Source organism: Rutidosis leptorrhynchoides, chromosome 3 (genome assembly GCF_046630445.1).
Source record: "Rutidosis leptorrhynchoides isolate AG116_Rl617_1_P2 chromosome 3, CSIRO_AGI_Rlap_v1, whole genome shotgun sequence".
Taxonomy (NCBI): domain Eukaryota; kingdom Viridiplantae; phylum Streptophyta; class Magnoliopsida; order Asterales; family Asteraceae; genus Rutidosis; species Rutidosis leptorrhynchoides.
This window is the reverse complement of record NC_092335.1, coordinates 585,607,862-585,679,950: the sequence shown is the minus strand read 5'-3', so window position 1 is coordinate 585,679,950 and position 72,089 is coordinate 585,607,862. Positions and strand designations below refer to the sequence as shown.

General features: G+C 33.6%; 3 protein-coding genes across 3 annotated transcripts; 1 reads left to right on the top strand and 2 right to left on the bottom strand.

The window, feature by feature from the left end:
• Positions 1-18,972: 18,972 nt before the first annotated feature.
• LOC139898731 (rhomboid-like protein 20) lies at positions 18,973-22,379 on the top strand. The gene is made up of 8 exons (XM_071881499.1): positions 18,973-19,137; positions 19,225-19,325; positions 19,728-19,868; positions 20,094-20,160; positions 20,273-20,424; positions 20,861-20,962; positions 21,356-21,469; positions 21,824-22,379. Exons 1-8 carry the CDS (start codon positions 19,113-19,115, stop codon positions 21,989-21,991), a joined length of 870 nt encoding a protein of 289 aa, XP_071737600.1. The 5' UTR covers positions 18,973-19,112; the 3' UTR covers positions 21,992-22,379.
• A 2,204-nt stretch (positions 22,380-24,583) lies between these two features.
• On the bottom strand, positions 24,584-27,327 carry LOC139898730 (uncharacterized). Its single transcript, XM_071881498.1, has 3 exons — positions 26,963-27,327; positions 25,287-25,551; positions 24,584-25,025 (listed from the first exon to the last, which is right to left on the bottom strand). Exons 1-3 carry the CDS (start codon positions 27,216-27,218, stop codon positions 24,791-24,793), a joined length of 756 nt encoding a protein of 251 aa, XP_071737599.1. The 5' UTR covers positions 27,219-27,327; the 3' UTR covers positions 24,584-24,790.
• A 1,686-nt stretch (positions 27,328-29,013) lies between these two features.
• On the bottom strand, positions 29,014-38,876 carry LOC139898729 (anaphase-promoting complex subunit 5). Its single transcript, XM_071881497.1, has 20 exons — positions 38,522-38,876; positions 37,525-37,684; positions 37,032-37,153; positions 36,704-36,944; positions 36,479-36,626; positions 36,309-36,387; positions 36,136-36,221; positions 35,481-35,610; positions 34,521-34,553; positions 34,149-34,397; positions 33,990-34,067; positions 33,572-33,834; positions 33,253-33,312; positions 33,054-33,121; positions 32,534-32,639; positions 32,297-32,438; positions 31,661-31,759; positions 31,320-31,584; positions 30,257-30,324; positions 29,014-29,695 (listed from the first exon to the last, which is right to left on the bottom strand). The coding sequence occupies exons 1-20, from the start codon at positions 38,690-38,692 to the stop codon at positions 29,534-29,536; spliced, it is 2,730 nt and encodes a 909-aa protein (XP_071737598.1). The 5' UTR covers positions 38,693-38,876; the 3' UTR covers positions 29,014-29,533.
• Positions 38,877-72,089: the final 33,213 nt, after the last annotated feature.

Genomic DNA, 72,089 nt, shown 5'->3' with positions numbered 1-72,089 from the left:
TCAAAAGAAAGTGGGAGGAAAACGGTGATAAGAATCACCAATACAACAACAGCAGCAATTACAACAATAATCGCAACAATTATCCCAATAATCGCAACATCAATCGCAACTACAACAAACGGCCCAACAATAACAACAACAACAACAACAGCAACAGCAACTACAACAATCATCCCAACAACAATAATAACCGCAACAACAACAACAATCAGAAGCAGCTATGCCAAAGGTGTGAAAAGTATCACTCGGGGTTCTGCACCAAATTTTGCAACAAGTGTAAAAGAAATGGTCATAGCGCGGCGAAGTGTGAGGTCTACGGACCAGGGGTTAATAGAACGAAAGGAACAAATGGTGTCGGAACGAGTAATAGCGGAGCAAGTAGTGTCGGAGCAAGTTATGCCAATGTAGTTTGTTATAAATGTGGAAAACCGGGCCACATTATTAGAAATTGCCCGAACCAGGAGAACACGAATGGACAAGGCCGCGGAAGAGTTTTCAATATTAATGCGGCAGAGGCACAGGAAGACCCGGATCTTGTTACGGGTACGTTTCTTATTGACAATAAATCTGCTTACGTTTTATTTGATTCGGGTGCGGATAGAAGCTATATGAGTAGAGATTTTTGTGCTAAATTAAGTTGTCCATTGACGCCTTTGGATAGTAAATTTTTACTCGAATTAGCAAATGGTAAATTAATTTCAGCAGATAATATATGTCGGAATCGAGAAATTAAACTGGTTAGCGAAACATTTAAGATTGATTTGATACCAGTAGAGTTAGGGAGTTTTGATGTGATAATCGGTATGGACTGGTTGAAAGAAGTGAAAGCAGAGATCGTCTGTTACAAAAATGCAATTCGCATTATACGAGAAAAAGGAAAACCCTTAATGGTGTACGGAGAAAAGGGCAACACGAAGCTACATCTTATTAGTAATTTGAAGGCACAAAAACTAATAAGAAAAGGTTGCTATGCTGTTCTAGCACACGTCGAGAAAGTACAAACTGAAGAAAAGAGCATCAATGATGTTCCCATTGCAAAAGAATTTCCCGATGTATTTCCGAAAGAATTACCGGGATTACCCCCACATCGATCCGTTGAATTTCAAATAGATCTTGTACCAGGAGCTGCACCAATAGCTCGTGCTCCTTACAGACTCGCACCCAGCGAGATGAAAGAACTGCAAAGCCAATTACAAGAACTTTTAGAGCGTGGTTTCATTCGACCAAGCACATCACCGTGGGGAGCTCCTGTTTTATTTGTCAAGAAGAAAGATGGTACATTCAGGTTGTGTATCGACTACCGAGAGTTGAACAAACTTACCATCAAGAACCGCTACCCACTACCGAGAATCGACGACTTATTTGATCAACTACAAGGCTCGTCTGTTTATTCAAAGATTGACTTACATTCTGGGTATCATCAAATGCGGGTGAAAGAAGATGATATTCCAAAGACTGCTTTCAGAACACGTTACGTTCATTACGAGTTTATGGTCATGCCGTTTGGTTTAACTAATGCACCAGCTGTGTTCATGGACCTTATGAACCAAGTGTGTGGACCATACCTTGACAAGTTTGTCATTGTTTTCATTGATGACATACTTATTTACTCAAAGAATGACCAAGAACACGGTGAACATTTGAGAAAGGTGTTAGAAGTATTGAGGAAAGAAGAATTGTATGCTAAGTTTTCAAAGTGTGCATTTTGGTTGGAAGAAGTTCAATTCCTCGGTCACATAGTGAACAAAGAAGGTATTAAGGTGGATCCGACAAAGATAGAAACGGTTGAAAAGTGGGAAACCCCGAAAACTCCGAAACACATACGCCAGTTTTTAGGACTAGCTGGTTACTACAGAAGGTTCATCCAAGACTTTTCCAGAATAGCAAAACCCTTGACTGCATTAACGCATAAAGGGAAGAAATTTGAATGGAATGATGAACAAGAGAAAGCGTTTCAGTTATTGAAGAAAAAGCTAACTACGGCACCTATATTGTCATTGCCTGAAGGGAATGATGATTTTGTGATTTATTGTGACGCATCAAAGCAAGGTCTCGGTTGTGTATTAATGCAACGAACGAAGGTGATTGCTTATGCGTCTAGACAATTGAAGATTCACGAATAAAATTATACGACGCATGATTTGGAATTAGGCGCGGTTGTTTTTGCATTAAAGACTTGGAGGCACTACTTATATGGGGTCAAAAGTATTATATATACCGACCACAAAAGTCTTCAACACATATTTAATCAGAAACAACTGAATATGAGGCAGCGTAGGTGGATTGAATTGTTGAATGATTACGACTTTGAGATTCGTTACCACCCGGGGAAGGCAAATGTGGTAGCCGATGCCTTGAGCAGGAAGGACAGAGAACCCATTCGAGTAAAATCTATGAATATAATGATTCATAATAACCTTACTACTCAAATAAAGGAGGCGCAACAAGGAGTTTTAAAAGAGGGAAATTTAAAGGATGAAATACCCAAAGGATCGGAGAAGCATCTTAATATTCGGGAAGACGGAACCCGGTATAGGGCTGAAAGGATTTGGGTACCAAAATTTGGAGATATGAGAGAAATGGTACTTAGAGAAGCTCATAAAACCAGATACTCAATACATCCTGGAACGGGGAAGATGTACAAGGATCTCAGGAAATATTTTTGGTGGCCGGGTATGAAAGCCGATGTTGCTAAATACGTAGGAGAATGTTTGACGTGTTCTAAGGTCAAAGCTGAGCATCAGAAACCATCAGGTCTACTTCAACAACCCGAAATCCCAGAATGGAAATGGGAAAACATTACCATGGATTTCATCACTAAATTGCCAAGGACTGCAAGTGGTTTTAATACTATTTGGGTAATAGTTGATCGTCTCACCAAATCAGCACACTTCCTGCCAATAAGAGAAGATGACAAGATGGAGAAGTTAGCACGACTGTATTTGAAGGAAGTCGTATCCAGACATGGAATACCAATCTCTATTATCTCTGATAGGGATGGCAGATTTATTTCAAGATTCTGGCAGACATTACAGCAAGCATTAGGAACTCGTCTAGACATGAGTACTGCCTATCATCCACAAACTGATGGGCAGAGCAAAAGGACGATACAAACGCTTGAAGACATGCTACGAGCATGTGTTATTGATTTCGGAAACAGTTGGGATCGACATCTACCGTTAGCAGAATTTTCCTACAACAACAGCTACCATTCAAGCATTGAGATGGCGCCGTTTGAAGCACTTTATGGTAGAAAGTGCAGGTCTCCGATTTGTTGGAGTGAAGTGGGGGATAGACAGATTACGGGTCCGGATATTATACAAGAAACTACCGAGAAGATCATCCAAATTCAACAACGGTTGAAAACCGCCCAAAGTCGACAAAAGAGCTACGCTGACATTAAAAGAAAAGATATAGAATTTGAAATTGGAGAGATGGTCATGCTTAAAGTTGCACCTTGGAAAGGCGTTGTTCGATTTGGTAAACGAGGGAAATTAAATCCAAGGTATATTGGACCATTCAAGATTATTGATCGTGTCGGACCAGTAGCTTACCGACTTGAGTTACCTCAACAACTCGCGACTGTACATAACACTTTCCACGTCTCGAATTTGAAGAAATGTTTTGCTAAAGAAGATCTCACTATTCCGTTAGATGAAATCCAAATCAACGAAAAACTTCAATTCATCGAAGAACCCGTCGAAATAATGAATCGTGAGGTTAAAAGACTTAAGCAAAACAAGATACCAATTGTTAAGGTTCGATGGAATGCTCGTAGAGGACCCGAGTTTACCTGGGAGCGTGAAGATCAGATGAAGAAGAAATACCCGCATCTATTTCCAGAAGATTCGTCAACACCTTCAACAGCTTAAAATTTCGGGACGAAATTTATTTAACGGGTAGGTACTGTAGTGACCCGAACTTTTCCATGTTTATATATATATTAATTGAGATTGATATTTACATGATTAAATGTTTCCAACATGTTAAGCAATCAAACTTGTTAAGACTTGATTAATTTAACAATGAGTTATATACATAAAAATGAGACTATTAATTTAAGAAACTCGAAAACGATATATATAACAATTATCATTATAACAACGTCTTACTAGGTACATATGAATCATATTAAGATATTGATACACTTGGTTAATTATGTTAAATGATAAGTAAATATATTATTAAGTGTATTAACAATGAAATACATATGTAAAAATAAGACTACTAACTTAATGATTTCGAAACGAGACATATATGTAACGATTATCGTTGTAACGACATTTAACTGTATATACATCATACTGAGATATATTATATATCATAATATCATGATAATATAACAATTTAACATCTCATTTGTTATAATAAACAATGGGTTAACAACATTCAACAAGATCATTAACCTAAAGGTTTCAAAACAACATTTACATGTAACGACTAACGATGACTTAACGACTCAGTTAAAATGTATATACATGTAGTGTTTTAATATGTATTCATACACTTTTGAAAGACTTCAAGACACTTATCAAAATACTTCTACTTAACAAAAATGCTTACAATTACATCCTCGTTCAGTTTCATCAACAATTCTACTCGTATGCACCCGTATTCGTACTCGTACAATACACAGCTTTTAGATGTATGTACTATTGGTATATACACTCCAATGATCAGCTCTTAGCAGCCCATGTGAGTCACCTAACACATGTGGGAACCATCATTTGGCAACTAGCATGAAATATCTCATAAAATTACAAAAATATGAGTAATCATTCATGACTTATTTACATGAAAACAAAATTACATATCCTTTATATCTAATCCATACACCAACGACCAAAAACACCTACAAACACTTTCATTCTTCAATTTTCTTCATCTAATTGATCTCTCTCAAGTTCTATCTTCAAGTTCTAAGTGTTCTTCATATATTTTACAAGTTCTAGTTACATAAAATCAAGAATACTTTCAAGTTTGCTAGCTCAATTCCAATCTTGTAAGGTGATCATCCAACCTCAAGAAATCTTTGTTTCTTACAGTAGGTTATCATTCTAATACAAGGTAATAATCATATTCAAACTTTGGTTCAATTTCTATAACTATAACAATCTTATTTCAAGTAATGATCTTACTTGAACTTGTTTTCGTGTCATGATTCTGCTTCAAGAACTTTGAGCCATCCAAGGATCCGTTGAAGCTAGATCCATTTTTCTCTTTTCCAGTAGGTTTATCCAAGGAACTTAAGGTATTAATGATGTTCATAACATCATTCGATTCATACATATAAAGCTATCTTATTCGAAGGTTTAAACTTGTAATCACTAGAACATAGTTTAGTTAATTCTAAACTTGTTCGCAAACAAAAGTTAATCCTTCTAACTTGACTTTTAAAATCAACTAAACACATGTTCTATATCTATATGATATGCTAACTTAATGATTTAAAACCTGGAAACACGAAAAATACCGAAAAACCGGATTTACGCCGTCGTAGTAACACCGCGGGCTGTTTTGGGTTAGTTAATTAAAAACTATGATAAACTTTGATTTAAAAGTTGTTATTCTGAGAAAATGATTTTTATTATGAACATGAAACTATATCCAAAAATTATGGTTAAACTCAAAGTGGAAGTATGTTTTCTAAAATGGTCATCTAGACGTCGTTCTTTCGACTGAAATGACTACCTTTACAAAAACGACTTGTAACTTATTTTTCCGACTATAAAACTATACTTTTCTGTTTAGATTCATAAAATAGAGTTCAATATGAAACCATAGCAATTTGATTCACTCAAAACGGATTTAAAATGAAGAAGTTATGGGTAAAACAAGATTGGATAATTTTTCTCATTTTAGCTACGTGAAAATTGGTAACAAATCTATTCCAACCATAACTTAATCAACTTGTATTGTATATTATGTAATCTTGAGATACCATAGACACGTATACAATGTTTCGACCTATCATGTCGACACATCTATATATATTTCGGAACAACCATAGACACTCTATATGTGAATGTTGGAGTTAGCTATACAGGGTTGAGGTTGATTCCAAAATATATATAGTTTGAGTTGTGATCAATACTGAGATACGTATACACTGGGTCGTGGATTGATTCAAGATAATATTTATCAATTTATTTCTGTACATCTAACTGTGGACAACTAGTTGTAGGTTACTAACGAGGACAGCTGACTTAATAAACTTAAAATATCAAAATATATTAAAAGTGTTGTAAATATATTTTGAACATACTTTGATATATATGTATATATTGTTATAGGTTCGTGAATCAACCAGTGGCCAAGTCTTACTTCCCGACGAAGTAAAAATCTGTGAAAGTGAGTTATAGTCCCACTTTTAAAATCTAATATTTTTGGGATGAGAATACATGCAGGTTTTATAAATGATTTACGAAATAGACACAAGTACGTGAAACTACATTCTATGGTTGAATTATCGAAATCGAATATGCCCCTTTTTATTAAGTCTGGTAATCTAAGAATTAGGGAACAGACACCCTAATTGACGCGAATCCTAAAGATAGATCTATTGGGCCTAACAAACCCCATCCAAAGAACCGGATGCTTTAGTACTTCGAAATTTATATCATATCCGAAGGGTGTCCCGGAATGATGGGGATATTCTTATATATGCATCTTGTTAATGTCGGTTACCAGGTGTTCACCATATGAATGATTTTTATCTCTATGTATGGGATGTGTATTGAAATATGAAATCTTGTGGTCTATTATTATGATTTGATATATATAGGTTAAACCTATAACTCACCAACATTTTTGTTGACGTTTTAAGCATGTTTATTCTCAGGTGATTATTAAGAGCTTCCGCTGTCGCATACTTAAATAAGGACGAGATTTGGAGTCCATACTTGTATGATATTGTGTAAAAACTGCATTCAAGAAACTTATTTTGTTGTAACATATTTGTATTGTAAACCATTATGTAATGGTCGTGTGTAAACAGGATATTTTAGATTATCATTATTTGATAATCTACGTAAAGCTTTTTAAAACCTTTATCTATGAAATAAAGGTTATGGTTTGTTTTAAAAATGAATGCAGTCTTTGAAAAACGTCTCATATAGAGGTCAAAACCTCGCAACGAAATCAATTAATATGGAACGTTTTTAATCAATAAGAACGGGACATTTCACATACGTTGTCACTCGACTTATGTCTCGCTTCCGGTTTCTCGAACGCATTTTCGTACGTTTAGAAAACTAGCACTTTACGTTACGCGACGTGTACCTTCATCAATAATTAGACTTAATCATCTAAAGACTATATTACCCAAAGCACAACCTTTGTATTTGAATGTCGTGGTCATTTGCTTCCATAAATCAAAGTCTCGTTGTTTATCCAAATATATTATTTTAAATCATCCGTTAAATATTATATTTTGTCACTTGTAAAATATATATATAAATATATATCCTTTTAAAAAAAATATAAATTTGTTCACATTGAAATATGTGATAATACAATATTTAGTTTTTCAAAACTAATTATATTTTTTAAAGTTTATTTTGGAATCGTTTAGATAGTAGAAAAATATTATATCAAATCATGTTTACATTTTTGAAACACTTTATATATTTGAAATTTATAATATAAACTTTACTTAAATTCTTCAAAAGTCATATACAAATTATTTTATAAAACATCCTAATTAATAAAGTTCTTTTTAAATTAAAACGTTTTAATATGTTTAAATCAAATATGATAACTTTGTTTTCTAAAACTAAATATATAAAATAATCATTTTATTAAAAGGTTAAAATAGTAGAAGTTGTTATATCGTAAAACGTTTTAGAAAAGTAAGATTAAATATACTTTTAATAGATTTCAAGTTTTAAACGTTCGTTGGTGCAATGTGATATAAAGTCTAAAGGTTAGATAAACGTACGAAATCATCTTAATGTAAAATGTCGATACCCAATGTCTAAGTTATTTACATTCCACATTCCAACTTTAAGATGAAGGTTAAAATAGTTATCTTATTAAAATCATGAGAAAAACGTTGTAAAGTATGAATTGAAAATCAAATAGGAATCTTCACTAACTCTTGTCTATTTTTCGTTAATTGACTATTTGTTCTTATTTGTAAAATCACTTTATCATTTTCCGAATATGGTTAAAAAGGAAAAGTTTCCTACATTAAAGTGGACCTCTCTCAATAGAGACTCGTAATCATACAATGTATCTGATAATTCAATCATTCGATATTATCTTTTAATTCCGTCGATAATTATTTTAAATATATTTTGAAACAAATACATTCATGTAAAGTATTATACGTCTAAAACTTTGTTAACGTTTTCAAGTTATAATATATGCACATATACATATATAATCATATCCGTTCATATAATGGTTCGTGAATCATTGGAGTTTGGTCGAGGTTAAATGAATGTATGAACACAGTTTAAAATTCTTGAGATTTAAGTTAACAAACTTTGCTTATCGTGTCGGAATGATATAAAGATAAAGTTTAAATTTGGTCAGAAATTTTCGGGTTGTCACAACAACCAAACTAAACAAAAACGCACAATAAAAGCTATCTAGGAGCGAGCCGAAACATATAGGGGCAAACCAACTAATCGGAAACCAAATCTAGACATGAACAAATACTAAGATAAAGCAAACAGAAAACACAAATAAAGTATCACCACAAAAACAACCAAACCGAGAGGGTCGGTAACCAAATCAAAAAACTGCATCATCCGCTACCAAAACCACCTTTTTACTGCGTTTATCCGGTCTAAGAAATTTACCTTCAACCTGTGTGTAACATCCCGCCTTTTTCCATTTACTTTTCCGTTATACTAATATAAAGTCCGTTATATGTTTATAACATCTCCCGTTGATACGCGTTTTAAATTATCTCGTTTAGGTAATTCCCGCACCCGAACGAAAGTTGAGGGACTAAACTTGACAAGGGATCAAACCCTTGACTAGGTCAAAGGGTCAAACCCCTTTCACCCATTCATTTCCACCTCCATCTCTCTCTCTTTCTCTCTAGCAAGAACACACCCAATTTCCAAATTCATTCAATCATCATCTAAATTCGATCTAGGAGGCTTACAACAAAATAAACTACATATTTGGAATCCTCTCTTCATCCTCTTCAATTTGATACCAACTTCATCTCATTTGGGTAACTTTCTAAAATCACTAATTTTATGTGTTCTTGAGATTTTTTGAGTTATAAAGTTGTTAATTAGTGTCTATGGCTCATTGTGATGTCGTGTATGTAATTTGTATGCTCGATTCGTTGTTTTTGGTGTAACTAGTTCAATATGAAAATTACTTGCTAAATCCTTGATTTTGGATGATCAAATGTTGTTAGATTGTTAAAGTGCATGTTTTAAAAGTGTTACTAGTATCATTAGCTTCGTTTTGATGTATAGGTTGATTAAGGAAACTCCAAGAACATGATTAATGATTTTGTGAACTTGGATTAGGGTTTGATGAGCTTTACATGAACTTTTGATGCGTCAAATGCTATGAGATATTGTTGTTAAGTGTTTTGTTGCAATGTGTGTTTGATTACCTTCAAAACGGCATATCACATGTGTGAATTGGATTCCCGAAACTTAAAATGCATTTGATGAACTTGAAACTTTGAAAATGAATTCTTAATGATCACTTGACGGAAAATCGGTTATTGAAATTGATGTTTTTGTTTGATGGAACGTGTTTAGTTGTTTTCCTTGTCAAATTACCTTTCCGACGATATATAGTATGCATTTTGGATGTTTTCGGTTCATAAAATAGGTTAATTTGAGTTTTGGTTCGTGACTTGGTCTTTTTCTGCAAACTGCATGTTTCCCAGGTATTGCGCGCCGCGCATATACCCGCGCGCCGCGCAAAATTAGAAATCCCAGATGTTTGCCTTCGTGGTTAAGTTCTGACCAGGATTTACACTTGGGTGCGCGCCGCGCAACCCTTTGCGCGCCGCGCATATGCCCAGCTCATTTTAGTTTTTATTTTTCCTTTCACAAAATGTTTCCCGCTTAACCGTAACTCCGATTAACATGAAACTTGGCCATTCTGCTCATAAATGATTTCTCATCATGAGAAAATTGTCGGACACCCGATCCGACCCCGTTGACTTTGACTTTGACCAAGTTTGACTTTTAGTCAAACTTAACCAAACAATTATACGATCGTTCTAACATGCTTAGTTACTTGTATCGTGCATGAAACTTGACTAGTTGATTCACATGCTACATAATCGAGTCGTAACGAGCCATAGGACTAATTGAACATCTTTGACCTATCGTGTTTACCGTTATTGATACAAACCTATTGTTTAGGTCAAGACTAGCATTGTTCTTTGCACACGTTTACTTGTCGAAGTACTTTACTACTCGTGCACTCAAGGTGAGATCATAGTCCCACTTTTACTCTTTTTGAACTTACATTTGGGATGAGAAAACATAAACATTTCTTTACTAAGTGAACACAAGTACAGGAAAACAAACATTCTACATACGAGTTTAGAACAAAATCCTCAATTCGATTATCATTAGTTACACTTGCCGGGTGTAAGCGAGAACTTATGTTGTATGGATCCATATGGGTTTGACAAACCCTCATTCAAACGGTTCGCTACCGTTTACGAATGAAATATATTTTCGAGAAACAGTGTATGTTCTAGCACTAAGTGATGGGGTTCAATGGAAGGAAATGTTAAGCATTGATAATTGGGTGCTCGTGAAACAAACTTTTGGAATGGATTACTATTATTTCATTGATGCAAATCTTGTGGTTCACTTGTACTTACTTACTTAAACCTATGATTTCACCAACGTTTTCGTTGACAGATTTCTATGTTTTTCTCAGGTCCTTGAACGATACATGATACATGCTTCCGCTCATTATTTTGATACTTGCATTGGATGTCGAGTATATATATGCATACATGGAGCGTCTTTTGGATACTTTTAAATTGTGTCGCATAAGTTTCATTTGTACTTAAAACTTTGTATCGTAACTTGTGGTGGAACTATTCTTGTAAACTTGATCAACCTTTACATTTGAAATGAATGCGACATATCTTTTGGTCAAACGTTGTTTTAAAGACTTATGACCACGTAACGGGACCTAAGTAGACGGCGCCGTCAATGATGATTTGGTCGGTTCGCCACAGATGGTATCAGAGCGTTGGTTGTAGGGATTTAGAGTTCATTAGTGTCAACCCCGAGTCATAGGGTACATTGATGAGTCTAGACTACAACCGGCATATAGACGTGAAGTAGGAATTACTTGACTACTTGTGCATTTATACTCGAACGCTTCTACTCATATCTACTCTTAGTTCATCTTAATCTCACGTTGTTTAATTTGATTGACACGCCACCTTGACTTTATAGAATAATGTCGAATGCACATATGAATCTGGGTAATATAATTTCCGGGATTATATTACGGTGACTCATATGAACGTTCCGACATTATGGCATAAAGAATTTAAGGCGAGTCGAGGAAAAACTTCTCTTTATCTTTATTCTATATCACGGTTAGTATTATTGAGAATACTAATCAATGATATTCTTGTGTCTTGAAGGAACAATGGCTCCTCGTCGTGTACGCCGCAATGAAACTCCCGAACAAGCTCTCGAACGGATGATAGCTACCGCCGTAGATGCGGCCATGGCCGGTCACTCATCCAACAACAATAATAATAACAACCACAACAACAACAACAACAACAACAACAACAATGGAGCCGGAAACTCAAACGAGGGATGCTCCTATAAAGCTTTCATGGGGTGCAAACCTCACACTTTTGATGGAACCGGGGGACCGGTCGTGCTCACCCGATGGTTTGAGCAAACGGAAGCCGTCTTTAGCATAAGCGGTTGTCGGGACCAAGACAAGGTCAAATACTCCACTCACACTTTCTCCGGAATTGCTCTAACATGGTGGAACACCTATGTTCAATCGGTGGGTACCGATGAAGCTCATGCCCTCTCTTGGGCCGATCTAAAGGAAAAGATGATTGTTGAATATTTTCCGCGCGAAGAAACCCGAAAGCTTGAGGAAGAACTAAGAGCTTTGAAAGCGGTCGGAAACGATCTTAAAGCTTATAATCAACGCTTCGCCGAACTATCCTTGATGTGTCCTAATCTTGTTAACCCCGAATCTCAAAAGATTGAGCTCTACATGCTCGGTCTTCCAAAAAGCATCAAACAAGGGGTGATGTCATCCAAACCCACTACTCATCAAGCCGCTATGAACATGGCTCGCCAACTAATTGAAACGGTTGACGAAATCGTAGTGCCGGCTCCTAAGGCCGAGGACAAGTCGGGTGGCAACAAAAGGAAATGGGAAGCCACTCCATCAACCAACTACAACAACAACACCTTCACCAAAAAGCCCTTCAACAACGACGGCAAGAGGGGTTATGCCGGGAACCTACCTCTTTGCAACAAATGCAACAAACATCACTTTGGTGAATGTGGCAAGTTAATTTGCCACCGGTGCCAAGGAGTTGGTCATAAGGCCAACGATTGTAAAAGTGCCACTCCCGTTGCTCGAAAGTGGCCCAATGCACCAAAGACGGGCACTTGTTACGAATGTGGTCAAACGGGTCATTATAGAAATGCATGCCCAAAGAAGAAAGCCAACCCCAACAACCGAGGCCGAGCCTTTAACATCAACACCGAGGAAGCCCGAGATGACAATGAACTAGTCACGGGCACGTTTCTTCTCAACAACTCTTATGTTACTTGCTTATTCGATTCGGGTGCCGATAAATGTTTTGTGTCCAAGACTTTAGCTCCTACCCTTTGCACTCCACCACACCCTTTAGATACTACTTATTCCATCGAAGTGGCCGACGGAAAACTCTTAAGTGCCGACACATATTACCGGGGGTGTACTTTGAACATTTTGGGTAAGGAATTTGAAATTGACTTGATACCCATGGAACTAGGAAGCTTTGATGTAATAATCGGTATGAATTGGTTAGTCAAAACGAAATCTCACATTCTTTGTGATCTTAACGCAATCCGAATTCCTATCGAGAATGGTGAACCTTTGATCGTCTATGGCGATAAGAGTTGCACCGGACTCAACCTCGTTTCGTGTATTAAAGTTAGAAAACTACTCCGTAAGGGTTGTTTTGCGATCCTTGCTCACGTTAAGAAAGTCGAGTCCGATGAGAAGCACATCGATGATGTGCCAATTGTTAGTGACTATTCCGATGTATTTCCCGACGAATTGCCGGGTCTTCCGCCTCATCGACCGGTTGAATTCCAAATCGATCTTATTCCGGGAGCCGCACCCGTAGCACGTGCACCATATAGACTCGCTCCATCTGAAATGCAAGAATTGCAAAGTCAAATCCAAGAACTACTTGATCGAGGTTTTATCCAACCTAGCCATTCACCTTGGGGCGCTCCGATTTTGTTTGTTAAAAAGAAAGACGGATCCCTACGAATGTGCATTGATTATCGTGAACTAAATAAATTGACGGTTAAGAACCGATATCCTCTTCCTCGCATCGATGACCTCTTTGATCAACTACAAGGGTCTTGTGTATATTCGAAAATCGATCTCCGCTCGGGTTATCATCAATTGAGGGTTAAGGGGGAAGATGTCTCCAAAACCGCTTTCCGAACTCGTTATGGTAGTTATGAATTCCTTGTCATGCCATTTGGTCTCACTAACGCACCGGCGGTGTTCATGGATCTTATGAACCGCGTGTGCAAACCGTATCTCGATAAATTCGTTATTGTGTTCATCGATGACATATTGATCTATTCTAAAAATGAAGAAGAGCACGAACAGCATCTCCGACTTGTGCTTGAACTTTTAAGACAAGAACAACTCTATGCCAAATTCTCCAAGTGTGAATTTTGGTTAAAGGAAGTTCAATTTCTTGGTCATGTTGTAAGTGACCAAGGTATTAAAGTCGATCCAACGAAAATCGAAGCCATTAGCAAATGGGAGACTCCTACTACTCCTACTCACATTCGTCAATTTTTGGGTCTCGCCGGGTACTATCGTAGATTCATCGAAAATTTCTCTTTGGTTGCACGTCCTCTAACCGCATTGACTCACAAGGGAAAGAAATTCATTTGGGCGACCGAACATGAATCCGCATTCCAAATCTTGAAAACGAAGCTAACCACCGCTCCTATCTTGTCACTTCCCGAAGGCAATGATGACTTTGTTGTATATTGCGATGCCTCAAAACATGGTTTTGGGTGTGTATTGATGCAACGAACGAAAGTCATTGCTTATGCTTCTCGACAACTCAAAATTCATGAACGAAACTATATGACACATGATCTCGAACTCGGAGCCGTTGTCTTTGCACTTAAAATGTGGAGACACTATCTTTATGGAACCAAGAGTACTATCTTTACCGACCACAAAAGTCTCCAACACATTTTCGATCAAAAGCAACTAAACATGAGACAACGAAGGTGGATTGAAACCTTAAACGATTACGATTGCGAGCTTCGTTACCATCCCGGGAAGGCAAATGTAGTAGCCGATGCCTTAAGTCGAAAAGAAAGAGTGGTGCCTCTTCGTGTCCGAGCCTTAAACATCACCATCCACACAAACCTTAATAGCCAAATTCGGGTAGCCCAAGATGAGGCTCTCAAGGATGAAAACATCTCTCTCGAACACTTGAACGTCCTCACCTCTCGATTCGAAGTTAAGGAAACCGGACTCCGATATTTTGCCGGAAGGATTTGGGTGCCTAGTTATGGGGACCTACGAAGCCTTATTTTAGATGAAGCCCATAAGTCACGATACTCGATTCACCCCGGTGCCAATAAGATGTACCACGACCTTAAACAGCTATATTGGTGGCCGAACATCAAAAGGGACGTAGCTACTTATGTTTCCAAGTGTTTGACATGTTCCAAAGTCAAAGCCGAACACCAAAGACTGTCCGGACTACTTCGACAACCCGAGATCCCGCAATGGAAGTGGGAAAGGATAACGATGGATTTTATCACCAAACTACCAAAAACGACGGGCGGTTATGATACCATTTGGGTTATTGTTGACCGTCTCACCAAATCCGCACACTTCCTGGCCATGAAAGAAATGGACAAAATGGAGAAACTTGCACAACTTTACATTAAGGAGATCGTAGCCCGACACGGTGTACCTTTATCGATTATCTCCGACCGAGATGGCCGTTTCGTTTCTAGATTTTGGCGTACATTGCAAGAAGCGTTGGGAACACGTTTAGACATGAGCACCGCATATCATCCTCAAACCGATGGACAAAGCGAACGTACAATTCAAACCTTAGAGGACATGTTACGAGCTTGCGTGGTTGATTTCGGAAAAGCTTGGGACAAGCACTTACCTCTCGCCGAGTTCTCTTACAACAATAGTTATCACGCGAGTATTAAAGCCGCACCCTTTGAAGCGCTATATGGCCGCAAATGTCGTTCACCTCTTTGTTGGGCCGAGGTAGGCGACGTGCAAATCACCGGACCCGAACTCATTCACGAAACCACCGAGAAAATCATTCAAATCCGAGATAGGCTTAGGACGGCCCGAAGTCGTCAAAAGAGCTATACCGACAAACGACGCAACGATCTTGAATTTCAAGTCGGTGACCGAGTAATGTTAAAAGTCGCACCTTGGAAGGGTGTAATCCGTTTTGGGAAACGCGGGAAGCTAAATCCGCGGTATATTGGTCCTTTCGAAATCTTGGAGCGTATTGGAACCGTTGCTTATCGTTTAGATCTTCCGCCTCAATTGAACTCCGTTCATCCTACTTTCCATGTATCCAACTTGAAAAAGTGTCTTGCCGAACCCGATATCATCATCCCTCTCGAGGAACTTACTATTGATGACAAACTTCATTTTGTGGAGGAACCGGTTGAAATTGTGGGCACCTCCGTCAAGACATTGAAACAAAGCCGAATCCCGATTGTTAAAGTCCGTTGGAACGCCAAAAGGGGACCCGAGTTTACTTGGGAAAGACAAGATCAAATGCAAAGGAAGTATCCTCATCTATTCGTGAATTCGGAAACGCAAGATCTCGAGGAAGAAACAACGACTACTACGCCTACTTAAATTTCGGGACGAAATTTCTTTTAAGGAGTAGGTAATGTAACATCCCGCCTTTTTCCATTTACTTTTCCGTTATACTAATATAAAGTCCGTTATATGTTTATAACATCTCCCGTTGATACGCGTTTTAAATTATCTCGTTTAGGTAATTCCCGCACCCGAACGAAAGTTGAGGGACTAAACTTGACAAGGGATCAAACCCTTGACTAGGTCAAAGGGTCAAACCCCTTTCACCCATTCATTTCCACCTCCATCTCTCTCTCTTTCTCTCTAGCAAGAACACACCCAATTTCCAAATTCATTCAATCATCATCTAAATTCGATCTAGGAGGCTTACAACAAAATAAACTACATATTTGGAATCCTCTCTTCATCCTCTTCAATTTGATACCAACTTCATCTCATTTGGGTAACTTTCTAAAATCACTAATTTTATGTGTTCTTGAGATTTTTTGAGTTATAAAGTTGTTAATTAGTGTCTATGGCTCATTGTGATGTCGTGTATGTAATTTGTATGCTCGATTCGTTGTTTTTGGTGTAACTAGTTCAATATGAAAATTACTTGCTAAATCCTTGATTTTGGATGATCAAATGTTGTTAGATTGTTAAAGTGCATGTTTTAAAAGTGTTACTAGTATCATTAGCTTCGTTTTGATGTATAGGTTGATTAAGGAAACTCCAAGAACATGATTAATGATTTTGTGAACTTGGATTAGGGTTTGATGAGCTTTACATGAACTTTTGATGCGTCAAATGCTATGAGATATTGTTGTTAAGTGTTTTGTTGCAATGTGTGTTTGATTACCTTCAAAACGGCATATCACATGTGTGAATTGGATTCCCGAAACTTAAAATGCATTTGATGAACTTGAAACTTTGAAAATGAATTCTTAATGATCACTTGACAGAAAATCGGTTATTGAAATTGATGTTTTTGTTTGATGGAACGTGTTTAGTTGTTTTCCTTGTCAAATTACCTTTCCGACGATATATAGTATGCATTTTGGATGTTTTCGGTTCATAAAATAGGTTAATTTGAGTTTTGGTTCGTGACTTGGTCTTTTTCTGCAAACTGCATGTTTCCCAGGTATTGCGCGCCGCGCATATACCCGCGCGCCGCGCAAAATTAGAAATCCCAGATGTTTGCCTTCGTGGTTAAGTTCTGACCAGGATTTACACTTGGGTGCGCGCCGCGCATATGCCCAGCTCATTTTAGTTTTTATTTTTCCTTTCACAAAATGTTTCCCGCTTAACCGTAACTCCGATTAACATGAAACTTGGCCATTCTGCTCATAAATGATTTCTCATCATGAGAAAATTGTCGGACACCCGATCCGACCCCGTTGACTTTGACTTTGACCAAGTTTGACTTTTAGTCAAACTTAACCAAACAATTATACGATCGTTCTAACATGCTTAGTTACTTGTATCGTGCATGAAACTTGACTAGTTGATTCACATGCTACATAATCGAGTCGTAACGAGCCATAGGACTAATTGAACATCTTTGACCTATCGTGTTTACCGTTATTGATACAAACCTATTGTTTAGGTCAAGACTAGCATTGTTCTTTGCACACGTTTACTTGTCGAAGTACTTTACTACTCGTGCACTCAAGGTGAGATCATAGTCCCACTTTTACTCTTTTTGAACTTACATTTGGGATGAGAAAACATAAACATTTCTTTACTAAGTGAACACAAGTACAGGAAAACAAACATTCTACATACGAGTTTAGAACAAAATCCTCAATTCGATTATCATTAGTTACACTTGCCGGGTGTAAGCGAGAACTTATGTTGTATGGATCCATATGGGTTTGACAAACCCTCATTCAAACGGTTCGCTACCGTTTACGAATGAGATATATTTTCGAGAAACAGTGTATGTTCTAGCACTAAGTGATGGGGTTCAATGGAAGGAAATGTTAAGCATTGATAATTGGGTGCTCGTGAAACAAACTTTTGGAATGGATTACTATTATTTCATTGATGCAAATCTTGTGGTTCACTTGTACTTACTTACTTAAACCTATGATTTCACCAACGTTTTCGTTGACAGATTTCTATGTTTTTCTCAGGTCCTTGAACGATACATGATACATGCTTCCGCTCATTATTTTGATACTTGCATTGGATGTCGAGTATATATATGCATACATGGAACGTCTTTTGGATACTTTTAAATTGTGTCGCATAAGTTTCATTTGTACTTAAAACTTTGTATCGTAACTTGTGGTGGAACTATTCTTGTAAACTTGATCAACCTTTACATTTGAAATGAATGCGACATATCTTTTGGTCAAACGTTGTTTTAAAGACTTATGACCACGTAACGGGACCTAAGTAGACGGCGCCGTCAATGATGATTTGGTCGGGTCGCCACACTGTGCATTTACAGCCGATTTACCCGTTCTGGATTTGTGGTCAAAAAACGATTTGTTAAGTCTCGTACGAACCCTTATGAAACGAATCAAATGAAACACCTTCGTCATCATCCCATAGCACAAACGACCCAACACGCGCAAGTTTTTTCTTCACTTGGTGGTTTTTCATACCACCGATGCACTCGAAAGGAACATTATGCTCGCGGGTTGTACCATTTTACGGAGTGCATAATTTGCAATAAATTTTTCTATATTTTTTGGAAAATGCTAATGACAACCTTTAGAGTTGTTATTAAGATATTTTGATGTAAAAATAGTTATACATTTGTAAATTAGTGAGTAGTTTTTTTCCATAAAAATATGTAGTTATTTGAATTGTACAATCAAAACATACAAGTAAAAAAAAAAAAAAAAAAAAATTAATGACAACAGCATTTTCCTATTTTTATTTTTATTTTTTGCAAAATAATTCTACCAGACTCCCTTAAACAATAGGTAGCTTGTAAAACAAGTGAATCCCTAATTCCCCAAATCCACTACCCTGTAAACTATAATCATTATAGTAGATCGAAACATACAAATCAAACATTCCGATTATCAAGATTGAAGGTCGTTTGTTCACCTTAATCAAAGATGAACGGCGGCCCATCTGGTTTCAGTATGTGCTAATTTCTTCCTTCAACTACTAATATCTTCATTTCTATTTTCAGATTTTACTAATTGTTTTATTAATTGATTAATTCAGATAATGCTCCGATCACTCGAACATTCGTTGTTGCGAGTTGTTTGTTTACAATTTTTTTTGGTATTAAAGGTCGTTCCACCAACCTAGGGCTGTCTTACCAGGTCCGTTTCTCCTAATTTTGTTTTATTATGTGTAAACCTAACCTATCAAACCCTAGTTTCAACTAATTTTTTAAATTATTGTAGCTTAATTTTAAATAATGATGATCTGTTAGATGGAGAAAAATTGATTTGTAATACTTGTATAAGCTCAATAATTAGTTGGACTAGTATCAGAGCAAACAAATTAAAACAAGTTAAAGTGAAAAAATGATATCAGCAGACTCATATATATAAAGTTCATATCTATATGTTGTTTATATTATGATTTTGTAGGTAGAATTAGGGTTTTGTTGATATTCTGGAAGAAGTTAAGATGTCAGATCCCAGCATATTTAGCATTTAATTATCTGATAGTCGATTTGTATTAAACTTTTTGATCTAAGATCATGTTTGATGTGGCAGGATATTTGGAAGAAACTTCAATTATGGAAACTGATTGTTTCGGTATTTTCATTTTCATCGACACCAGAGCTGATGTTTGGCGCTTATCTTCTTTACTACTTTCGCGTGTTTGAGAGACAAATTGGATCAAACAAATATTCTGTGAGTATTTACATAAGCATTAACGTACTTGAAATCTTGATGTGTATGTTGTATATGGCGATGATGTTTTATTATATCATTCTTCCTCCATTAGTGACAGTTAATTTGTGTTGGCAACTGAACCATATAATAGATTTTGAGAAAGTGACCGAAAGCTTTGTTCATTTGTTGATCGACTTGAAATATCTCGTTTTAACGTATCGGAATGAACATATCTGTCTGCAGGTCTTTGTCTTGTTTTCTGTAGTCGTGTCTTCACTGTTACAGCTCTTTGCTCAAGCATTTCTTAGTGGTAACCTACTCGGCATACTTTGTATACTTTGTATATTTGTGGTTTTACTTTATGATCACAATTTAATTTGCAAATAAGTGATACGTAACTTTAAGTTGTGTTCTAATTGCAGATCCAGCCTTGAGTGTGCTCACATCTGGGCCCTACGGCCTCATATTCTCATCTTTTGTACCGTTCTTCTTTGACATTCCAGTTTCAACACGGTTTCGTGTATCGAGCCTATCATTCTCCGACAAATCCTTTATTTATCTAGCTGGACTTCAGGTAGGTAGAAGTTTTGTCTTATAACTTGCAGGAGGTGGCAAATTGGCAATTTTAGCCCATTAAGTTTACAATGTGTTGTGTCATTTGTAATGGATAAAATTAGAGGAAAAACAAGTTGAACTGGTTGAAAGTAGCCCAAAATGTATCTTAATGCATCAAAACCTTTTGAATCCTTATGTCCAAAAGGTTTTTATTGAATTAATACAGTTTTCTTATTCATATCGACAGACTAGTTATATGTTGAAAATTGATAGTTTTGAACAAAATCCTGTATTTGATCAACCTGACCAGAATCATACAAAAATTACCCAATTTGTCCGGTAACAGAATTAATTCATTACCCAATGGCCAATCCTTTTGCTGCCACTACCTAGTTAGACGTTTATAACAAGGTTTCCATTTTTTTTTTTTACATCGTTAAATTCAAATGATGCAGCTTCTATTATCATCTTGGAGAAGATCTTTAATACCGGGTATATGCGGCATCCTTGCTGGTTCCCTGTATCGTCTAAACGTGCTACACATCCGTAGGCTCAAGGTATGGAGTTTTATGTTGGTTCTCAGTTCTTGTAGCATAGTAGAAAAGTTATGTTATCATTCTGAGTGAGAAAAATGAAAATAAATGAATCAAACCGTCAATGGAGAGTATAGGATGAAAACTCAATGGGGTCCAGAAATTTTTTTCCAAAGCTAATTATATTTGAAGGGTATTTTAGTGTTTGATTACCTCTAAAAAAACCATAAATTCCTCAACTATACGGGGTCCTATAGCTGATTTTAGTGGTGTCCTATACAATCTGAAAAGTATATTACAAAAAAAGTTTCAAAGTAGTGGGGTCATAGGACTCTACCTTTCATATGCTGCATTCGCCCCTGCAAACCATCTAACCTTTATCAAAATCAATAATTGTTATTACTTTTGTAATTCCAGTTTCCAGAGTTGATAGCATCCTTCTTCTCGAGGTTTTCCTTGCCTTCTATCGGTGGTACATCATCAACTTCACCAGCAAGAAATGCACCGTCATTTGCTGCTCGCCCTGTAGAGGTAATTACTCGTCTCTACAAATATATATATGCTTCCCATATTCTTACATCAAAATCTCTGCAAGCAAGCAATCATTTTGTCTCATATTTATTTCGTTCTCTTGGTTTGAACACAGTGATTGTCTACATAATTTTGTTTCATGAGATTTTTTGAATGCACCCATGGTGTCAGTACATTTTTTGAAAGTGCCATGGTATTTATTATTTAGATTAAAGATTTAAAGTATACAGAGTTTTATACTCCGTAGTTAATTAACAGTCATCCAAATTCTTATGCATGACCAAAAGTATGCAGCAATTTTGTGAATATCATATTATCACAAAAGGCGTACTAATGAATTTTTGTATGAATCAGGGTAATTATCGTGCTCCAGTGTCAGCTGCACCAGAACCACCAGAGGATTCGATAGCAACATTGGTTTCAATGGGGTTTGATAGGAACTCTGCCAGACAAGCCCTTGTTCATGCCAGAAACGACATTAATGCTGCTACTAATATTCTTCTTGAGTCACAGTCTCATTAACTTCTTATTACTTGCGCGCATCACTTTATTCTCCACAACATGAAGCCTCCATTTTTGAGTTCCATATATAATAGGTTGATCTGGTCTTCTGGTATCCCCAAATGTTGTCATGCTATTTTCTTTAAGGCTTAGTTTTCTTTTCATGTCGTTTTTCATAGATATGTGTATAATCGTCCGACTAGAGTCTTGTAGGTGATTATTGAAGACTATTAGACCATTCAATTTTAAACATATATCAAGATGTAGTGCACTGCATGCTAAACATCTCCAACAATCAGTTTAACGTGGTTCTAATTATTGTATTTGACAAGAGATGATGGTTTGTCGGATTACATAGTTGTTAAGAGGACATGGTGGCAAAAATGGTATCTTCGACGAAATGCATATAAAAAGTTTTGAGGTAAATTGTCGATACTGGGATAACTAATCCACTTTTTCTGCATTTTTGACAACAAATTTTTGTGTTTATACAAATTAAAGGCTATGTTTGGTTTGATTAAGTGAGTGATTTTTTCATACAGGAAAATTAGTGGATACCTCAAAATGTAAAAAAAAAAAAAAAAAGTATTTCATTTTCGTGAAAATTGTTCGCCGAAAAGAAAATAACTCTAGATGGTATGTTGTTATAGTAGTTTGTATGTTACATTTTAATCATTTCTATGGTATTCGTAGTATGTTATTTAGTAATTTGTATTGTATATGTTATTTTACTTGTTAGTTGAAGTTGATCACTTATGTAATCAACTTCTTGGCGCGCACAGTGCATGTGGGCTCATTACATTATGCACGCCCATCCAATACTACACGAAACGCAGACTATAGATGCACAAACCGGATAAAAAATCGGATTCGGACAACAAAAAAACCGGATTTTTTTCCGGATTTTTCGGAACCGGTTCCGGATCCGGTTCCGGTTCCGGTTCTCGGCGTCGGATTTTTTTCGGATTTTTTTCCGGAACCGGTTCTTTTTCGGATCTCGATCAGATTTTTTCGGATTTTTCTTGGACTAGGATTCGATTTTGCGAATTATATTTTTACCGGTTCTATTTTTTTAACGTTTGACAACAATAATATAATCGGTATAAAGAAAAGTTATAACGCTCAAGTGCTCAACACAATAGATAATATAAATAACAATATTCGAACAATACAATTATATAAATAACACTTTTATTCGAACGATACAATAATAAAAATAAAAACACTTTTATTCGAACAATACAATTATAATTAATACATTTCGAGCTTCGGCATGGCCATCACCCAATAATGTATTAAGACTAAAGTATATCGAGCTTCGGCATGGCCATCACCCGTTATACTTTAGTCGTCAAATGACCCAAATGTGTTATCTTGTTGAGCGCGTTGAGGATTGTGCCTTCGATCGTAGTCTTCAAAAGCAGGGTCATCAACTAGAGAAAGGTAAGCTTGTTGGTAACCCGATACATTCATTTCGGTTTGGTCCATATCAAACGGTTCATAGTCACCTTCATCCACTTCGTTTAGTTCATTGTCGGAATTCTCTTCGGTTGTTGTAGGCGATAATCCCGCTAAATTTTCTTCAAACTCTATACATTCTTCAATGTCGTTATATAACGGACCTTCTAATGAAGTTTGATCTTGTATCCTATCTACCCCATCCAAATAATCTTTCAAACATACACATACTTTCACAAAGGCATTACCATGTATTTATAATATGAGAATATTTAGTGATTTAGAAATAAATATGAGAATGTTTGTTGGTGCATTTTCAACCAAGGCATTACCATGTATTTATAATGGACTTTGTGGGGTTAAAATGGTCAAAAAAACTCAAAAAACTGCAAAAAAAAAAAAAAGGCTGAAAATGCAAAAAAAAAAAAAAAAAAAAGGCTAGTTTTTTGAAAAACCGGATCGGATCCGGATCCGGATCCAAACCGGATCGGATAAAATCCGGTTTATATCCGGAAAAAATCCGGTTTTCTTGAAAAACTGGATCCGGGTGGAACCGGATCGGATCTCGGATCCGGATCCGGTTTTTGCTGTGTCCGGTTTTGCTTGGATCCGGTTCCGGATCGGGTCACCGGATCGGATCTGGATCCGGCTTTTTTGCCCATCTATAACGCAGACTAACATTAACCTACAGATTCTAATTCCGAAACATAATCTAACATCGAACTTCTAATGTTAGTTTTACTATTTATATATTAATTGTAAGGGTTAAAGTTATTAATACGCTATATACTTCAATTTTTGTTCCAATGTAGGCTATATAACCAATAAAATACAAGTGTAGGCTATATATTTTCAAAAGGTGTGCTAATATGAACGCATTGAACTTGTTAACCTGATAAAACAAAAATGAGCGAACAAAAGTGAAAGTATATAGTCTACATCGGAACAAATCACTTTTGTATATAGCCTACATCGGAACACAAATGAAAGTATATAACCTATTTGTAGCAATATAAAATTAAAAAAAAAAAATGTTAAATAATTGATTTACCGGTTCTGCAGATAACTGTTCACTAATAGCCTACATTAGAACACTTTTTGAAAGTATGTGACCTACACTAGTAATTTATTGAGCATATAGCCTACATTGGAACAAAAGTGAAAGTATATAGCGTATTTATAGCTTTAACCCTAATTCTAGACATGAAGTGATGTAATATTGAAATGTGCTTACAGATCCAAATGTAAAAAGTGCTATTACATAGAACACGCGATCATCCATATTTTGTTTGTTGATCACTTACTTTTACACGAACCATAAATCCATCACACACTCGTGAAGTTCACGTGTAAAGTGAAGATCTACGACATAATCTCACCAGAGGTCCACCTATCTTCGTACCTCCCATATGCGTAGCTGGAGGACGGAAGCCCCGTAAAGTTCATGGGGTCCGGTTCAATCCCATAATCAGTAAGTGGTCTTTTTTCAAGAACTTCATCATGTTCAGCTACGAAATCAGGAATCTCAATCGATCCTTTCTTAATATCATGCCACAGATATTGCAACCGACTAACATACTTCACTTTCCAATATAACCTGCCAAAACAAATCAATCCTATGAGAACATATGCATTCAGCTCCTGATAATGTGTTGCTTATCCCATTCTGAATATACATATATCATATAATCATTTTCAAAACGCACAATCGAACCACCTTTAACTGCCAAAATATTATACAACTTTATAATAACACATCTGCCACCTCTAGCTGTACTTGATATTTTTCAAAACAAATGTTAAAAACTTATAAAAATAGTTTAGATTCATGGTTAACGCCTGAATATAAGCAACTTACCCTCCGCTTAAGAGGAACCTGCCAAGTGTAGCCATAAGAAGCCTCGAACGGAGACCAGGGTGAACAAAATACAGAACCTGAAGCCTGTCCTTAAAATCTAAAGGAAGCTCTTCATAAATCCACCTCAAAATGGTTATTCCAGGGTTGTTATATTCTTTTCTAACAGTCGAGTGCATGTACACAATAGAAAACGGTCCTTCTGGCAACTCCGTCGAAATTTTGTATATTATGTACTTTTTCAGCCATTCACCATCGATTACTGGGGCTGTTATGTATTCGTCAACAAAGGTTAAAATATATATTATTACATTAAAATATACATACATAGAATAAGGAACACAATTTACCCATCGAAGCAAAAAGTTTAGCTTCATAAGTGCGGTGAAAAATGACAAGTGTGGAAGGGAGTAACACAATGCAATGTCATGAAAAGAGTTCAATACAATAGTGTCACCATCACAGGCTCACAGATAAGATAAAATATAGTGACAACACATCAAGTGATCTAAGCAAAAAAAAACATCAACAAATGTACACGGCCTAACTGGTTTATCCCGTGACCATTTCTGACCCTTGCCACCACAGGATATGTTGCTAGTCAGGTTTAAACCTGCGACCTCTTGGGAGCATATCACGACCCAACCGCTAGGCTATATGGTTATGAAGTAGACTTATGATTACGATAAATAAGGTCAATAGAAGATTCATAACATTACATTATAACTAGATGAACCGAAAATCCAGTTCCTTTTTGGCCTAAGCAAAAAAGATCTATATCTATTCATCCTCGATAAGCCATTTGACGCCCAATAAAAAAAGTAAACTTGCTCAACTAATCAAGTATCAATAGGTTGTAACTAACTAACTAACTAACTATCATGCCAATCTACAATTAATATAGTTCGATACTATCATGCTTCACGCCCCATATTAATTATTCCTTTTTAGACTCTCCAAATTATATACACTTCATCTTGCATGAACCTCATATTCAAAGATCAAATTGCATCCTCAACAAATTTGTAACTTAGGGGGTGTCTGGGATTGCTTACTTATTTAAGTGTTTATCAGCTTTTTTGCTTGTTTTGACAGCAGATAAGCAAATGCAAACACTCTACCCATAACTGCTGCTTATTTCACATATACTTATGTGTTGTTTGTTTTTCAGTCCGAAGATCATATTATGTCTTATGTTTGGCGCGCCAGTAGACGTTTTTATCGTAGATTGTTTGTTTTTCTGAAGACATAAGATAAAATAATGTTTTATTCTGTCTGCAAAATTAAAATATGTTTGTAAGTGCTGTAGATATAATTAAGTTATATCATCTTTACAGACATGCTATGCAGATCTTTAGACAAAAGCATGTTAATAAAACAAACAACATCCTATTTTTTAAGCACATAAGCACTTATAAATAAGCAATCCAAACACCTCATTGCTATTTCTATAACTTAGGTTTTTTATGAAAAGAGACAGTTATTGAGCAGAGTAAATCCCTCAGTTAACCTGATATTCATCACCAATTTCTAGAAACTCATACGTTGCCGTTTCCACATATCAAACAATTGAAATAATCTAAACTGCTAATTATTGCAATAAACCCTAATTAATAAAAACTAAGGGCTTAACACTACCATAATATGAGATAAATGAATCAAAATAATAATAGTAATACCTGGAAAGTATTTGCCAACAATTCGAAAAATTCGGTTGCCGGATTTATCGGAAGCCGGTTCGAGGCGAAAGAATTGCAAGGCGTCAAGGGCAGGAAATTCGTGATCATTATTATTAAGGTCAGATGAACAATCATGCCAGTTTTCTTCTTCTTCTTTCGTTGTTGTTGTTGATGATGATGACGTCAGTGGGCGTGGGTCTATGGCGTAACGATCTGATGGTACCACCACTACCTTAAAGTCTTCTCCAGCCGCCATATTAACTTTTATCCCTCTTTCTTTCAGACTATCTAAGTTGTGTTTTCATGATCCATCTGAGTTTAATTAACTGGTGTTTGATTGGGTTTTTTTCTTTGTTTGTTTCTTGTAATAAGTGACACAGAGTAGGCCATGGTCTTCATATATCAATATCAATTTAATTGTCCTCAGACTTAAAAAGTAATTTAAGAAAAAATTACTGTTATTTTTTGTTAACTGTCTAATTTTACTTTTTTTTTTTTTTTAAAGCAAAAATATATTAATTGTTAACAACAGGAGCATAGGCTCAACCTATGCAAAGAATAAAATACACGAAAGTCACGAATAGCTACACAATCGACAAAACAGAGACTAGACTAAATGTACAACAAAATACATCCTTGGGTTGCAAAGACTGCAGCTCAAGAATAGATTAAGAAGCCTAAAGGTAGGTGCTTGGATTAGTTAGCCACGTGTGCCAATCAATTTTCTTCCCTCTCGATCTCGTTGATACTCATTCAAAAGATTTGACTTGTATTTCATTAAGAGCTACCGGTGCATTCCAACATTTACTTCGGAATACCATATTGTTCCGGTTTTTTCAAATGAGATACGCACAAATTCACATTGAGGCTTGCCAGATTTTCTTACCAAAACCCGAGAAAGTACTATTTATGCTTGTATTTCCATCGAAAATTTCTTGTAGACTAAGTAGCGAAAAATTACCCAAATTCCACCATTTAGAAACACGCTCCCAAACGTCAAAAGCATGCTTACAAAAATTAAGAGAGTGATCCACGGATTCTAAGTCATCGTCACAAAGCGGGCACCGCACACTATGGAGATCGATACCCCTTTTGTCTAACTCGGGCATAACGGGAAGTCTTTTGTTTAGCATTCTCCACACAAAAATTTCTACCTTTTTGGGTACGAGGTTATTCCTCAATGTGTTGCTTTGTGGGCTGCACGAATGTAGGGTCTGCTTGTCAATAGTGTCTAATATGGACTACAACTTTTTCTTTAATAATAATAATAATTATTTTTTAATTTATTTTATAAATTTTTGTTATTTAAATATATTAAATAATAAAAGAAATGATTTTTTTTAAATGATTTTAAATGAATTAAATAATAATAACTAAATAATAATCAAAGTATTAAATAATAATTAAAAATAAAATTAGACATTGATTACATGCTGAACCACGCGTACATTTTTTTCTCAAAGTCTAATTCCCAATGTCTAGGTAGACATTAAATAGACCACGACTTCTGGTGCTTTTAGTATGTACGTAGTATTTGCTTAATTTCTTAATGAAATTGTTCAGTGCTGAATACTGAATCATTCAATATTCAGTACGTTTATTTCTAACATCTGAATGACAAATGATGTTGAATGAACCAGGTAATCAATGGTGAACCATTCAGAGATAAAATACTCTAACTATTAAAAACATAAATTTTATATAATATCCTCTTTAAATTATATCAATAACACTAATTAATCAACTATATTCTAATTTTTATTCGTATAAAAGTTAATAAGGTAATTTTACATCATTAACATTACTTATTCAAAATGATTAGATTATTGTTATTCGGAAGTCGGAACCAAACTCATTTACAACCTTTGAATCATTCAGCACCTAATCATTCTGCGCTGTCTTTCTTCTAAAACTTAATTGATATTTATGCTCTCTTGACAAAAATGAAAAATCAACAAAAATGACTCCCAATGAGAGTGATTTTAGTGGCTAAATCGAACACACACATCCATTAATAGCTTAATTTATGAATATATCTGTTTTATCTTTGGTCTGCTCTTACAAACATTTTAATTTTATTATGGTAACAACATGAATATGATCTCTAATGTTAGTTCTTCGAGAGGATCCAAATCCTTTGGCAATACAACCGTTCATAAACTTATCACAGTTGAATTTGTTGCCGAAGAAAAAAGTAAACAAACATCAAATACCAATACTTTTGCTCAAATTTTGACAAGTCCAACAGTTTTACATCAAATTTTTCGATCATGTTGATACTTGATAATGCACATCTTGTTAGCATATAAAGCTGCTGTTGCCACTATTCATGTTATGTAAATGCATTTTAGTGACGAAAGTTGTTCCTTCTTTTAGAACAACAAACACACACCCTTTTTGTCCACAACGGGAGTCGAACTCACATCAGAGACACGATAGTTGCATACTCAATTAACTCTAATCCGTTTTCCCGGTAGATGATATTTCACTTTCGTTCTTCTTGACCTACCTTCATGTTGTAGGTTGTTGTACCAAAACTTTAAACGAAATGAGACATGCGTCCGTTATAGCTTATAATGAATTGAGAAGAGAGTCATCTGAATTTACAGGATTTTCAAGTGCAATGATGTGTCGCTGGAAATGCGTTGAAGCAGCTTCTCTCTGTTCAATCTGTCCACACTTGTCGAGCACAACAGCCATCAAGTAATATGCTTCCGCTGCTAGTTCATGGTACTGACAAAATTTTGAAAAAGAAAAAAACAGAAAAAAAGGCATTAAATCAGCAAACTCCACATTTCCTTTCTGAAACATTTTTCAATCTTAATTTACTTCGGTTTTATTGATAACCATAATTTTATAACCTTGATATTGGCGTATTAGTTTCATTACTCAGGGACATTTAAGCATTCATACGGACATTAGTAAAACATGTTTATTAAACTATCTATCAAACAAAACGTTGTAGTCTCTTTTAGACAAAAGGAATTTCATTTAGTAGTTGTCTAACAAAAGAGTTAACTTAAAGCCATGATCAAGTGAACTCCCCAGTCTCAGTGAAATTGTTTTTTTTTAAGGCAAGTTGTTGGCATCGAATACTCTCATTTGCTACGTACGCACGCGATTTCGGAGAACTGCATTACAGGGATCCGAACCTTAAACCATCACAAGGAGCAGGCGGGTCGGTCCTGGGTTCTGAATACGGGTCGGTAAAACCTCCCCGGGGCAATCCGGCTTTCAGGAACATAAAATCAAAGGAGTAATAACATTATTTGTTGAAACATAAAATCAACTAACCTCCAATGCTTCTAGTCCTTCGCAAGCTTGTCTTAGAGAGTCAAGAACAACATCGGGATCTTCAGAAACTGAAAAGACAAATATATAAATATTTAAGGCTAACAAAAACATAATCAATTCCAACAAGCTCAGTAAATTGACTTGAATTACTAATATAAAAGTACAACAATTTAGCGAGAAATTCAAATTTCAACTGGGGGATGAATGAAAAGAGAGATAACTAAGATGAGTTATAATGAGTTGAATAAACTCGTACCACATTTTTGAATTATTAACCACTATGTCCAGTTCAATTAACTTTGTTTATCATCAAACGACTTAAAGATCATTGAAATGAAAATTCATTTATTAAAAATACATCCTTTATTAAGAACTACATTAAGAAATACATGCTTGATATCTGGCTGATGTAACAGTCAATAACGAGTGGCATACTGAGTTATAATAATATAAGCTTAAGTCAGCTAATCGACAAGATTTGATAGTGTCCAAAGGATTCAGTTGAATGGCACATTGACTTAATAAGAATAAAATAATATATGGATTATGTCGAATAATTAAATCAACAAAGACTGGCATATATATGTAGATAAATATGAATATGTCAAACATTAAGTATAAGAATAAATATGAATCTCTAATAAACCGGCAAAAGGTGTGCAGTGGGTTTGAAAATGGACCAAATAGATTTGGGTGGTCAATAGGTCATTGTTAGGTTAACCCCGTTATTCCATATTTATATTAATCATTTTCCTTAAAATTTATAAATGATAGCCTATATATATCATTTCTTTGCTTTTAAACAATGAATTTGTGATGCCTTTGGTCAAGACATGAGATATTTATTGCAAAAGTACAGTTTGATTAATGATCATATCTATAACATTTATCATATTAGAATATAAAGGTAAAAAAAAAGAACAGAAAAGTAAGTGTTGAGTTTTTAGTCTCAATCCCAAGGAACACGTTACACTTAATAACCTAGAAGTTCAACAAAAATAGACCAAATTCACCTGAATTTATCCAATTCTATTAATAGCTAACTCATAATAAATTGGAGTACCTGAAATAGTCAAGTCTGATAGGTAACATTTTGCCTCTGCAACGAAGGCCCGAGATCGAAGCTCGAGACCACCCTGACCAAGTATCATCGGAAAAGCGCCATGAATTAGGTTTAAAGCCCGTTTTGCATGCCTTGACCCAAGCAAAAGCCATAGTTCAGCTAGCGTCAAAGTAGCCGAGGCTCTCAAAAGATCCAAATTAAATGACTGGCAGAAGGATAGACTTGCCAATGCATAGGGAATTCCTAAAACACCATTTCCAGATCTCTGCAAGATTATGACGATAAAATAAGCCTTGATATGACATAAAAAATGATTTAAGGTTTATATATAGATGTTGTACCTTATGGATTTCGGCAAGCAAGAGAAGAACAGTAGCGTTTTCCAAATGCATATTGAATTTGTAACACTTGCAGAAGAGTGAATGTGCAAAAGAAGCTGCCTGTATAGTTCAAAAAGCTTGAGTAATTTGTATTTAGCAGATTAAAAAGCATTTGTCCAAATTATGAGATTTAAAGTGGAACTTTTAACCCATTTATTTGAAAATGGTCTGCCTTGGCATTATTGTAATTGTAATGCCAATTAAAATGGTTACCTTTGGATCCAGGACATTTTGGTTGTCCTGAAACACTATTTCCAAAAAACTTTTGTCTTTAATATAGTATTCATACATAAAATGCCACAAAAATCTATTACTTTAATAGCAATCAAGACTTGAAATAAAATGTATAGAAGGTTTCTTTGAATAAAAGTATGCTTTGGGCCACTTTCAGTGTTCAACATAGCCTGAACTGCACATTAGTAAACAGCTTGAGACTGAAAAATTATATGGCAATAATGATATGATCAACATTAATATATTTAGATTTGTTGGGAAGCTTAATAGTTAATCCATCCTTCCATGTTGCTAAATGGTCAATACATTAAAAAAAAAAAAAAAAAAAAAAAAAAAAAAAAAAAAAAGGTAAAATATGTTAACCTGACTAAACTGGTTAGCAGCAAGCAATGTCCTAGCATGGCGTAGACTAGCTTCAGTCTTGAGGTCCATGTCCACACCAGCTACAGATGAAGCCAGTACTCCCAGTTCATCACAAATTTGTTGAGCTAGTTTTAAATGTCCCCTATAAATTTGTTATTAGGTAATGTATAGAAAAAAAAAAAAAAAAAAAAAAAAAAAAAAAAAAAAAAAAAAGCTGCAAAATGGAGATTAATGTACCTGTGTAAAGCTCGCTCATGAAGCAGCTGCAGCTTAACTGGCAAGATTCCAGATTTTGAAACGGATAAAAACTTCTCTTCAGCTATCTTAAGGGCTACAAAAGCTTCTGTTGAATAGAATGATAATATATTAGACACCAAAGAATATTACAGATATAAGAGACAATTGTGTGTTTGGTCCCTGTGCTTAATTTTGAAATGGTTGGTCCCGGTGAGTAACAAAATGGGCGGGGGTGGTCCCTGTCAGGGTTTTTAAAATAGGCGTGGGACCACCCATGCCCATTTTGTAAAGCACGGGGACCAACCACCTCAAAAAAAGTACAGGAACCAACGACTGCATATATGTACACCACAGGGACCAACCGTGCACTTTTGTCAAGATAATATAAGTTACATAGGCTATTGTGAACTGTCAATTAAAAAAAAATAGTTTAAAATTTGATGAAAATTGGGGGAAGATTAGCATTCAATAGCAGGCAGATAAAATGGACAACGATGGGCATGATAGAATCTACACTGACCTTTGTACCCTTTATACATTGCTAAATGTTGGATGAGTTTCCCATATGCCAAAGCAAGATCAGCTGAACTGTAACCATTTAGAGAGAATGTATTTGAGAATAAACCATAAACATACTTACATACAAAGACATATAAGTAATGTGACGTTCTCCAGCCAAGAATTAATTACTAAATAAGTCGTAACGACCATATAATTACCTTGACGAGTCAGCAAAGCAGGTAGCAAAAAGCAACGCACTTGTTCGAGACAAAGAAGCACTGCATATAGATTGGTCTAAAAACATTAGTATGAATACTTATGAATACAAAATGTTCAATTTTGTAGTAGTTAAACGAGTCCACTCAGGTTGGTCAGAACTTCTTGTCCAAAAAACTTGAATTTCCAATAACCTAATGTGACAAATATGATAAATATCTTTTGGATAACTCTAACGATGAGTAATCTAAATTTGGATAGAATGAATATGTAGGTTTGAGTAATTAACACATACTTCGGCAGACCTTTTAAAATGTGTACCTTCCATATAACTCCCAAGATGTGGCACGAACTAAATGGGAAGAACCTACAAGCTGCATTACAGATCCAGGAACAGATCTTGATTGTAACCAAGAATAAAATGTGTCACAAGTGGTCTCAGATCCATTTTCGTGAGGAAAAATCAATGAAGTTTTCGGTTTCCTTTGATTCTTAATCCATGAAGTACTCAAAGCACCATCGATTGTCGTTACCGAAGGCTCACTCTCAAATTGGTGGATCAATCGAGAACTTAATCTAAGTTTCTGAAACAGTAAGAAAAATAAAGTATCAGCAATAGTTCAACCGAAACTCTAAACACAGTTTATTTTTAACCCTTTAAGATTAAACACAACATGGATCAGCCACTTCCTAAGTAAATGGGTCCAAATTTCCACCTATAAAATAAAGATCATAGCACCTTGCAAACATTAGTTGGACTAGTTCTTAGATGAATCGAAGCTTTAGGACCAAAAGATAGCAACGGTCTCTGAACATGCTGCAATGAAAATAAATACAATCATGAACATCCTCAAGAAAAGTATATAAATAGGGTTACATACTATTATCCATTACATACCGTTAAATCAAATTTTGCCATAGCCAAATAATTGGAAGCTACTAGGCGTTTTAATTTTAAAGAATCTGCTCTCTTTACAGATCTTTTAAGAAGCACAATTAACTGTTGTTGAACAGATAATGATGTGCCTATACTTGAAACATGTGAATCTGATGCTCCCATGATTCCAGTCATCTTTGAGATGCCAACTTCAGATAAAAGGTTACAAATGGCTGTTAATGTGTAGGCCAGACAAGTATCATCATTGTGCTGTAAATTGAAATGCAACCGACAATAAAAGTAAAAAATTAGTGTACACGTCACGAATATAAAAGAACATTACAGAATCTGCCAGTTACAAAGTAACATAAAAGGTAATTTAGAAAGGTGTACCTGCTGACAGAGACGAACTGCTTCAGCCAAAACCTGAACAAGAAGAAAAATGATCACCATCTTATGACAAGCTTGGAAACAATTTGATAACAATCGACATCTAATCGTTAATATCTTGGGGTGTTTGAATCTAGTTTATACAAGTCTGAGTATGGTGATTCAATCATAGGTATCTGAATATTTCATCATATTCATATATTTATCTTCATTATCATTCATATTCATATTCATATTCATATATAATACAGTATATAATAATTATAACATTTATATTTATAATTATAATTATAATTATAATTATTATAATATATGTTGAAAGAAACTCATTATTTATGAATTATTTTTTTTTTATAAACCCCCTATCGACCAATAAATATGTTGTTATTAGTAACTATTTTAAATACATAGATAGATTATTTTTATTACAAAATTGATAACCATATTATTGATAACCAATTTATATGTATGAAGAAATACACTTTTATACTCAGCTACATTAAGTTGTGACATTTCATTTCATATGTGATTAATTCGGCAATATTAAAATGTCATTTAGCTCATTTATCTATAACTTCCTCAAATCATTAAAACTTTTCAAGCTCTTAACCACCTGACGCTTATTAAGAAAGTTTTTAGATCAGATTATTGTAAAACTTTCGGCTTAAGCATCAAGCTTTAATCAGCCCCAATAAATAGAGCTTGGGCATATTGGTCAATTTTTCCACAAATAGTTCATACACCCATAATAATAAACTTATCCAAAGATATCAATTAACTTATTACTTTATTAGCTTATAAATAATAAGCTTAAGATATAAGCTTTAAAACTAAGCTAATCCAAAGAAGCCCTAACACTTCAAACCGGGTAAGCACACAAAAACCCCACCTACTACATTAAGTTTCGTAACACCTAATTCTCTGGTTATGATTCTACTATATAGTAGCATTTATATTATATACCTCGAGTGCAAGTTTAGGGTGACCCAAATGGAAATGTGCCATTCCAAGAGATAGTAAAGCAATTTCGTATCTTCCGGGGCTAATGCAGCCAACTGAAGGGGGAACAAAATCAGATCCCTCCATCCCTGCGCTACAATGTTAATAGTCATTTATCAATTAGTTCAAGTAACAACAGTGTGAACTAGACAAATCCTTTTCCAAGCTTATTTCCGATTCTAAACACGGTACATAAAAAACTCGAGGTGGCAATATATACCTATTTACTTGAAAATAGGTCAATTTGGGTTATGATTTATCCTTAACTTGTCATATTGGTTTGGAGGCAACAGGTTATCTAATAGCGAGATGGGTCGATTGGGCTGAAAGTGGCACAAAGTGTACTTCTACTGCTACAGCCTCCTAAATCATTTTGCTGTAGTAAACATCTTGGTTGATATTGTAATACTTTATACTTGTCAACATTATTTTGTGATCATTGTTACTTCATAAGATGTAACTATTTATAGGAACGGATAAAACCGCTTGCGTGTCAAATCTAACCAACCCATATTAAAAATAAATAATTACCCGACCCAACCCATTTTGTCACCTCTAGTTAAAAATTATCAAATTATTAGAACAAACAGAGGAACAAGTAAAAGATGATGGAGAATACCTGTAATCAAAATAGCGAAGAAGATTCTCCAAAGCAGCAGGATAATCATCGTGATAAAGGCTATTTAAATAACGCAAAAAGTGGACCTATACATATCAAGCAAATCAATGATTATGAGATTGTCGTACTGAAAGTGCTCGATGAAACAAAATACAGATTATATAGTAACATACACGATGCAACTCTGGGGCGACTTTTTGAAGAAGCTTTAAAACAGATTCAAATGCACTCATAGGAAAAGAGCTTCCAAGCCTATCAAAATAAAAATCAACGATAATTTATTAATCAAGATACTCTAAAATACTTCAAAAATCAGTAAAACAATATACATGAAAGAGCTTACTTTTCAATCATGTCTGCTTGCTCTGACAAGTATCCTTGTATCTGCCAGTCCGTACGTTGCAAAATCACATCAGACTGTTCAACACTTGGTAATTGTGATTGAAGTCTGTGATTTAGTTTAACTTTTTGACCAGGGGTAACCATAATATCTGCATTTGCAAAATGTTTGTTGCATTAATGTCTTGCCTTTTTTACTCTCTTAGCAGATATGATAAGAACTTCTCACCTTCAACTAAACTAAAGAGTTGTTTCGATGAATGATTATGAAAAGGAACACTTTCGGATGACCTCTTTCTTGATTCAAATTCTTCTGTAATGTTTTGGAGTACAAAATTCTCCAAATCCATGTTTTCATATTCTAATGGTGCCTCTGAATCATTACCAGGGTCATCCAAATGAGACATTTCGTAAGGAGTAAACGCTTCTTTACAATATGTCTTTATGTTTGTCAAAAGATGGCACACGGCCTGAATATAAAAAACGACCACAAACATACTTAAGATAAGGTTAATTTAAACGTTCTACTATATAAACAATTGAAGGAAAACATATACCTCGAATGATAAGGTATTGAAAGCAAGCAAGCATCGACGAAGATACATTCCAAGGTTACTATTTGGATCCAAATTTATTTGGTCATCATCAACAATGCTTGTTTCAGGTCCCACAAGGATGCCTATAAAAGTTACATCAAAATCCTCAGATAGTTGTATTGACGTTGGACATGTGACAATCCCAATTCACACCATTAAATCACACATATAATGCATAATTTAGTAGATTCAACCCGTTTTCATTTAATTTGTGTGTAAATGCAGGTAAACAGAAGAATGGGGTTAAACGAACAAAGTACAAGCACGTAATACAATATCTGGAAAAGTCGTGAATCAAATATTTGACGTTAATATAACTGGAATGAGTATAAAATATAAACTATGCGCTACACAAAAATAGCGCGCATAGGTACTCTGTGATGCAACAAAAAAACAACATAAGTAAAGAAAATAGCATATAAGGATGTAGAGTATAAAGAAAGGATTTGCTCACCTCTTAACTCGCTGAAAAAGGTAAATAGGTCATCTGGTGATGATAATGAAGATAACCGACCCGTCACATGATCGCTTAACCAATTATCTAATAATCCACCAAATTCCTTTAATAGCTTCAAGAATTCATCCAATGTTGGCTCCAAAATATCATCACATGACTTCAAGACACAAAAGGGAATGTAAACACATTAAGAGCATACCAAAACTTACTCAATTAGCTTCAATTCTTATGTTAACAAATACTTACATAATCATAATACACGAAAGAAATTCAACCATCGACAGATTAACACATTTCTACATGCTTCTTCTATAGTGATTTACCTTGTTTGTTTTTAATTTTGAAAAAGATAAAAATCAACCAACTACTACTACTATAAACATCTATTAATGAAAAATTTAGGATTAACTGAGTAACTTATCTTCTTATTGCCTCCTTTGAAAACTCAAAAAGTAAACATATTTTAAGTACTGTTTGTTTTTTAAGATGTTTTTGTCTTAAGATCTGCAAACCATATCTATAAAGAAGATGTGTCCTAAAGGTATGTATGTTGAATCATGAAAACAGTTTGTTTTTATGTCTGCAGAATAACTTAATCATGTCTGCAGCACTTAGAAAAACAAACAGTCTGCAGTAAAAACGTTTGTGGGCGCGCGAACATAAAACATAATAAGCAAAAAATACCGCCTTAGTGATTGGACAACTAAACATATATATGCTTCATCACTTATTTTGAGCTTATTTTATAAATTCAAAATTACAAACTCACTATTACATAAGGGAGGGGTTTAGCATTTCATAAGCAATAATCCCATTGTTACCTTAAAAATATAATAAACCTAAAACGCTTGTATCCAAAGGCTTTAAAATGCACAAAAGTAGTCTAAACTGTGACTTGCATATATCAGTAAAAAAGCTGAACAGTTGTTACTAATTTCTAGGGCTAAGATACAACAATATAAAGAGAAATAGAGATAGATTCTAGGGCTAATACCTTAGTAACTGAAATTAAGAACAAACCGAGACGATTATGTTGAGAAATTGAAGCAAATGGAAAGGGAACTGAAAATTGACCACAAGGAGCAAACACTTGAACGAGTATGCAGATGGATACTTTGTGCGGTGTGATTGGAAATCCATTTTGTGATTTCGCCATCCCTGCCATTATATGTTTGTACTAATTTCTGCAACTACTAATAAAATTCTTGATTTTGATAAAAGTGAGGATGAAGTGGAGAGGAGATTGACTGAATTGTTATTTATGATTGATGATTGATGATTGATGATTGATGTTCGTCGGCGTTTTGTTTAGGAGGAGTGAGCAGCAATGTGCGAGGGAAACTGTGTGATTTGGGGCCAAAACGCCGTCGTTTTATGTCATAGTTTGTTGTGTACCAATTTGAGATTTTGATTTTGCGGACGTTCGAAAAATTAAACTTACTCCTGTATATAAAACTTAAATTACAAAACTTAAATTACATAACTATATTACAAAACTTATGTCATAGTTTGTATCTTTCTCTTTTATCTATTATTACAAAACTTAAATTACATAACTATTTTTTTAAAAATCCTTGCTGGCAAAGACTCCCCCTTGGATGAAACTCCAACTTTTGATCTCAGCCCTTAAAAAAAAACATGTACACACTTGAAGATGAACATCACGCAAAAAGGCCTTTTACATCTTTGCCCTAGCCACTTCTTTCTTTCAATCTACCCATTCAAAAACGTATTTGAAAAAAAATCGATTCAATCCGCACATTACCGTTCAATCCTTCAAAATCCTTGTGTTCGTGTGCTTCTGTTGATTAAACGATCATGAAGAATTTTACAATCAAGGATTCGTTTGCCCTAACTCTGAATTCCTTTAGCTACCAATCTATAAATCTTCTTAAATTTATACAAGGATCGATTCATTTCAATCATAAAAAGCTGCTATATGTTCCAATTAGCTATTCATACTTCTGATTAGGGCAATCCTAATATCAATACATTTGATAAATTGCCATAATTTCAAGGTGTGTGTTTTTTCTTTACTTTTTTTATTTATTTAGCTGATATACGATCTGTTGTCTTAAATCAGAGTGTGTTTGCCTTATCTTTCGATTTACTAAAATGTGGTATCTTGTATGGTATATTCATAATGATTAAGCTAAAGCTGCTTAAAATTTATAACTATATGATATATGATGCTCATATTCATATTGATTATGCTAAACATGTATGTTATTTATACCAGTTTTACATATATGTAATTCTTTTCAAACAGATTAGCAAAACGAGCAGGATCGTATACACAATTAACTGAAATAACATGGAACTGGTTTAGAAGTAATGCTTGAAGCTTTTATATGTTTCAATCACATTCTGTAATTCGAAAGGCTTCAACAGGGTGTAGTAAGTATGTTTAAAACCTATAACATATCCGACTTTCTTTCATCATTATTCCATGTTACATGATGATGCTCTTTGTGCAAAACTGAATTTAAAACATTAGTTACACGATTGAAATCTGTTTGTAAAAAAATTGCTTACTTAAAAGTCATATAATTTTATATATATATATATATACCTACTTTGTCTAAATAGGGAAATATGATATATGCATATGATTCGAATAGGTTTAAAATTTTTTAAATAGTGCTAGATATATATTAATTTTTTTGCACATTATATAGAAAGTGTAACTATACAAAAATTATTATAACATATCTGACTTTCGTTTAATTTATATTATCATCAAGACAAAATCTGTTAGTAACCAAAACATCACAATTCTTCAGTCATATAACTTTATAACAATATCTATAAATATATGAATATATCTATATCTAGGGTTATATGATATGCATATAACATTTATGATGCAACATGTATATATATATATATATATATATATATATATGATTCGAATAGGTTTTAAAAATTTTAAATAGTGATAGGGATATATAATTATTTGCACATTATATACAAAGTGTAACTATACACAAAACATACATGTATTCAGTTAAAATATATGGTAAAGAAATATATATGATTTACATTTATATTCTAAAATAGTAAACTATTCTATTCAATTTTAATGATAAATAAAATAAAATAGTATAGTATTTTATGTGAGTTTTTACACGCATGCACCTGGTGCAATTCAAATCAACAACAATAAGGATATATTGCATTATTATTGCACAATTTGTTATTTTTCATCATTATCTACAACATAAATATATTCCCTTGATTGATTGTATTACGGATAAACTTGGGAATTATATCTTTTATATATGGTACACAGTAACTGATAGACTATATTTTAGGAGAATACTACTGGAAATTTCAATTAGTCAATCAATTAGATAAAATCTTTGAGTGTAACCTATCGAAAATCCCTCCCATTTTCAATGGGCGCCAATTTTCAAAATCACTAATAAAAAATTTCTACTCTATAAATACATGGCCACACCAAGTTATCTATCATTCACAAACCATATTCTCTCTGCAAAACAAAACTTCAATTCATTTTAAAACCGGTAATTCCATTAAGAGCTTTGCAATGGCAGATCTTGTTGTGATCACTCCTTTGAATATGTTGAATGATCAAGTTGGTGCTGATGTTAACATTCGTGTGAAGGTCTTTGTTAAGTGGACTCAAACATATTTTAATAATCCGACACAAGTTTCCTGCATTGAAATGATATTGATTGATGAGGAGGTTAGTCATCTCCATTCTTTTTTAAATATCCGATTTAATATTCTTTTTTTAAGTCCCGCGAATTCGCGGGTTATAAACTAGTTGCAGGGCCGGTCCCGAAAATTTAAGTGCCCTGGATGAAACGAAAAAAAGGGCCCTTAGACCCTAATGAATAATATAAGCTAATTAAAAAAATGACAAATATATCAATCGTTAAAGATATTTTAAAGATTATTAATGTTACTTTATTCAATAAATGAAACACACCAACTATACAGATACAACATACTAATTTATACTCTTTGATATTGATCTTCAATGCTCTGCCACAGCCTCTCTTAATATGTTGTTCACTTGATAAGTGATAAGTTAATGTGTTTTATCCCACATTGGTGAGGAATCAAACAAGAATACACTATAAATTAATAACTTGGGCTATGATAAATAAAGAACAAAAACTAAATATATTCATTTGGGCTTAACTTATCTACACTTTTAAAAGTCTTGGGCAGTTGGGCTTGGTAATTTTTGTGACCAATTAATAATATTGGGCCCCTAAAATTATTGGGCCCGAGGCCAATGTACACCTTGTACCCCCCTGGTGTAGTGACCCGAACTTTTCCATGATTATATATTATATGAGATTAATATTTACATGAATAAATGTTTCCAACATATTAAGCAATCAAACTTATTAAGACTTGATTAACTGAAACGAATTTAGTGTTAACGTTTGACCACCCAGTTTGCCTGATGATTCACGAACGTCATAACTTGTGATAATTATATAATCGTTTTATTTATTTTATGATGTAAGTTTTTATTATATATATATATATATATATATATATATATATATATATATATATATATATATATATATATATATATATATATATATATATATATATATATATAAGAAGAAATACAATTAAATCAAAGATGTACAGTAAAACACTATTTGCTACAGTAAAACACTAATTGCTGCAGTAAATTTTCACTTTGTTACAGTAGAACACTACTTGCTTGTGACGACCCAGAAATTTCCGACCAAATTTGAACTTAATCTTTATAAAAAACTATTTGCTGCAGTAAAACTCTATACGCGAATCCTATTGATAGATCTATCGGGTTTGACAACCCCAACCGGGCTAGTCGCTCTAGTATCGTAAATGGTTGCATAGTACTTCGTTTTTACTACACTTGGTACAGTGTAGGGAGATTTCATAATAAAGGGAATATGCCACATTAATTGTTAAGTATGGTTACCGAAGCGCTCAACAACCTATAGAATACTTTTATACACTTGCGAGTGTACATATATTCATGAAACTGAAATCTTGTGGTCTATTAAAGTTATTGAAATGATTATTATGATAAACCTATGAACTCGCCAACCTTTTGGTTGACACTTTTAAGCATGTTTATTCTCAGGTATGAAAGAAATCTCTCGCTGTGCATTTGCTAATATTACATGTAGTCATTCATGGCATATTTAGGACAACACCTCGCAATGGGACCAAATGTTGATGACTTCGTCCAGGTGGATTAGGACGGGTCTCTACAGTTGGTATCAGAGTGGTGGTTGTGATGACCCGGAAATTTCTGACCAAATTTAAACTTAATCTTTATATGATTTCGATACGATAAGCAAAGTATGAAATGTTGAGTCTAGAAAATTTTGAAACGATGTTCATATATCCAATTGACCTTCGACCAATCCCGACGATTCACGAACAACTAATTTGTAAATAGATATATATATATATATATATATATATATATATATATATATATATATATATATATATATATATATATATATATATAATATTATATGTTGTTGTTATTAAAAATTAATAAAATAAAGATAGGATATTATAATTATTATTATTTAAAATATATCTCTATATATAAATAAAGTATATTAAAAATAAATATTAAATTCTTGTAATACCCGTTTGATGTTCCGATTGATATTAAGCAAGTTAAATTCAAACTTATGTAATTTTTAAAATAAAAGTGATCCGAAAATGAGATATCTGAGTTATAGGCTTATTAAAAGTATATTTAGGATCTAATTATTTAATTTTAATACTTTTTATATTTTACTCATAAATAAGAGGGACAGTTGATGTAACTTTTATTTATCAAATTAATGATTGAATTTTATACCATAATGATTAAAATAAATAAATGGACTTAATCTAAAAATTTGGAATTTTTAGGAACACTTTTATGTATTAACTATTTAGCAATGGACACGATATAATATCCATTTAAAACTGTCGGTAGGTTAGATCTAAATTAAAATCACGTACTTAATAATTTGCAACATGATTAAGATTTGTTTTGATTTTTGGACCCACACATCTTAACTTCTACACAAACATGGACCGATGAATCATCTCACTTTATAACGTATAGTGTTAGTTCTCCTCAAACTGACTATCAACCCCACTAATTCACAAATCAAACATATAATTTCAATGCTTACTGTTTCTTTTTCCTCCACACGTTTATACTTCTTATTGATATTATATTTGACTTTACTTTATCAATCAAACCAACTAATCTATATATGTAGACACATATATGCATACTAAGATGTACAACTACAAAACAAACCCATTTCTATTCCATTTCTATTTTAACCAACACCCACAATCACTTATTTTTCTCTCTATTATCAATATCAATATGCTTGAAACACCATTTCCATGTAAAACTATAGACTTCACCACCTTATCCATCTACACAACCGTGAGCTTTAACCACCATCTCCGTTTGAATCACAACCGTACCACCACCATGGAGACATCACCTCCGAACCTCCATCAACCACCACAGTCCTACCATCATGAATCCACCATATTCACAGCACTTCACTTTCGATCACTCTTTCTCTTCTCTCTCAAACCATATTTGTTTAACACACAACCGTCACCATTTTTTTTCGCTGCTGCAACGTTTGTTGTCCTTCTGTCCAAAACAATCACACTAAACTGCCATTACCATCACCGTTATTTATTTATTTTTATTTTTTATTTTACTGTTTCTGTAACTACATCACTGCTACACTTGATTTGTCTGTTTTCCTTCGTGGACCCATAAACCAAACCCACTCAATTGGTTACTGCTGCTATAATGATTATTCCTGTTTATGTTTTCGTTTGAAGAGACAACCATCACCCATAAACCTGCTGCAGTTATCTCCTATTTTCTATTTCTAACCTTTAAAAAATTTACGAACGATGATGATGGGAAAAGAGGATGGTGATGACGAACGAATGATATGAAGATGGAAAGGATGATGACAATGGTGTACGATATAGATAATGACGACGGTGAAAGGATATCAGGTTACCACGATGATACATGATGTACGTGATGATGATGATGAGCGATGTTAATAATGATGGTTATAATTAAAATAAGATGATTATGATTGATAATGAAAAATTGACGTGGTGCTGCTACTTGATCGTGACTGAACGAAAACAAAGAAACTTGAAGTTTAATTCGTGGGCTTTTCTATTAATTGATTAAAATGGCTAATTAAAAATCGTTGGGCTTGTAAATTGCTTTATTGGGCCGGGAGTTTTGCTGTCAGGCTGCCTTTCTTATTGGGCCGAGTATTCTTTTCAGTTGGGCCGATTGGTATTAAGAGATGAAGAAGAAGGAAAAAGCAACAGAATTATCGGGTTAAATATTAATACTTCTTGTGTTATTTCGAAAAATGGGCGCAGCTCAGCTGGTTTAAGTGTGTGTCATGGAAACGTGAGGTCGCGGGTTCGAATCCTGTCGCGAGCAGTTTATTTTTTTTTTTTTTTGCTACTAAGGTATTAATGGATATTTTAATTATTATTATCATTAATATTATTATTATTATTATTAATTATTATTAATGTTATAAATATTAGTATTATTATTATTATTAGGATTGTTATTATTGTTATTGTTATTATTAACTAGTATTATTGTTAAATGTAAGTATGATTATCTTTATTTCAAATACGATCATTAACTTATCTATTATTAATAGAATGTATTATTGTTATTATGATTGATATTATTAGTGTTATTTTGAAATATAACACAAGTTATTATTATTTTCATTAATAGTAGTATTAATATCATCTTATATGTATTAGTATTATTACTATTAAGTGTTATAAATATATTGGTTACTATAATAATTATTATTATCAAACATAAGTATAGTTATTAACAATATCATTAATATTATTAATATTATCATTTTAATAAAGTTATTATTAATAAATTATTAATATCAAAACTATCATTATAAGCAGATAATTATTTTGTACCTAAAATATACTTATATTAAAATTCCATATAACTACATATATCAAATTTATTAATATTAGTTAAATACATACAAATAATAAAACTATCGATTTTAAGTATAACATTTAAACAATCACGTATATAAATATGAATATATTAATATAGTTATATGAATATTAACCATTTTAAAGATATACACAAATTAAATATACGAAATAATAATATAATAAATAAATTTGTTCAGTTGTGATTATGTGTATTAATAATTATACAAATGATATAGGTTCGTGAATCCGAGGTCAACCCTACAATTGTTCAATGTTGTCATATGTATTTTTACTACAAAATACAATACTGTGAGTTTCATTTGCTCCCTTTTACTCTTTACGTTTTTGAGCTGAGAATACATGCAAATGCTTTATTAACTGTTTTACAATATTTATATGCGTGAGTTTCATTCGCCCTTTTTACTCTTTACATTTTTGGGCTGAGAATACATGCAAATACTTTATTAACTGTTTTACAATAATTATATGCGTGAGTTTCATTTGCTCCCTTTTACTCTTTACGTTTTTGGGCTGAGAATACATGCAAATGCTTTATTAACTGTTTTACAATAATTATATGCGTGAGTTTCATTTGCTCCCCTTTTAAATGCTTTTGCAATATATATTTTTGGGACTGAGAATACATGCGCTGCTTTTATAAATGTTTTACGGAATAGACACAAGTAATCGAAACTACATTATATGGTTGAATGATCGAAATCGAATATGCCCCTTTTTATTAAGTCTGGTAATCTAAGAATTAGGGAACAGAAACCCTAATTGACGCGAACTCTAAAGATAGATCTATCGGGCCCAACAAGCCCCATCCAAAGTACCGGATGCTTTAGTACTTCGAAATTTATATCATGTCCGAAGGAGGATCCCGGAATGATGGGGATATTCTTATATGTATATTGTGAATGTCGGTTACCAGGTGTTCAATCCATATGAATGATATTTTGTCTCTATGCATGGGACGTATGTTTATAAGAAATGGAGATATGAAATCTTGTGGTCTATTAAAATTATGAAATGATTATTTATGTTAAACTGATGAACTCACCAACCTTTTGGTTGACACTTTAAAGCATGTTTATTCTCAGGTAAGATAGAAATCTTCCGCTGTGCAATTGCTCATTTTAAAGATATTATTTGGAGTCATTCATGACATATTTCAAAAGACGTTGCATTCGAGTCGTTGAATTCATCAAGATTATTGTTAAGTCAATTATAGTTAGATATGTTATAAAATGGTATGACTACCGTCAACTTTTGATATAATAAAAGATTGTCTTTTCTAAAACGAATACAATGTTTGTAAAATGTTTCATATAGAGGTCAAGTACCTCGCGATGTAATCAACTGTTGTGAATCGTTTATAATCGATGTGGATTTTGTCCGTATGGATTAGGACGGGTCCTTTCAGTTGGTATTAGAGCGGTGGTCTTAGCGAACCATGTCTGCATTAGTGTGTCTAACTGATAAGTCGTTAGGATGCATTAGTGAGTCTGGACTTCGACCGTGTTTGCATGTCATAAGTTTTGCTTATCATTTTGTGTCAAAAATTACCTGCTTATCATTCTTAGAGAATCACTTGCTTATCATTCTTAGTCTAGACACGTTTTACTGCATTGATTGCATGAATAGTGTATAGACAAAATTCATATCTTAGCGTATCTACTACTTCATATCTTAGCGTATCTGTTACTGTAACTTTGCCTGACAACTTCCATAGATTCCTCGTAACTTATGGGATTTTAGTATTATATATGCATATGTAAATTATGTATTGCAGGGTACTAATCTACATCCTATAATCTATTTCTTATCGAAAAGTCCTTCATCTGATCGTACGAGATGAATCCCTCAACCAGTTCGGATTCCGATAGCTATTCCGATATGGAGTTTCACCTATCAACGTCACTGGAATGAATCAACCAATCAGTCATCCCTAATTCATTTGATGAGTTCGTAGTCGACTTAAACAATGGAGACGCGAATAAGGCGATCCCTTCCACCAACCGAATTCACCTCTTGACAAAGAACCTGAAGCGTTTACCGGCGAACCTGTTCAAGACACCATTTTCAGTTTCATTTCCAGGGTAACTCGATAAGATTATATTCTATCCACAATTCTGAACCTTATTCATCCGCTCGTTCCGACCGACAATCATCCTGGAGTAATAAGTCAACGAACTTCGCGATCGAAAAATCAATTCAGAGAATATGGTGCAAAATGTACCAGCTTCAGCAACATCACCGGCACTAACAGTACCATCAGTAACAGCAACAGTACCATCAGTAACAGCACCCGTACTATCAAAAATCCATGTCTCAACATCTCATTCTGTACCTCGAGTATAATCATCGTTCTACGTATCGTTCTACATCAATTATCTTCGTTCTTCATGACAATTATGTAATCTCTAAAGTTTTAGAGATTATGTACTCTAGTTCTAGCCGTAAATCTGATGAGTTTAATATCACATTGACTCATTAAATCCATGATTACATCTGAAGAAAATATATATGTATATATATTCTTTCATAAAGATGGTAATTTAAAATTCTTTCGTACAAACTGTTAATGGTGAAAATATTTTAACGGGTAGGTAATACCCGAGAAATATTTAGATTTCACTTTAATAAGTTACACTGTACATTCGACGAAGCTGATTCAATAGACATTTACTATCCTATTTACATTCATCGATATACGAATCCGTTCACCACAGAATAACCATTTTTATTCAATTTCATATTTGGATTTTGACTTCTCAGAATCCAACAAGTGGCATAATGAAGAAAACATTGAACAAAATAAAATTTTCTAGAAACAAACAAATTAACTAATTGAAATATTCTTAAGAATCCACGCTAACTGTTCCTAGCTAACTGTTCCTAGCTAACTGGTTACATTTTATTTTCCACAATTTAATTATCGCAATTTATATTCTCGCAATTTTATTCATCGTCATTTAATTTCTGTTATTTACTTTACGCACTTTATTTATCGTCATTTATTTTCTGTTATTCATTTTACGCACTTTAAATATCGGGACACGTATACAAGGTTTTGACATATCATATCGACGCATCTATATATATTATTTAGAATCACCATAGACACTCTATAGGCAGTAATGATTGAGTTCTCTATACAGGGTTGAGGTTGATTCTACAATAATATATATACTTTGAGTTGTGATCGAGTCTGAGACGTATATGGGTCACGACACGTATTAATTAATTCGAATATTATATATGAATTATTGAAATGCTAACTGTGGACTATCAACATTGGACAATTAAAATGAATTAAAATATTGATTATAACATATGAAACTAAACAATTCTTCAAGTTTGCCACTTGATTTCATCTTAAATCTCATTTGTAACTTGACGATTACAATCCGCGTTCAAACCTTTCATGATTCTTGAAAACACCTCAATCGAGAGGATGAACCAACCGCACTTCATTTACGAAAGTAAAGATTTATGCATATAGTTATGCACCTGAAAAACTCTCGGCAACTGAGTAAAAGTTTAACACGTAGCCGCGTCAGATCCTTTGCCATTTATTAGCAAAAAAAAATAGCTTTGCGATCCCTTTTCAAAGTAGTCAATTTTGTCACAGCTCCAGCAAATCAACTTCGACTTTTCATTCAAAGTAGCCTTACTATAATCCTGATATATACAATTACCATTTTGATACTGGAGAATCCTTTTATATTCCACCACATTACCAGCAAGTGTACCAGCAACCTTGTCGCTCCTTAGTTTAAATCCCTCCGACAAATCACTATAATTATCTATTGAAGTCTCGTCATGTACTCATCCGCATCTTGTAACAAGAACTTCCATAACAATTACCGGGAATCAGTAATCAGTACTTTGAAAACTCACAGCATATCTACATCAACAGTTATATGTATGACATTAATCTCTTAGAATTATGATCTCTCATTCTGAAATTTTGAAAAGCACTCAGTCACAAATCAATACTCTGAATGTTGAAAAAGCTGAATGAAGCTGCAGAAACCTTAGACAACCTTAAACGACCTTAATTATCGAAAGTTTGATAATAAAGAATAGTATGTTGGAAAAGCTCAGAAAAGTTGGAACTGAAAAACGGATTGAGCTAACCACAAAGAAGACCAAGGACAAATACAAGGACCATACCATATATTCAAAGAATCCAGGTAATTCTGGATCCGATAAAACCTTCAATGAATATCTTGCTTCGTACTCATGTTAAAATCTTGCGGAAAATCTTTCCCCATCAACCATCGAACTTAGAAATTCCAAAATATCATCATCAATATCTTCGATATTTCTGAGGATATTTTCATAAATATTCTCGTCTGAAATTATATACCTCATCGTGCTTCTTGTGTATCATTATATTGGAAACATTCAATAGAAAATTTAGTATCGAAAAGCAGATTACGCGAAACTATGAAGAAAGCCGTGGACAACTCACAAAGAATAAGTTTGACTTCAAAGAATCCAAAAGATTCAATGCCTGCTGAAGTCTTTAGCTAATATCTTGCTCCTTACTCTAAACCCTTGCGGACAAAAGTCTCCATCATCCTTTAATATTAGATATTCAAAGATATTATCGTATCTTTCATTATAAATATCTTCGATATTTTTCTGAATATATTTTCATAACTAATCTTATCTGAAATCATTAATCTCTTCGTACTATCAGTGTTACATCATATAGAAACTGTTAGTTTCTATATTCTGTAAACTTTCGAGCTTAAAATATGAATGTTATTGAAGTAATGTTGGGAACTGATGCATGAGTTAGTACAATATAATGACACTTGATCAACGTGATTATATTACAGTAAGTCATGCTGAGTTCTAATGGGACGTGATGATTCACAGATCATAACGTCATCATGTGCCATGTTACATAACTCTTTCATTCTGCTAAACTTCTGAACATATCAAGAAAGTATATTCTTGATAGTTCTATTCTCAGTGATTCTGGTAATTTGACAAATCAAATTGTGCTATAACGTTATTTCTTGTTTATAACATTAAATTCGTTCGAAACTCCATATCTACGAATTCTGGACCATTACCTGAGATGTCCAATCATAAAAAGAAGAAACGAAGGGACAAAGCTCCAAAAGAAATAGAAAGTTGGAGTATAAATTGCAGCAAAATAGGAGAGAGTATTAACTGTGGATAACAATGATTATAAGAAATAGAAATAGGGACATTGAAATATAAGGGGAGATATAAAGCCCAATAACAACACAGAAATTACAGACCATGCATATCAATGTTTATCGCAACATATAGACACGGGAGAATTAAAAACACTAAAACCCCAAGGGCGAAGTAAAAGAAAATAGATTCCTCCGGTGGAAGTTGGAAAAGGAAAGTGATTGTTGCAATAATCAGAATAAGGACAAGAATCAGAACTGGATTAAGCATTTTCACAAACTTGTGGATGTAAGAACCATGAAAGAAAGTATAGGAATGGTGAAAACTATGGAACGGGAAGAGTTTAATTTATAATGGAAATATCAGACGGAGAAATCGAGGCAGATCACCGTATTTAATTATAGAGATTTTAATCTCCTTATTCGCCGAAGAATCAAATCTCTCAGATTTTGAAGATTTTCTTTAAATCCCTTGAATTCTGGAATTCAACCAAGGCAACGTCAAAAGTTAAAATGAAACTTCATTTATTCATTTCATTTTTTGTGATAGCTTCATTCGTGCTCTTCGAATAATCGAATTATTTTATCTGTATTATTCAATAATGATAAAACTCTATTTATCAGCTCATATTCGTCAGGAAAACATATTTATTGTTAGCCATGACGACCTCACTCAAATTTCGGGACGAAATTTCTTTAACGGGTAGGTACTGTGATGACCCGGAAATTTCTGACCAAATTTAAACTTAATCTTTATATGATTTCGATACGATAAGCAAAGTATGAAATGTTGAGTCTAGAAAATTTTGAAACGATGTTCATATATCCAATTGACCTTCGACCAATCCCGACGATTCACGAACAACTAATTTGTAAATAGATATGTGTGCTTATATATATATATATATATATATATATATATATATATATATATATATATATATATATATATATATATATATATATATATATAATATTATATGTTGTTGTTATTAAAAATTAATAAAATAAAGATAGGATATTATAATAATTATTATTTAAAATATATCTCTATATATAAATAAAGTATATTAAAAATAAATATTAAATTCTTGTAATACCCGTTTGATGTTCCGATTGATATTAAGCAAGTTAAATTCAAACTTATGTAATTTTTAAAATAAAAGTGATCCGAAAATGAGATATCTGAGTTATAGGCTTATTAAAAGTATATTTAGGATCTAATTATTTAATTTTAATACTTTTTATATTTTACTCATAAATAAGAGGGACAGTTGATGTAACTTTTATTTATCAAATTAATGATTGAATTTTATACCATAATGATTAAAATAAATAAATGGACTTAATCTAAAAATTTGGGATTTTTAGGAACACTTTTATGTATTAACTATTTAGCAATGGACACGATATAATATCCATTTAAAACTGTCGGTAGGTTAGATCTAAATTAAAATCACGTACTTAATAATTTGCAACATGATTAAGATTTGTTTTGATTTTTGGACCCACACATCTTAACTTCTACACAAACATGGACCGATGAATCATCTCACTTTATAACGTATAGTGTTAGTTCTCCTCAAACTGACTATCAACCCCACTAATTCACAAATCAAACATATAATTTCAATGCTTACTGTTTCTTTTTCCTCCACACGTTTATACTTCTTATTGATATTATATTTGACTTTACTTTATCAATCAAACCAACTAATCTATATATGTAGACACATATATGCATACTAAGATGTACAACTACAAAACAAACCCATTTCTATTCCATTTCTATTTTAACCAACACCCACAATCACTTATTTTTCTCTCTATAATCAATATCAATATGCTTGAAACACCATTTCCATGTAAAACTATAGACTTCACCACCTTATCCATCTACACAACCGTGAGCTTTAACCACCATCTCCGTTTGAATCACAACCGTACTGAAATGTCCCGTTCTTATTGATTAAAAATGTTCCATATTAATTGATTTCGTTGCGAGGTTTTGACCTCTATATGAGACGTTTTTCAAAGACTGCATTCATTTTAAAACAAACCATAACCTTTATTTCATCAATAATGGTTTAAAAAGCTTTACGTAGATTATCAAATAATGATAATCTAAAATATCCTGTTTACACACGACCATTACATAATGGTTTACAATACAAATATGTTACAACAAAATAAGTTTCTTGAATGCAGTTTTTACACAATATCATACAAGCATGGACTCCAAATCTCATCCTTATTTAAGTATGCGACAGCGGAAGCTCTTAATAATCACTGAGAATAAACATGCTTAAAACGTCAACAAAAATGTTGGTGAGTTATAGGTTTAACCTATATATATCAAATCATAATAATAGACCACAAGATTTCATATTTCAATACACATCCCATACATAGAGATAAAAATCATTCATATGGTGAACACCTGGTAACCGACATTAACAAGATGCATATATAAGAATATCCCCATCATTCCGGGACACCTTTCGGATATGATATAAATTTCGAAGTACTAAAGCATCCGGTACTTTGGATGGGGCTTGTTGGGCCAGATAGATCTATCTTTAGGATTCACGTCAATTAGGGTGTCTGTTCCCTAATTCTTAGATTACCAGACTTAATAAAAAGGGGCATATTCGATTTCGATAATTCAACCATAGAATGTAGTTTCACGTACTTGTGTCTATTTTGTAAATCATTTATAAAACCTGCATGTATTCTCATCCCAAAAATATTAGATTTTAAAAGTGGGACTATAACTCACTTTCACAGATTTTTACTTCGTCGGGAAGTAAGACTTGGCCACTGGTTGATTCACGAACCTATAACAATATATACAAATATATCAAAGTATGTTCAAAATATATTTACAACACTTTTAATATATTTTGATGTTTTAAGTTTATTAAGTCAGCTGTCCTCGTTAGTAACCTACAACTAGTTGTCCACAGTTAGATGTACAGAAATAAATCGATAAATATTATCTTGAATCAATCCACGACCCAGTGTATACGTATCTCAGTATTGATCACAACTCAAACTATATATATTTTGGAATCAACCTCAACCCTGTATAGCTAACTCCAACATTCACATATAGAGTGTCTATGGTTGTTCCGAAATATATATAGATGTGTCGACATGATAGGTCGAAACATTGTATACGTGTCTATGGTATCTCAAGATTACATAATATACAATACAAGTTGATTAAGTTATGGTTGGAATAGATTTGTTACCAATTTTCACGTAGCTAAAATGAGAAAAATTATCCAATCTTGTTTTACCCATAACTTCTTCATTTTAAATCCGTTTTGAGTGAATCAAATTGCTATGGTTTCATATTGAACTCTATTTTATGAATCTAAACAGAAAAAGTATAGGTTTATAGTCGGAAAAATAAGTTACAAGTCGTTTTTGTAAAGGTAGTCATTTCAGTCGAAAGAACGACGTCTAGATGACCATTTTAGAAAACGTACTTCCACTTTGAGTTTAACCATAATTTTTGGATATAGTTTCATGTTCATAATAAAAATCATTTTCTCATAATAACAACTTTTAAATCAAAGTTTATCATAGTTTTTAATTAACTAACCCAAAACAGCCCGCGGTGTTGCTACGACGGCGTAAATCCGGTTTTACGGTGTTTTTCGTGTTTCCAGGTTTTAAATCATTAAGTTAGCATATCATATAGATATAGAACATGTGTTTAGTTGATTTTAAAAGTCAAATTAGAAGGATTAACTTTTGTTTGCGAACAAGTTTAGAATTAACTAAACTATGTTCTAGTGATTACAAGTTTAAACCTTCGAATAAGATAGCTTTATATGTATGAATCGAATGATGTTAAGAACATCATTACTACCTTAAGTTCCTTGGATAAATCTACTGGAAAAGAGAAAAATGGATCTAGCTTCAACAGATCCTTGGATGGCTCAAAGTTCTTGAAGCAGAATCATGACACGAAAACAAGTTCAAGTAAGATCATCACTTGAAATAAGATTGTTATAGTTATAGAAATTGAACCAAAGTTTGAATATGATTATTACCTTGTATTAGAATGATAACCTACTGTAAGAAACAAAGATTTCTTGAGGTTGGATGATCACCTTACAAGATTGGAAGTGAGCTAGCAAACTTGAAAGTATTCTTGATTTTATGTAACTAGAACTTGTAGAATATATGAAGAACACTTAGAACTTGAAGATAGAACTTGAGAGAGATCAATTAGATGAAGAAAATTGAAGAATAAAAGTGTTTGTAGGTGTTTTTGGTCGTTGGTGTATGGATTAGATATAAAGGATATGTAATTTTGTTTTCATGTAAATAAGTCATGAATGATTACTCATATTTTTGTAATTTTATGAGATATTTCTTGCTAGTTGACAAATAATGGTTCCCACATGTGTTAGGTGACTCACATGGGCTGCTAAGAGCTGATCATTGGAGTGTATATACCAATAGTACATACATCTAAAAGCTGTGTATTGTACGAGTACGAATACGGGTGCATACGAGTAGAATTGTTGATGAAACTGAACGAGGATGTAATTGTAAGAATTTTTGTTAAGTAGAAGTATTTTGATAAGTGTATTGAAGTCTTTCAAAAGTGTATAAATACATATTAAAACACTACATGTATATACATTTTAACTGAGTCGTTAAGTCATCGTTAGTCGTTACATGTAAGTGTTGTTTTGAAACCTTTAGGTTAACGATCTTGTTAAATGTTGTTAACCCAATGTTTATAATATCAAATGAGATTTTAAATTATTATATTATCATGATATTATCATGTATGAATATCTCTTAATATGATATATATACATTAAATGTCTTTACAACGATAATCGTTACATATATGTCTCGTTTAAAAATCATTAAGTTAGTAGTCTTGTTTTTACATATGTAGTTCATTGTTAATATACTTAATGATATGTTTACTTATCATAGTATCATGTTAACTATATATATATCCATATATATGTCATCATATAGTTTTTACAAGTTTTAATGTTCGTGAATCACCGGTCAACTTGAGTGGTCAATTGTCTATATGAAACATATTTCAATTAATCAAGTCTTAACAAGTTTGATTGCTTAACATGTTGGAAACATTTAATCATGTAAATATCAATCTCAATTAATATATATAAACATGGAAAAGTTCGGGTCACTACACGTACCACCACCATTGAGACATCACCTCCGAACCTCCATCAACCACCACAGTCCTACCATCGTGAATCCACCATATTCACAGCACTTCACTTTCGATCACTCTTTCTCTTCTCTCTCAAACCGTATTTGTTTAACACACAACCGTCACCATTTTTTTCGCTGCTGCAACGTTTGTTGTCCTTCTGTCCAAAACAATCACACTAAACCGCCATTACCATCACCGTTATTTATTTATTTATTTTTTTTTACTGTTTCTGTAACTACATCACTGCTACACTTGATTTGTCTGTTTTCCTTCGTGGACCCATAAACCAAACCCACTCGATTGGTTACTGCTGCTACAATGATTATTCCTGTTTATGTTTTCGTTTGAAGAGACAACCATCACCCATAAACCTGCTGCAGTTATCTCCTATTTTCTATTTCTAACCTTTAAAAAATTTACGAACGATGATGATGGGAAAAGAGGATGGTGATGACGAACGAATGATATGAAGATGGAAAGGATGATGACAATGGTGTACGATATAGATGATGACGACGGTGAAAGGATATCAGGTTACCACGATGATACATGATGTACGTGATGATGATGATGAGCGATGTTAATAATGATGGTTATAATTAAAATAAGATGATTATGATTGATAATGAAAAAGTGACGTGGTGCTGCTACTTGATCGTGACTGAACAAAAATAAAGAAACTTGAAGTTTAATTCGTGGGCTTTTCTATTAATTGATTAAAAGGGCTAATTAAAAATCGTTGGGCTTGTAAATTGCTTTATTGGGCCGGGAGTTTTGCTGTCAGGCTGCCTTTCTTATTGGGCCGAGTATTCTTTTCAGTTGGGCCGATTGGTATTAAGAGATGAAGAAGAAGGAAAAAGCAACAGAATTATCGGGTTAAATATTAATACTTCTTGTGTTATTTCGGAAAATGGGCGCAGCTCAGCTGGTTTAAGTGTGTGTCATGGAAACGTGAGGTCGCGGGTTCGAATCCTGTCGCGAGCAGTTTATTTATTTTTTTTTTTTTGCTACTAAGGTATTAATGGATATTTTAATTATTATTATCATTAATATTAATATTATTATTAATTATTATTAATGTTATAAATATTAGTATTATTATTATTATTAGGATTGTTATTATTGTTATTGTTATTATTAACTAGTATTATTGTTAAATGTAAGTATGATTATCTTTATTTCAAATACGATCATTAACTTATCTATTATTAATAGAATGTATTATTGTTATTATGATTGATATTATTAGTGTTATTTTGAAATATAACACAAGTTATTATTATTTTCATTAATAGTAGTATTAATATCATCTTATATGTATTAGTATTATTACTATTAAGTGTTATAAATATATTGGTTACTATAATAATTATTATTATCAAACATAAGTATAGTTATTAACAATATCATTAATATTATTAATATTATCATTTTAATAAAGTTATTATTAATAAATTATTAATATCAAAACTATCATTATAAGCAGATAATTATTTTGTACCTAAAATATACTTATATTAAAATTCCATATAACTACATATATCAAATTTATTAATATTAGTTAAATACATACAAATAATAAAACTATCGATTTTAAGTATAACATTTAAACAATCACGTATATAAATATGAATATATTAATATAGTTATATGAATATTAACCATTTTAAAGATATACACAAATTAAATATACGAAATAATAATATAATAAATAAATTTGTTCAGTTATGATTATGTGTATTAATAATTATACAAATGATATAGGTTCGTGAATCCGAGGTTAACCCTACAATTGTTCAATGTCGTCATATGTATTTTTACTACAAAATACAATACTGTGAGTTTCATTTGCTCCCTTTTACTCTTTACGTTTTTGGGCTGAGAATGCATGCAAATGCTTTATTAACTGTTTTACAATATTTATATGCGTGAGTTTCATTCGCCCTTTTTACTCTTTACATTTTTGGGCTGAGAATACATGCAAATGCTTTATTAACTGTTTTACAATAATTATATGCGTGAGTTTCATTTGCTCCCTTTTACTCTTTACGTTTTTGGGCTGAGAATACATGCAAATGCTTTATTAACTGTTTTACAATAATTATATGCGTGAGTTTCATTTGCTCCCTTTTTAAATGCTTTTGCAATATATATTTTTGGGACTGAGAATACATGCGCTGCTTTTATAAATGTTTTACGGAATAGACACAAGTAATCGAAACTACATTATATGGTTGAATGATCGAAATCGAATATGCCCCTTTTTATTAAGTCTGGTAATCTAAGAATTAGGGAACAGAAACCCTAATTGACGCGAACTCTAAAGATAGATCTATCGGGCCCAACAAGCCCCATCCAAAGTACCGGATGCTTTAGTACTTCGAAATTTATATCATGTCCGAAGGAGGATCCTGGAATGATGGGGATATTCTTATATGTATATTGTGAATGTCGGTTACCAGGTGTTCAATCCATATGAATGATATTTTTGTCTCTATGCATGGGACGTATGTTTATAAGAAATGGAGATATGAAATCTTGTGGTCTATTAAAATTATGAAATGATTATTTATGTTAAACTGATGAACTCACCAACCTTTTGGTTGACACTTTAAAGCATGTTTATTCTCAGGTACGATAGAAATCTTCCGCTGTGCAATTGCTCATTTTAAAGATATTATTTGGAGTCATTCATGACATATTTCAAAAGACATTGCATTCGAGTCGTTGAATTCATCAAGATTATTGTTAAGTCAATTATAGTTAGATATGTTATAAAATGGTATGAATGCCGTCAACTTTTGATATAATGAAAGATTGTCTTTTCTAAAACGAATGCAATGTTTGTAAAATGTTTCATATAGAGGTCAAGTACCTCGCGATGTAATCAACTGTTGTGAATCGTTTATAATCGATGTGGATTTTGTCCGTATGGATTAGGACGGGTCCTTTCAGTGGTCTTAGTGAACCATGTCTTGCATTAGTGTGTCTAAATGATAGTAGTTAAGATGCATTAGTGAGTCTGGACTTCGACCGTGTCTGCATGTCAACAGTTTTGCTTATCATTTCGTGTTGAAAATTACCTGCTTATCATCCTTAGGGAATTACCTGCTTATCATTCTTAGTCTAGACACTTTTTACTGCATTGACTGCATAAATAGTGTATAGACAAAATTCATATCTTAGCGTATCTGATAATTCATATCTTAGCGTATCTGTTACTGTAAACTTTGCTTGACATATTCCGTAAACTCCTCTCTAATCTACGAAATCTTTTGCTCTATATATATAGATATTCTATGTAATTAGAATACCACTCGATAGCCAAAAAATCATTTCATATCAAAAAATCCTTTATTCAATCGTACGAAATGGAACTCATCACTAGTTCAATTTCTTCGGAACCTGACAGCTATTCCGACATGGATGTTCACCTAAGCTCCGGAAGCAGCGACACCAGAATGAATCAACCAATCAGCCATCCCCAATTTATCTGATAGGTTTGTAGTCGACTTAATCAATGGAGACGCGAAGAAGGCGATCTCTTCCACCAACCAAATTCACCTCTTGGCGATGAACCTGAAGCACATACTGGCAAACCAGTCCGAAACACCATACTCACCCTCATTTCCAGGATATCTCGCAATGATTATATGATATCCCAAATTCTAAACCTTATTCATCCGCTCGTTCCGACCGACAATCATCCCGGAATAATAGAAGAAGTCAACGAACTTCGCGCTCGAGTAATGGCTTTGGAGAATATGGTGCAAAGGTTACAAGAACCAGCAGCAGCACCGGCAGCAACAGTACCACCATTGAAATGTCCCGTTCTTATTGATTAAAAACGTTCCATATTAATTGATTTCGTTGCGAGGTTTTGACCTCTATATGAGACGTTTTTCAAAGACTGCATTCATTTTAAAACAAACCATAACCTTTATTTCATCAATAAAGGTTTAAAAAGCTTTACGTAGATTATCAAATAATGATAATCTAAAATATCCTGTTTACACACGACCATTACATAATGGTTTACAATAAAAATATGTTACAACAAAATAAGTTTCTTGAATGCAGTTTTTACACAATATCATACAAGCATGGACTCCAAATCTCGTCCTTATTTAAATATGCGGCAGCGGAAGCTCTTAATAATCACCTGAGAATAAACATGCTTAAAACGTCAACAAAAATGTTGGTGAGTTATAGGTTTAACCTATATATATCAAATCGTAACAATAGACCACAAGATTTCATATTTCAATACACATCTGTAATGACCCGCACTTTTTCGATCATTCTATATTTATAAGATTAATATTTACATAAATTAAACCTTACCAACATGACAAGCAATCCAAATTGTTGAGACTTATGTCTTCAAAAAGAGTTTTACACAACGTTTGACCGTTCAATTTGACCGATGATATCACGAACTATATAACATACGATAATTATACGTTTATGTATATATATGTATTTATATATATTTAACATGATCTAAGGATGTTTAACATCTCATTGGGTACTAATAACAATGAGTTATAAGTATATTTTGAAACTACTAACTTAAGTTTTCAAAACGATAACTATACGTAACGTTCTTCGACATAAATACTTATAACCTATAATACTTATACATGCATCGTATAGATATGTATTTTATCACTTTTAAAGGGCTTACATACATAAAACAATATAAGTATATTTACAAAAGATAGCTATATTTGAATCCTCGTTCCGTTTTCTCAAAGATTTCTACACGTATATCTAGGGTATATGTACCCGTATCATACGCAGCTTCTAGATGTATTTACTATTGGTATATACCAATAAAAATCTGCTCCTTAGCAGCCTTAAATGATTAAGAAACATGTGGAACCAACCATTTGTCAAGTAGCATGAATTATTTAGCAAGAAAACAAAGTTAGGTATCTTTTTTTTCCTTTATAACCTAAAAACGTTTTTATGCATGCACACCATTTCTTCACCCCATTTTCTCATACTTACACTCCCATTTCTCTCTCAAAATACTCTTAACTTCATACTTGATCATCTCCAAGCATTTTCCCCATCATTTAGCTTCAAAAACATCACTTAATCACCATAAGAAAACCCTTACAAAAACACTTCAAGAATCCTTCCAAGAACACCAACTTACTTCCAATCTTTCATCCACTTCCATCACCCTTTTAGTTCTAGGTTCTTACTCCTCTTTTACAGCAACCTTGTCCAAGGAACTTGAGGTAGTAACTATGTTCATAACCTTATTCGATTCATATATATATAGCTAACTTATTTTGTGGTATAAAATTTTAACAACAAGAACATAGTTTGAAAGTTTTCAAACTTGTTTGCAAACTAAATAGATCCTTCTAACTTAACTTTTAAAATACTTCAAGACCTGTAATATAACTTAATTACATGCTAATTTAACAAGGTATAACTTGGTTTTTCAAAGAACACCTTAAAAACTGTTTTTACGACGTCGGAGTGCAACCGGGGACTGTTTTGGGTTGGATAATTAAAAACCATCTTAAACTTTGAATTGGAAGTTTATCTTCTGGAAAAATGATTTTTAATATGAATATGATAACACATAAAAATTTCATGATTTAACTCAAAGTATAAGTATTTTTAGAAAAATAATCATTTAAGGTTGTTTACATGATGGAAAATGATTAACTTCATAAGTTTCACTAAAGTTTGACCTATGCCGTGTGATTTTGAATACAAACTAAGGTATTTACAGTTCATAGTCTTAAAGAGGGACTCGATCCAAGGAGATGGCAAGTTGAATCAACGAAAACGGAGTTGTAACGAAGAAACTATGACCGAAACAAAATCGGATATCCAAGACTAGTTTAGCCACGAAAATAATTGGGAAAAATTAAATAAATCACATCTTTTTAAGTTAACATGATATTTTATATATATGTACTTATAATTCAATTTTATATGGTTCAGGATCACCCGTAAACAACACGAGAAGATTAATCATAAGATCCCATGATTGTACGCAACACGTCATTTGACAACACCGGTACTTTATGTACGCAACACGTCATTTGACAACACCGGTACCGTGGGTCAAGATTAATCTCGACCAATACATATACGATGGGGTTTTATTTATTTCGTTGGGGGTTTTATTTATTTCATTGCGGGTATATTAAACATCTAAAAATGAACCATTAAAATTGAATTACTAACAACGAACTGCTAACTACGGACTAAGGAATTATTCAAAGTATTAAAAGTATAACAAGTATATATATGTGACGTTTGTTTAAAAAGAAAAGGTATTGATATATTATATATGGATAGGTTCGTGATATCAACCGGAGACCAAGTCAAATTATATATATATCTTCAAGACGAAAGTGAGTATATAGTCCCACTTTTAAACTCTAAATATTTCGGGATGAGAATACATGTATTTTATGTTTTACGTTATGGACACAAGTAACTGAAAAATATATTCTACGTTGAGTTGTACCACTGGCATACTTCCCTGTAGCTTGGTAACTGTTATTTACAGCGGTATTGTAAACGCGAATCCTGTTGATAGATCTACCGGGCCTGACAACCCCAACCGGACTGGACGACCAGTATTCAACGGTTGCACAGTACTTCGTTTCGTGACTACACTTGGTACGGTGTAGTAAGATTTCATAATAAAGGGAATATGCGACGTGATTAAATGTTAAGTATGGTTACCAAGTGCTCAACCACTTAGAATATTTTTATTAAACTGTTTATATACGAAATCTTGTGGTCTATATATATATATTGCTGCCGGCATTAAACCTATATCTCACCAACTTTATGTTGACCTTTTAAAACATGTCTATTCTCAGGTGATTACTAAAGCTTCCGCTGCATTATGTTGAATTTGAGCAGGATCTTGCGTACGCATATTTGTGTCAAAAATAAAACTGCATACCCGAGGATCTGTGTTGTAAAATATGCTAGAAACCGTGTTGTTATCATTATATGTAAAGTTTGTAAGTCGAAGATTATCGCTAAACGATAATCATTTTTATGTTGTCCAAAGCTTGTAACAAAAATAAGAATCATGGTTTGTAATGTATAATATATGCAGTTTTTCTTTTAAAAATGTCGCATATAGAGGTCAATACCTCGCAATGAAATCATACGTTATTTAACACGTTCTTATGGTTAAGGACGGGTTATGACATGTGGTATCAGAGCGGTGGTCTTAGCGAACCAGGTTTGCATTAGTGTGTCTAACTGATAAGTCGTTAGGATACATTAGTAAGTCTGGACTTTGACCGGGTCTGATTTAAAAACCGTTGCTTATCATTGTTGGTTAAAATTTATATGTAAATATTATGTAGTACTAATGGGTTAGTTGTTGTGTGATAGATGTCGGGCTCAAAACTTGTCATCACGTTCAGCGACTCCGAACCAGAATCTTCAGATGGTGTTCCAGTCATTAACCTATCCGATGACGAAAATAATATCTTTGGGGAAGACTCACAAATTCCGGATGAACCGACTATAGAGAACCCGGAAAGTGAACCCGAGGAGGAAAGTGAACCCGAGGAGGAAAGTGAACCCGAGGAGGAAAGTGAACCCGAGGAGGAAAGTGAACCCGAGGAAGAAATACAGGAAATTACAAAAGACGAGTTCGAACTAGGAAAGAAACGAAAGGCTAATGAATTAGAAAATTCAAATCCTGAGTTTAATAAGGATGATGTGGCACCAACTCCACTAGACACTACCACCCCTATTCCCGCTATTCCTATTCGTTCTATCCCGGCATCCAGTTCTTCAGTCCCACAGCCAAAATATAGGCAGACAGCCAGGATAAGCGTTAAGCGATTCTTTGAACCTAAACGTCCTAGAAAATAGACCAAACGATGCGCTGCCGTATTAAACCATGGGATCATATAATGTTTTGTATAATATTATTAGTGTGGTTTGCTTAATGTTCGATGTAAGATAAGCATATGTAAAATAGTGAAGTGTGAAATGCAATAATTTTCCATGGTTAAGTATTATTTAGATGGTAGTAATTGATTCTGTACCAAGCTATTAAGTATGGACATTAACGGGTAGGTACTACCCTAGATATAATTATAAAACGCTAATAAGAAGAAAAGGCTTTTATAATAATACCTGGTTCATATTATTAACAAGCTATAATGTACTATAAATACACACTACATCTATAATAATCCATGTGAATAATTATTTTCTTTCATTAGGAAATGGCGCGATTGAATCGAATGACGGAACAAGAAATCTAGGAACTCATCAATCAGCGAGTGAACGACAGAATGTTATAGGTCGAGGCTGCAAGAGGTGCTGCAGTTAACCCAAATCCTCGTATGGGGTGCACTTACAAAACTTTTCAAGCTTGCAAGCCCTCATCATTCAGTGGAACAGAAGGACCAATCGGTTTAACCCGGTGGATAGAAAAGATGGAGACTGTGTTTAAAATCAGTGGTTGTGTTGAAAAGGACATGACCAAGTATGCATCGTGTACTTTACAAGATAGTGCACTCACGTGGTGGAAAAATTATGTGAAGGCTGTAGGAGGAGATGTAGCTTATGATACTCCGTGGGAAGAATTCAAAACAATGTTAATCAACGAATATTGTCCAAGGAACGAGGTTAGGAAGTTGAAAGATGAGTTACGAAGTCTGAAGGTTATTGGTACTGAAATCACCAACTACAATCAGCGATTCATGGAATTAGTTTTGCTATGTCCTGAATTGGTTCCAACCGAAGAACGGAAGATTGAAATGTACAAAGATGGTTTGCCCAAAAAGGTCAAGGCAAATGTTACAGCATCGAAACCTAAGACAATTCATGAAGCTATAACCATGGCAAACGAGCTAATGGATCAGGTCATCATGGATAAGAAAGTATCCAATACTGATGTGAAGGTATCAGGTAACAAAAGAAAGTGGAATGGAAATTATGATCGAGGTAACCAACAACAATCTTTTAAGAAACAAGAAAACACGCAAGGTGCGGGTAGTGGTTTAAGCTTTGGTTATAAAGGACAAAATCCTTTATGCAACCGATGCCACAAACATCACTCTGGTTACTGTAATGTGGTATGCAACAAATGTAATCGAAAGGGTCATCTTGCTGAAGATTGTAGGGCTCTCGTTACAAATACAAATGGTACCAAGACTCTTGCCACCAATGCAAATAGAACTGCTTTGGCTACCATTACTTGTTTTGGGTGTGGAAAACAAGGTCACTATAAGAGCCAGTGCCCGAATCCAGAGAAGAATATCGGACCTGCACGTGGGAGAGCATTTGTTATTAATGCTAGAGAGGCATGTGAAGACCCGGAGCTTGTTACGGGTACGTTTACCATTAATAACTTATCCACATCTATTATATTTGATACTGGTGCTGATAGAAGTTACGTGTGTAGAGATGATAGTGCTCCAAATGAACATATATTTAGTATCAATATCCCTCCGATATGTAAAGATTTCAGTTGCAATTGTTCCATTTTCATGTAATATTCATTTATATTAAATAAGTGCGAAGACAAAAGGCGAAAACAACGAATTGAAGACGCAAAGGTCCAAAAAGCTCAAAAGTACAAGATACAATTAAAAAGGTTCAATTTATTGATAAGGAACGTCTAAAAATGACAAGAGTACAAGTTACGAAACGCAAAGTACAAAATATCTCAGCGTACGCAAGGACGTTCGAAAATCCGGAACCTGTACATGAACCAACTCTCAACGCTCGACGCAACGGAAAAACAAAAATTACGAGTCTACTATGTATATAAATATAATATAATATATAAATAATTATAAAAATTATTTATATATTATATATATTTAAATAAAAACCGTCGGCAGCCTTGGAACTTGAACTTGTGGGCTGGTTTTGGAACCTCCGCGACTTGCGGAGCTGGAAGGCCAAAATGGCCGCGACTCGCGGAGCAGTGAATTTCAGTTCTGGCTATAAAAGCTCTCGAGTTCTGCATGTAAAATAAAAAATAAAAAATAATAATAATACTCCCTAGTATAATATAAATAAATATATATATATGTATATATAGTATAGATTAGTGTTATATTAGATTAGTTTGGGTTATGTAAAAGTTATTTTTACGGGTTTTTAAAGTCGGAGCTCTGTCCGTGTAACACTACGCGATAAATACTCAATGTAAGTTATGTTCTCCTTTTTAAATTAATGTCTCGTAACTAAGTTATTATTATGCTTATTTGAGCCGAAGTAATCATGATGTTGGGCTAATTACTAAAATTGGGTAATTGGGTTTTGTACCATAACTGGGGTTTGGACAAAAGAACGACACTTGTGGAAATTATACTATGGGCTATTAATGGGCTTTATATTTGTTTAACTAAATGATAGTTTGTTAATGTTAATATAAAGATTTACAATTTGGCGTCCCTATAAATTACCATATACACTCGATCGGACACGATGGGCGGGGTATTTATATGTACGAATAATCGTTCATTTAACCGGACACGGGAATGGATTAATAGCCACTAGAATAATTAAAACAGGGGTGGATTACATTCAAGGGTAATTGGTGTAATTGTTAACAAAGTATTAAAACCTTGGAATACACGCAGTCGTTAACCTGGTGTATTCATTAAACAAAGAATTAAGACCTTGTTACAGTTTAAGTCCCCAATTAGTTGGAATATTTGACTTCGGACATAAGGACTATTTGACGAAGAACCTCGCATTTATAATTATGCCCGTTGGACCATTATGGACAAAACCGTATGGACATCTTGAATAATTCCAGGCCAAAGGACAATTATCCCATTGAACTAAATTAAAATCGATACGCCAATATCATGATTATGGAAGTTTAAATAAGCATAATAATTATTTTATTTTATTTATTTTACGCACTTTAATTTTTGTCATTTATATTTTTGCATTAGACTTTAATTGTGACTTTAAGATATAAAATCGACAAACCGGTCATTAAACGGTAAAACCCCCACTTTTATATATTATTATATATATATTTATATATTTTTGTACAAATATAATTATATAAAAATAAGTGTTTCATAAGCCCGTCTCCCTGTGGAACGAACCGGACTTACTAAAAACTATACTACTCCGCGACTAGGTACACTGCCTATTGTGTTGTAGCAAGGTTTTGGTATATCCATTTTGTAAATATTTAATTAAAACTTGTTAAATTTTGTAGCATTCCGTATTAAAAATATAGTATATTTCGTAACCCCACGCTACGACATCAAGTTTTTGGCGCCGCTGCCGGGGAGTCGGCAAAACTCTATATTTTTAATTCATTTCTGTATAAATATATATTATTTTTAGAAAAACAATATAAAATCCTAAAAAAAAAAAAAAAAATTAAAAAAAAAAAAAAAAAAAAAAACGCGTAAATTTCCTGTTCCAGAGTTGAAAACTGGAACCCCGCGACTCGCGGGGTTTGCAGCTTTGAGAACCGCGACTCGCGGAGTTTCTCTGACACCGACAGAAACCCTAAACTGCATTTATTACGGATTATTATTAATTATAATTATTATTAACCCTAATTATTATTATTATTATAATTAGTTTTATTTTAATTTAAGTTTTATTTAATTTATATTTTAGTTTAATTAGTTTAATTAAATTGTAAAATTAATAGTTTTAATAAATAAATAATATAAAAATAATATTTTTATAAAAATTGTACTTTTTACAACTTTTTGTATATTTTTATATTTTGTCCCTTTTTAATCGTTTTAGCGTAATATTTGTATTTTTAGCTCATATTTAGTTTTAAACTTAGTTTTTGCCATAGTTATTTTTACTTCTAGATTTTTAGGCTTTGCCGTAAAATCCCTTAAGTGCTTTTTCTTTAGACTAAAATTTAGGTGCTTTAGAATTTTGCGACGCCGTTTTTATATTTTAGTACCTTTTTAAGTTATTACCATTTGGGATATAGTTTTTCTTTTAAGCTTTAATATTTTTAGACGCAACTTTTAATTCTTAGTTTTTAATTCCTTTTTAAGTTACGACGCGCTATTTTCTTATTTTTATTTTTCGACGTTTTTCGACGCGCATTCTTTTTCTTTCTTATTTCTCGACGCTCTAGTTTTTAGGACTTAGAATTTTCTCTATTTCTTATCTAATATCTCAAACGGAAAGAAAAATTATTTAAGCGGTTAAATTAATGGACGTTGACATTTTTCTGCTTCGTAGTAATAGTTGGATTTGTTAGTGGCTGAGTTGTGGCTTTTCCGATTTAAAGGTGCCTGGCTCCCTGCTACATCTTTTGGCTATTCGAAACGTGGGCAAAAGCAGAAAAGTCTATTAATTGGACAACTTATATAAGTTTTTCTATTTTTATAACTAATAGGATAATTAGTGAACGCACCACATTGTAGCTAAAAATTTGTCCATCGCAATAAAATGGAAAATTTTGAAAATAGGGCCTTGGAAACTCTTTTTGAACTCCAAAATCAATTAAATCAATACCCTCAAACGAGTGTTGATAACAATTCATTCGGACAATCTTGGATCGCGAACGACGAAACAATAACTGGTTGTGAAATCTGTGGAGATTATCACTCAACATGGGAATGTTACTATTACGTTCCTATGGAAAATTACGCACCCACGGAACCTGAATGGAACGATTACGAAGAACACAATTCAAATTGGGATTATTCCCAAGAATATATCCAAAGTCAACAACCAGAAGACGAGGAAAATTACGTGTCCGAAAATTCTTTAAACATTATAAAAATCAAACTCGAAGAACTCGATGCTCAAAATGAACAAATGAGAGAGTTTGTAAACCGGCAAGCTGAAACTCTATCAAATTACACACCTGTTGATCTGAGGAGACATGTTCAAAAAAATCCCATATCATCGAATTTTGATGAATTCGAGAGCTCCGAAATCACCAACTACCCCGATGATACTTTTTATTCAGTCTTACCAAATTCACAACATATCGACACATTAGCCTCTACAGACAAAATCATCAATCCATCAATGAATGATGAAGAAGAAATAAGGGTGACAAATTGGTACTCTTGGGAAAACGATAACGTTGAAAATTTTAACCCCGAGACCAAACCGAACTTCACCATTCCACAACCTTCCAACCCAATATTCTCTATAGAAGAGTCATCTACCGAAGATGAACTACGAGCTATAATAGATAATGACACCTCGGATTTCACCCAATTGGGTAATAGAGGTGAAAACTTTGATCCCGAGAATAAACGGAAGGAAATATTAGGAATTGTCCACCCTATAGAAATATGTATGTCGGTATATATCGATCCATTTGACCAAGAACCAGAAAAGAGACATATCCATTTACTAAAAGCTACACTTAAAAAAGAATTAAGTAGTGACGATCGGGTGAGTCTAAACTCTAAACCTATTGATATAATATATACCACCCGAGATGCAAATAACTGGCTCACTATTTTAATTCGTGGAACTTATTCCACCGACTTCACTTGTCATCAGCTAAGTGTGGGGAAGTCTAACCCCACTTAATGTTAAATTCGAGGTTCGGGTTAATATATAACTCGTTAATAAAAATACACGATGAGTTAGGGTAAAAGACGCTTTTCCAAATATTAGTAAACAGTTCAGAAAACCAACCGTTTTTGAAAAAAAACATGTGTGATAAAACAACAAAAGGAATGAACGATGAGGCGCGCCATCTATCATTCGACGAGCTTTGTAAGTACAAACTAGGTATTCTTAATCACTTTTCTACACTAATCACCCTCATGAATTTATAATTATAGTCTGATTTCATGCAAATGAGGGCATTGCATGATCTCAAGTGTGGGGAAGGGTTATAAATTCTCTCGGGTTTACACTTAGTTTATTTGCCAAATTTTGTGAAAATTTGAAAAATTTTCAATTAAATGAAGTCAAAATCATGTTTATATATATTTATGAACGATGAAAACTAGGTGTTAATACCGAAATTATCGTTACCTCGAAAAGGACATAAATTGAGAAACAACCCAAAATGCTTAAATTCATTTAAGAATGGAATAAAGGAGAATAAAAAGGCAAAGAAAGAAACTAAGTGTGGGGAGAATATACCAAGTCATTCAATTAAGAACTATCTATCACATGTTTCTGTAAAGTTATTGCAGGTGTTTTGTTTTGGACTAAATTAACTGTTTTACCCGATTTACTGTAATGAGAGATGGATCTACACGATGAATCAATTCCATCATTAAAAGGAAGTAAAGTCTTCCGAAAAAGACACGCGCTTCTTGATTTAGGTCAAGAAGTTGTCGTCCAGACCAGCTGTAGGTTGACGAAAAATCTAGAAAAGTCATTTCTAAAATCAGCAGGAAATCCACGGACCTCAGCATCAAACAGGGTCGCCAAGTGGTCAGATTTATCCTAACCATGAGAAGGATTTATCTCGTACAATGGGGAGGCACCGTGCAAATTAGCTTGATAAGACTAATGAATCAGATCCCCAGAAAGGATAATCTCCTTAAAAGATTAAAAATCAGCTTTTAAGCCTGATATTACTCAATCCTTGAGATTGACCTTAAAGATTGAGAATTACAAACTCATGGAATTCGATGATATCTAAACTCGAGCTTGAACGAGAAAATATTTTGATCAAAAATACAAACCGATTTGTTTTCTGAAAACCCATTTTCAATGCGTTCATTACCATTGAACGTAAAATCCTAGGAATTCACCTAGAATTCATTAGGTCACCTGAACCAAATCGGGTGTCAACCGTAAGAACGGTGGTTGCATAGCATGGTCAGAGACAGGACCTTGTGCCAGACCGAAAAATCATAGGATGATCTTTACTATTGCTCCTACCAAGGATAGTTCTAGCATCCGACACGTTTTTAGACCATGAACAAATGCATGTCATTAGACATTGCCTTAACAGTTTCTTGTTCATCGCTTTCCTTTACAACCGGACGGTAGTTTACCGAAAGGTAATATACGGAACAAGTAAACTGGATGTGTGCTTTCCGATACCAGGATAGCAGTGGATTACACGAACCTAAAAGTTTTAAGCCAAAATATTGATCCACAAATATATTTTGCAACACCAAAGAATGGATTAAATCAGAAAACTTGTCTAGGGTAAAATCTAGAATGAATTTTCAAAAGATCAAATGTTTTCATAAAGATCCAATTTCCTTAATGGATCTAAATTTTTATAGTCATGTGGGACTGTAAACCATATCGTTACTACCATTGTTTATACCGCCGTATCAAAATCACTGATGTACAAAGTGTGAAGAATAAAGAAGTGATTCTAGTGTGTTTTATTTCAAGACTGTATTGCTTGAGGACAAGCAACGTTCAAGTGTGGGGATATTTGATAGTGCTCCAAATGAACATATATTTAGTATCAATATCCCTCCGATATGTAAAGATTTCAGTTGCAATTGTTCCATTTTCATGTAATATTCATTTATATTAAATAAGTGCGAAGACAAAAGGCGAAAACAACGAATTGAAGACGCAAAGGTCCAAAAAGCTCAAAAGTACAAGATACAATTAAAAAGGTTCAATTTATTGATAAGGAACGTCTAAAAATGACAAGAGTACAAGTTACGAAACGCAAAGTACAAAATATCTCAGCGTACGCAAGGACGTTCGAAAATCCGGAACCTGTACATGAACCAACTCTCAACGCTCGACGCAACGGAAAAACAAAAATTACGAGTCTACTATGTATATAAATATAATATAATATATAAATAATTATAAAAATTATTTATATATTATATATATTTAAATAAAAACCGTCGGCAGCCTTGGAACTTGAACTTGTGGGCTGGTTTTGGAACCTCCGCGACTTGCGGAGCTGGAAGGCCAAAATGGCCGCGACTCGAGGAGCAGTGAATTTCAGTTCTGGCTATAAAAGCTCTCGAGTTCTGCATGTAAAATAAAAAATAAAAAATAATAATAATACTCCCTAGTATAATATAAATAAATATATATATATGTATATATAGTATAGATTAGTGTTATATTAGATTAGTTTGGGTTATGTAAAAGTTATTTTTACGGGTTTTTAAAGTCGGAGCTCTGTCCGTGTAACACTACGCGATAAATACTCAATGTAAGTTATG

Excerpts from the sequence above, each read along its gene's own strand:
- LOC139898731 (XM_071881499.1), top strand. The coding sequence starts at position 19,113 with ATGAACGGCGGCCCATCTGGTTTCA. Across the intron at positions 19,326-19,727 it reads ACCTAGGGCTGTCTTACCAG|GATATTTGGAAGAAACTTCA; the intron begins GTCCGTTTCTCC and ends TTGATGTGGCAG. Across the intron at positions 20,425-20,860 it reads TTTATCTAGCTGGACTTCAG|CTTCTATTATCATCTTGGAG; the intron begins GTAGGTAGAAGT and ends CAAATGATGCAG.
- LOC139898730 (XM_071881498.1), bottom strand. The coding sequence starts at position 27,218 with ATGGCGGCTGGAGAAGACTTTAAGGTAGTGGTGGTACCATCAGATCGT. Across the intron at positions 25,552-26,962 it reads TGTTGGCAAATACTTTCCAG|CCCCAGTAATCGATGGTGAA; the intron begins GTATTACTATTA and ends AATACATAACAG. Across the intron at positions 25,026-25,286 it reads AGGTTCCTCTTAAGCGGAGG|GTTATATTGGAAAGTGAAGT; the intron begins GTAAGTTGCTTA and ends TTGTTTTGGCAG.
- LOC139898729 (XM_071881497.1), bottom strand. The coding sequence starts at position 38,692 with ATGGCAGGGATGGCGAAATCACAAAATGGATTTCCAATCACACCGCAC. Across the intron at positions 34,068-34,148 it reads TGGCAAAATTTGATTTAACG|CATGTTCAGAGACCGTTGCT; the intron begins GTATGTAATGGA and ends TTTTCATTGCAG. Across the intron at positions 33,835-33,989 it reads GTCCAACTAATGTTTGCAAG|AAACTTAGATTAAGTTCTCG; the intron begins GTGCTATGATCT and ends TTACTGTTTCAG.